This window comes from Schistocerca serialis, chromosome 5 (genome assembly GCF_023864345.2).
Source record: "Schistocerca serialis cubense isolate TAMUIC-IGC-003099 chromosome 5, iqSchSeri2.2, whole genome shotgun sequence".
Lineage (NCBI taxonomy): Eukaryota > Metazoa > Arthropoda > Insecta > Orthoptera > Acrididae > Schistocerca > Schistocerca serialis.
The window spans coordinates 773,903,709-773,975,797 of NC_064642.1; positions in this window are offsets into that span (position 1 = coordinate 773,903,709).

The window sequence follows — 72,089 nt, forward strand, 5'->3', positions numbered from 1 at the left end:
CTACCTTAAGAGAGTCATAGTACCCCTGCCTGCTGCTCCCACTTTTCTAAGCCCTTTCTCTTTATCATTCTTGCTATGGCTGTCCTACGGAACCGATGTGCCACTATATGTCCACGTTAACGTCGTCACTGTTACTCCCACTACGAGTCTCTCGAGTTAGCAAATGTACCTCGCCGGATGACGAGGCATTTGGCTACCATAAGAGAGTCATAGTTACTGCAGCCAGCTGCTCCCCCTTCTTTGAATCTTTCCTCTCTTTAAATCGTACTGTGGTCAGTCCTGCAGAAGCGATATGCCACCACCAGTCCATGTTACCGTTGGCTGAGTTACTTCAACGACGATTTCCACAAGTTTTCTAATAAATTTCGCCGAGTGACGAGGCATTTGGCTACCTTAAGAGAGTCATAGTTATTGTTGCCAGCTGCTCGACCTACTTTCTTTCATTCCACTCTTTAATTATTACTGTGGTCAGTCCTGCAGGAGCAATATGCCACTACATGTAAACCATAACGTTGTCTGAGCTACCCTAACGAAGATATCCTCGAGTTTTCAAAAAAAATTTCACATGGTGACGAGGCATTTGGCTACCTTAAGAGAGTCATAGTACCCCTGCCTGATGCTCCCACTTTTCTAAGCCCTTTCTCTCTATCATTCTTGCTATGGCTGTCCTACAGAACCGATGTGCCACTATATGTCCACGTTAACGTCGTCACTGTTACTCCCACTACGAGTCTCTCGAGTTAGCAAATGTACCTCGCCGGATAACGAGGCATTTGTCTACCATAAGAGAGTCATAATTACTGCAGCCAGCTGCTCCCCCTTCTTTGAATCTTTCCTCTCTTTAATTCGTACTGTGGTCAGTCCTGCAGAAGCTATACGCCACCACCTGTCCATGTTACCGTTGTCTGAGTTACTTCAACGACGATTTCCTAGAGTTTTCAACTAAATTTCGCCAAGTGACGAGGCATTAGGCTACCTTAAGAGAGTCATAAATACTGCTGCCATCTGCTCGACCTACTTTCTTTCATTCCACTCTTTAATTATTACTGTGGTCAGTCCTGCAGGAGCAATATGCCACTACATGTAAACCATAACGTTGTCTGAGCTACCCTAACGAAGATATCCTCGAGTTTTCAAAAAAAATTTCACATGGTGACGAGGCATTTGGCTACCTTAAGAGAGTCATAGTACCCCTGCCTGCTGCTCCCACTTTTCTAAGCCCTTTCTCTCTATCATTCTTGCTATGGCTGTCCTACAGAACCGATGTGCCACTATATGTCCACGTTAACGTCGTCACTGTTACTCCCACTACGAGTCTCTCGAGTTAGCAAATGTACCTCGCCGGATAACGAGGCATTTGTCTACCATAAGAGAGTCATAGTTACTGCAGCCAGCTGCTCCCCCTTCTTTGAATCTTTCCTCTCTTTAAATCGTACTGTGGTCAGTCCTGCAGAAGCTATGCGCCACCACCTGTCCATGTTACCGTTGACTGAGTTACTTCAACGACGATTTCCACGAGTTTTCTAATAAATTTCGCCGAGTGACGAGGCATTTGGCTACCTTAAGAGAGTCATAAATACTGCTGACATCTGCTCGACCTACTTTCTTTCATTCCACTCTTTAATTATTACTGTGGTCAGTCCTGCAGGAGCAATGTGCCACTACATGTAAACCATAACGTTGTCTAAGCTACCTTAACGAAGATATCCTCGAGTTTTCAAAAAAAATTTCACATCGTGACGAGGCATTTGGCTACCTTAAGAGAGTCATAGTACCCCTGCCTGCTGCTCCCACTTTTCTAAGCCCTTTCTCTCTATCATTCTTGCTATGGCTGTCCTACGGAACCGATGTGCCACTATATGTCCACGTCAACGTCGTCACTGTTACTCCCACTACGAGTCTCTCGAGTTAGCAAATGTACCTCGCCGGATGACGAGGCATTTGGCTACCATAAGAGAGTCATAGTTACTGCAGCCAGCTGCTCCCCCTTCTTTGAATCTTTCCTCTCTTTAAATCGTACTGTGGTCAGTCCTGCAGAAGCGATATGCCGCCACCAGTCCATGTTACCGTTGGCTGAGTTACTTCAACGACGATTTCCACAAGTTTTCTAATAAATTTCGCCGAGTGACGAGGCATTTGGCTACCTTAAGAGAGTCATAGTTACTGTTGCCAGCTGCTCGTCCTACTTTCTTTCTTTCCACTCTTTAATTATTACTGTGGTCAGTCCTGCAGTAGCAATATGCCACTACATGTAAACCTTAACTTTGTCTGGGCTACCTTAACGAAGATATCCTCGAGTTTTCAAAAAAAAATTCACATGGTGACGAGGAATTTGGCTACCTTAAGAGAGTCATAGTACCCCTGCCTGCTGCTCCCACTTTTCTAAGCGTTTCTATCATTCTTGCTATGGCCTGTCCTACGGAACCGATGTGCCACTATATGTCCACGTTAACGTCGTCACTGTTACTCCCACTACGAGTCTCTCGAGTTAGCAAATGTGCCTCGCCGGATGACGAGGCATTTTTCTACCTTAAGAGAGTCATAATTACTGCAGCCAGCTGCTCCCCCTTCTTTGAATCTTTCCTCTCTTTAATTCGTACTGTGGTCAGTCCTGCAGAAGCTATACGCCACCACCTGTCCATGTTACCGTTGTCTGAGTTACTTCAAAGACGATTTCCTAGAGTTTTCAACTAAAATTCGCCAAGTGACGAGGCATTAGGCTACCTTAAGAGAGTCATAAATACTGCTGCCATCTGCTCGACCTATTTTCTTTCATTCCACTCTTTAATTATTACTGTGGTCAGTCCTGCAGGAGCAATATGCCACTACATGTAAACCATAACGTTGTCTGAGCTACCCTAACGAAGATATCCTCGAGTTTTCAAAAAAAATTTCACATGGTGACGAGGCATTTGGCTACCTTAAGAGAGTCATAGTACCCCTGCCTGCTGCTCCCACTTTTCTAAGCCCTTTCTCTCTATCATTCTTGCTATGGCTGTCCTACAGAACCGATGTGCCACTATATGTCCACGTTAACGTCGTCACTGTTACTCCCACTACGAGTCTCTCGAGTTAGCAAATGTACCTCGCCGGATAACGAGGCATTTGTCTACCTTAAGAGAGTCATAGTTACTGCAGCCAGCTGCTCCCCCTTCTTTGAATCTTTCCTCTCTTTAAATCGTACTGTGGTCAGTCCTGCAGAAGCTATGCGCCACCACCTGTCCATGTTACCGTTGACTGAGTTACTTCAACGACGATTTCCACGAGTTTTCTAATAAATTTCGCCGAGTGACGAGGCATTTGGCTACCTTAAGAGAGTCATAGTTACTGTTGCCAGCTGCTCGACCTACTTTCTTTCTTTCCACTCTTTAATTATTACTGTGGTCAGTCCTGCAGTAGCAATATGCCACTACATGTAAACCTTAACTTTGTCTGGGCTACCTTAACGAAGATATCCTCGAGTTTTCAAAAAAAAATTCACATGGTGACGAGGAATTTGGCTACCTTAAGAGAGTCATAGTACCCCTGCCTGCTGCTCCCACTTTTCTAAGCGTTTCTATCATTCTTGCTATGGCCTGTCCTACGGAACCGATGTGCCACTATATGTCCACGTTAACGTCGTCACTGTTACTCCCACTACGAGTCTCTCGAGTTAGCAAATGTGCCTCGCCGGATGACGAGGCATTTTTCTACCTTAAGAGAGTCATAATTACTGCAGCCAGCTGCTCCCCCTTCTTTGAATCTTTCCTCTCTTTAATTCGTACTGTGGTCAGTCCTGCAGAAGCTATACGCCACCACCTGTCCATGTTACCGTTGTCTGAGTTACTTCAACGACGATTTCCTAGAGTTTTCAACTAAATTTCGCCAAGTGACGAGGCATTAGGCTACCTTAAGAGAGTCATAAATACTGCTGCCATCTGCTCGACCTACTTTCTTTCATTCCACTCTTTAATTATTACTGTGGTCAGTCCTGCAGGAGCAATATGCCACTACATGTAAACCATAACGTTGTCTGAGCTACCTTAACGAAGATATCCTCGAGTTTTCAAAAAAAATTTCACATGGTGACGAGGCATTTGGCTACCTTAAGAGAGTCATAGTACCCCTGCCTGCTGCTCCCACTTTTGTAAGCCCTTTCTCTCTATCATTCTTGCTATGGCTGTCCTACAGAACCGATGTGCCACTATATGTCCACGTTAACGTCGTCACTGTTACTCACACTACGAGTCTCTCGAGTTAGCAAATGTACCTCGCCGGATGACTAGGCATTTGGCTACCATAAGAGAGTCATAGTTACTGCAGCCAGCTGCTCCCCCTTCTTTGAATCTTTCCTCTCTTTAAATCGTACTGTGGTCAGTCCTGCAGAAGCTATGCGCCACCACCTGTCCATGTTACCGTTGACTGAGTTACTTCAACGACGATTTCCACGAGTTTTCTAATAAATTTCGCCGAGTGACGAGGCATTTGGCTACCTTAAGAGAGTCATAAATACTGCTGCCATCTGCTCGACCTACTTTCTTTCATTCCACTCTTTAATTATTACTGTGGTCAGTCCTGCAGGAGCAATGTGCCACTACATGTAAACCATAACGTTGTCTAAGCTACCTTAACGAAGGTATCCTCGAGTTTTCAAAAAAAATTTCACATCGTGACGAGGCATTTGGCTACCTTAAGAGAGTCATAGTACCCCTGCCTGCTGCTCCCACTTTTCTAAGCGTTTCTATCATTCTTGCTATGGCCAGTCCTACGGAACCGATGTGCCACTATATGTCCACGTTAACGACGTCACTGTTACTCCCACTACGAGTCTCTCGAGTTAGCAAATGTGCCTCGCCGGATGACGAGGCATTTGGCTACCTTAAGAGAGTCATAATTACTGCAGCCAGCTGCTCCCCCTTCTTTGAATCTTTCCTCTCTTTAATTCGTACTGTGGTCAGTCCTGCAGAAGCTATACGCCACCACCTGTCCATGTTACCGTTGTCTGCGTTACTTCAACGACGATTTCCTAGAGTTTTCAACTAAATTTCGCCCAGTGACGAGGCATTTGGCTACCTTAAGAGAGTCATAAATACTGCTGCCATCTGCTCGACCTACTTTCTTTCATTCCACTCTTTAATTACTACTGTGGTCAGTCCTGCAGGAGCAATATGACACTACATGTAAACCATAACGTTGTCTGAGCTACCTTAACGAAGATATCCTCGAGTTTTCAAAAAAAATTTCGCATGGTGACGAGGCATTTGGCTACCTTAAGAGAGTCATAGTACCCCTGCCTGCTGCTCCCACTTTTCTAAGCCCTTTCTCTCTATCATTCTTGCTATGGCTGTCCTACAGAACCGATGTGCCACTATATGTCCACGTTAACGTCGTCACTGTTACTCACACTACGAGTCTCTCGAGTTAGCAAATGTACCTCGCTGGATGACTAGGCATTTGGCTACCATAAGAGAGTCATAGTTACTGCAGCCAGCTGCTCCCCCTTCTTTGAATCTTTCCTCTCTTTAAATCGTACTGTGGTCAGTCCTGCAGAAGCTATGCGCCACCACCTGTCCATGTTACCGTTGTCTGAGTTACTTCAACGACGATTTCCACGAGTTTTCTAATAAATTTCGCCGAGTGACGAGGCATTTGGCTACCTTAAGAGAGTCATAAATACTGCTGCCATCTGCTCGACCTACTTTCTTTCATTCCACTCTTTAATTATTACTGTGGTCAGTCCTGCAGTAGCAATATGCCACTACATGTAAACCTTAACTTTGTCTGGGCTACCTTAACGAAGATATCCTCGAGTTTTCAAAAAAAAATTCACATGGTGACGAGGAATTTGGCTACCTTAAGAGAGTCATAGTACCCCTGCCTGCTGCTCCCACTTTTCTAAGCGTTTCTATCATTCTTGCTATGGCCTGTCCTACGGAACCGATGTGCCACTATATGTCCACGTTAACGTCGTCACTGTTACTCCCACTACGAGTCTCTCGAGTTAGCAAATGTGCCTCGCCGGATGACGAGGCATTTTTCTACCTTAAGAGAGTCATAATTACTGCAGCCAGCTGCTCCCCCTTCTTTGAATCTTTCCTCTCTTTAATTCGTACTGTGGTCAGTCCTGCAGAAGCTATACGCCACCACCTGTCCATGTTACCGTTGTCTGAGTTACTTCAACGACGATTTCCTAGAGTTTTCAACTAAATTTCGCCAAGTGACGAGGCATTAGGCTACCTTAAGAGAGTCATAAATACTGCTGCCATCTGCCCGACCTACTTTCTTTCATTCCACTCTTTAATTATTACTGTGGTCAGTCCTGCAGGAGCAATATGCCACTACATGTAAACCATAACGTTGTCTGAGCTACCTTAACGAAGATATCCTCGAGTTTTCAAAAAAAATTTCACATGGTGACGAGGCATTTGGCTACCTTAAGAGAGTCATAGTACCCCTGCCTGCTGCTCCCACTTTTCTAAGCCCTTTCTCTCTATCATTCTTGCTATGGCTGTCCTACAGAACCGATGTGCCACTATATGTCCACGTTAACGTCGTCACTGTTACTCCCACTACGAGTCTCTCGAGTTAGCAAATGTACCTCGCCGGATAACGAGGCATTTGGCTACCATAAGAGAGTCATAGTTACTGCAGCCAGCTGCTCCCCCTTCTTTGAATCTTTCCTCTCTTTAAATCGTACTGTGGTCAGTCCTGCAGAAGCGATATGCCACCACCAGTCCATGTTACCGTTGGCTGAGTTACTTCAACGACGATTTCCACGAGTTTTCAAATAAATTTCGCCGAGTGACGAGGTATTTGGCTACCTTAAGAGAGTCATAGTTACTGTTGCCAGCTGCTCGACCTACTTTCTTTCATTCCACTCTTTAATTATTACTGTGGTCAGTCCTGCAGTAGCAATATGCCACTACATGTAAACCTTAACGTTGTCTGAGCTACCTTAACGAAGATATCCTCGAGTTTTCAAAAAAAAATTCACATGGTGACGAGTAATTTGGCTACCTTAAGAGAGTCATAGTACCCCTGCCTGCTGCTCCCACTTTTCTAAGCGTTTCTATCATTCTTGCTATGGCCAGTCCTACGGAACCGATGTGCCACTATATGTCCACGTTAACGACGTCACTGTTACTCCCACTACGAGTCTCTCGAGTTAGCAAATGTGCCTCGCCGGATGACGAGGCATTTGGCTACCTTAAGAGAGTCATAATTACTGCAGCCAGCTCCTCCCCCTTCTTTGAATCTTTCCTCTCTTTAATTCGTACTGTGGTCAGTCCTGCAGAAGCTATACGCCACCACCTGTCCATGTTACCGTTGTCTGCGTTACTTCAACGACGATTTCCTAGAGTTTTCAACTAAATTTCGCCCAGTGATGAGGCATTTGGCTACCTTAAGAGAGTCATAAATACTGCTGCCATCTGCTCGACCTACTTTCTTTCATTCCACTCTTTAATTATTACTGTGGTCAGTCCTGCAGGAGCAATATGCCACTACATGTAAACCATAACGTTGTCTGAGCTACCTTAACGAAGATATCCTCGAGTTTTCAAAAAAAATTTCACATGGTGACGAGGCATTTGGCTACCTTAAGAGAGTCATAGTACCCCTGCCTGCTGCTCCCACTTTTCTAAGCCCTTTCTCTCTATCATTCTTGCTATGGCTGTCCTACAGAACCGATGTGCCACTATATGTCCACGTTAACGTCGTCACTGTTACTCACACTACGAGTCTCTCGAGTTAGCAAATGTACCTCGCCGGATAACGAGGCATTTGGCTACCATAAGAGAGTCATAGTTACTGCAGCCAGCTGCTCCCCCTTCTTTGAATCTTTCCTCTCTTTAAATCGTACTGTGGTCAGTCCTGCAGAAGCTATGCGCCACCACCTGTCCATGTTACCGTTGACTGAGTTACTTCAACGACGATTTCCAAGAGTTTTCTAATAAATTTCGCCGAGTGACGAGGCATTTGGCTACCTTAAGAGAGTCATAAATACTGCTGCCATCTGCTCGACCTACTTTCTTTCATTCCACTCTTTAATTATTACTGTGGTCAGTCCTGCAGGAGCAATGTGCCACTACATGTAAACCATAACGTTGTCTAAGCTACCTTAACGAAGATATCCTCGAGTTTTCAAAAAAAATTTCACATCGTGACGAGGCATTTGGCTACCTTAAGAGAGTCATAGTACCCCTGCCTGCTGCTCCCACTTTTCTAAGCGTTTCTATCATTCTTGCTATGGCCAGTCCTACGGAACCGATGTGCCACTATATGTCCACGTTAACGACGTCACTGTTACTCCCACTACGAGTCTCTCGAGTTAGCAAATGTGCCTCGCCGGATGACGAGGCATTTGGCTACCTTAAGAGAGTCATAATTACTGCAGCCAGCTGCTCCCCCTTCTTTGAATCTTTCCTCTCTTTAATTCGTACTGTGGTCAGTCCTGCAGAAGCTATACGCCACCACCTGTCCATGTTACCGTTGTCTGCGTTACTTCAACGACGATTTCCTAGAGTTTTCAACTAAATTTCGCCCAGTGACGAGGCATTTGGCTACCTTAAGAGAGTCATAAATACTGCTGCCATCTGCTCGACCTACTTTCTTTCATTCCACTCTTTAATTATTACTGTGGTCAGTCCTGCAGGTGCAATATGACACTACATGTAAACCATAACGTTGTCTGAGCTACCTTAACGAAGATATCCTCAAGTTTTCAAAAAAAAATTTCACATGGTGACGAGGCATTTGGCTACCTTAAGAGAGTCATAGTACCCCTGCCTGCTGCTCCCACTTTTCTAAGCCCTTTCTCTCTATCATTCTTGCTATGGCTGTCCTACAGAACCGATGTGCCACTATATGTCCACGTTAACGTCGTCACTGTTACTCCCACTACGAGTCTCTCGAGTTAGCAAATGTACCTCGCCGGATAACGAGGCATTTGGCTACCATAAGAGAGTCATAGTTACTGCAGCCAGCTGCTCCCCCTTCTTTGAATCTTTCCTCTCTTTAAATCGTACTGTGGTCAGTCCTGCAGAAGCGATATGCCACCACCAGTCCATGTTACCGTTGGCTGAGTTACTTCAACGACGATTTCCACGAGTTTTCAAATAAATTTCGCCGAGTGACGAGGTATTTGGCTACCTTAAGAGAGTCATAGTTACTGTTGCCAGCTGCTCGACCTACTTTCTTTCATTCCACTCTTTAATTATTACTGTGGTCAGTCCTGCCGGAGCAATATGCCACTACATGTAAACCTTAACGTTGTCTGAGCTACCTTAACGAAGATAAACTCGAGTTTTCAAAAAAAAATTCACATGGTGACGAGTAATTTGGCTACCTTAAGAGAGTCATAGTACCCCTGCCTGCTGCTCCCACTTTTCTAAGCGTTTCTATCACTCTTGCTATGGCCAGTCCTACGGAACCGATGTGCCACTATATGTCCACGTTAACGACGTCACTGTTACTCCCACTACGAGTCTCTCGAGTTAGCAAATGTGCCTCGCCGGATGACGAGGCATTTGGCTACCTTAAGAGAGTCATAATTACTGCAGCCAGCTGCTCCCCCTTCTTTGAATCTTTCCTCTCTTTAATTCGTACTGTGGTCAGTCCTGCAGAAGCTATACGCCACCACCTGTCCATGTTACCGTTGTCTGCGTTACTTCAACGACGATTTCCTAGAGTTTTCAACTAAATTTCGCCCAGTGATGAGGCATTTGGCTACCTTAAGAGAGTCATAAATACTGCTGCCATCTGCTCGACCTACTTTCTTTCATTCCACTCTTTAATTATTACTGTGGTCAGTCCTGCAGGAGCAATATGCCACTACATGTAAACCATAACGTTGTCTGAGATACCTTAACGAAGATATCCTCGAGTTTTCAAAAAAAATTTCACATGGTGACGAGGCATTTGGCTACCTTAAGAGAGTCATGGTACCCCTGCCTGCTGCTCCCACTTTTCTAAGCCCTTTCTCTCTATCATTCTTGCTATGGCTGTCCTACAGAACCGATGTGCCACTATATGTCCACGTTAACGTCGTCACTGTTACTCACACTACGAGTCTCTCGAGTTAGCAAATGTACCTCGCCGGATGACTAGGCATTTGGCTACCATAAGAGAGTCATAGTTACTGCAGCCAGCTGCTCCCCCTTCTTTGGATCTTTCCTCTCTTTAAATCGTACTGTGGTCAGTCCTGCAGAAGCTATGCGCCACCACCTGTCCATGTTACCGTTGACTGAGTTACTTCAACGACGATTTCCACGAGTTTTCTAATAAATTTCGCCGAGTGACGAGGCATTTGGCTACCTTAAGAGAGTCATAAATACTGCTGCCATCTGCTCGACCTACTTTCTTTCATTCCACTCTTTAATTATTACTGTGGTCAGTCCTGCAGGAGCAATATGCCACTACATGTAAACCATAACGTTGTCTGAGCTACCTTAACGAAGATATCCTCGAGTTTTCAAAAAAAATTTCACATGGTGACGAGGCATTTGGCTACCTTAAGAGAGTCATAGTACCCCTGCCTGCTGCTCCCACTTTTCTAAGCCCTTTCTCTCTATCATTCTTGCTATGGCTGTCCTACAGAACCGATGTGCCACTATATGTCCACGTTAACGTCGTCACTGTTACTCACACTACGAGTCTCTCGAGTTAGCAAATGTACCTCGCCGGATAACGAGGCATTTGGCTACCATAAGAGAGTCATAGTTACTGCAGCCAGCTGCTCCCCCTTCTTTGAATCTTTCCTCTCTTTAAATCGTACTGTGGTCAGTCCTGCAGAAGCTATGCGCCACCACCTGTCCATGTTACCGTTGACTGAGTTACTTCAACGACGATTTCCAAGAGTTTTCTAATAAATTTCGCCGAGTGACGAGGCATTTGGCTACCTTAAGAGAGTCATAAATACTGCTGCCATCTGCTCGACCTACTTTCTTTCATTCCACTCTTTAATTATTACTGTGGTCAGTCCTGCAGGAGCAATGTGCCACTACATGTAAACCATAACGTTGTCTAAGCTACCTTAACGAAGATATCCTCGAGTTTTCAAAAAAAATTTCACATCGTGACGAGGCATTTGGCTACCTTAAGAGAGTCATAGTACCCCTGCCTGCTGCTCCCACTTTTCTAAGCGTTTCTATCATTCTTGCTATGGCCAGTCCTACGGAACCGATGTGCCACTATATGTCCACGTTAACGACGTCACTGTTACTCCCACTACGAGTCTCTCGAGTTAGCAAATGTGCCTCGCCGGATGACGAGGCATTTGGCTACCTTAAGAGAGTCATAATTACTGCAGCCAGCTGCTCCCCCTTCTTTGAATCTTTCCTCTCTTTAATTCGTACTGTGGTCAGTCCTGCAGAAGCTATACGCCACCACCTGTCCATGTTACCGTTGTCTGCGTTACTTCAACGACGATTTCCTAGAGTTTTCAACTAAATTTCGCCCAGTGACGAGGCATTTGGCTACCTTAAGAGAGTCATAAATACTGCTGCCATCTGCTCGACCTACTTTCTTTCATTCCACTCTTTAATTATTACTGTGGTCAGTCCTGCAGGTGCAATATGACACTACATGTAAACCATAACGTTGTCTGAGCTACCTTAACGAAGATATCCTCGAGTTTTCAAAAAAAATTTCACATGGTGACGAGGCATTTGGCTACCTTAAGAGAGTCATAGTACCCCTGCCTGCTGCTCCCACTTTTCTAAGCCCTTTCTCTCTATCATTCTTGCTATGGCTGTCCTACAGAACCGATGTGCCACTATATGTCCACGTTAACGTCGTCACTGTTACTCCCACTACGAGTCTCTCGAGTTAGCAAATGTACCTCGCCGGATAACGAGGCATTTGGCTACCATAAGAGAGTCATAGTTACTGCAGCCAGCTGCTCCCCCTTCTTTGAATCTTTCCTCTCTTTAAATCGTACTGTGGTCAGTCCTGCAGAAGCGATATGCCACCACCAGTCCATGTTACCGTTGGCTGAGTTACTTCAACGACGATTTCCACGAGTTTTCAAATAAATTTCGCCGAGTGACGAGGTATTTGGCTACCTTAAGAGAGTCATAGTTACTGTTGCCAGCTGCTCGACCTACTTTCTTTCATTCCACTCTTTAATTATTACTGTGGTCAGTCCTGCAGTAGCAATATGCCACTACATGTAAACCTTAACGTTGTCTGAGCTACCTTAACGAAGATATCCTCGAGTTTTCAAAAAAAAATTCACATGGTGACGAGTAATTTGGCTACCTTAAGAGAGTCATAGTACCCCTGCCTGCTGCTCCCACTTTTCTAAGCGTTTCTATCATTCTTGCTATGGCCAGTCCTACGGAACCGATGTGCCACTATATGTCCACGTTAACGACGTCACTGTTACTCCCACTACGAGTCTCTCGAGTTAGCAAATGTGCCTCGCCGGATGACGAGGCATTTGGCTACCTTAAGAGAGTCATAATTACTGCAGCCAGCTGCTCCCCCTTCTTTGAATCTTTCCTCTCTTTAATTCGTACTGTGGTCAGTCCTGCAGAAGCTATACGCCACCACCTGTCCATGTTACCGTTGTCTGCGTTACTTCAACGACGATTTCCTAGAGTTTTCAACTAAATTTCGCCCAGTGATGAGGCATTTGGCTACCTTAAGAGAGTCATAAATACTGCTGCCATCTGCTCGACCTACTTTCTTTCATTCCACTCTTTAATTATTACTGTGGTCAGTCCTGCAGGAGCAATATGCCACTACATGTAAACCATAACGTTGTCTGAGCTACCTTAACGAAGATATCCTCGAGTTTTCAAAAAAAATTTCACATGGTGACGAGGCATTTGGCTACCTTAAGAGAGTCATAGTACCCCTGCCTGCTGCTCCCACTTTTCTAAGCCCTTTCTCTCTATCATTCTTGCTATGGCTGTCCTACAGAACCGATGTGCCACTATATGTCCACGTTAACGTCGTCACTGTTACTCACACTACGAGTCTCTCGAGTTAGCAAATGTACCTCGCCGGATGACTAGGCATTTAGCTACCATAAGAGAGTCATAGTTACTGCAGCCAGCTGCTCCCCCTTCTTTGAATCTTTCCTCTCTTTAAATCGTACTGTGGTCAGTCCTGCAGAAGCTATGCGCCACCACCTGTCCATGTTACCGTTGACTGAGTTACTTCAACGACGATTTCCACGAGTTTTCTAATAAATTTCGCCGAGTGACGAGGCATTTGGCTACCTTAAGAGAGTCATAAATACTGCTGCCATCTGCTCGACCTACTTTCTTTCATTCCACTCTTTAATTATTACTGTGGTCAGTCCTGCAGGAGCAATGTGCCACTACATGTAAACCATAACGTTGTCTAAGCTACCTTAACGAAGATATCCTCGAGTTTTCAAAAAAAATTTCACATGGTGACGAGGCATTTGGCTACCTTAAGAGAGTCATAGTACCCCTGCCTGCTGCTCCCACTTTTCTAAGCGTTTCTATCATTCTTGCTATGGCCAGTCCTACGGAACCGATGTGCCACTATATGTCCACGTTAACGACGTCACTGTTACTCCCACTACGAGTCTCTCGAGTTAGCAAATGTGCCTCGCCGGATGACGAGGCATTTGGCTACCTTAAGAGAGTCATAATTACTGCAGCCAGCTGCTCCCCCTTCTTTGAATCTTTCCTCTCTTTAATTCGTACTGTGGTCAGTCCTGCAGAAGCTATACGCCACCACCTGTCCATGTTACCGTTGTCTGCGTTACTTCAACGACGATTTCCTAGAGTTTTCAACTAAATTTCGCCCAGTGACGAGGCATTTGGCTACCTTAAGAGAGTCATAAATACTGCTGCCATCTGCTCGACCTACTTTCTTTCATTCCACTCTTTAATTATTACTGTGGTCAGTCCTGCAGGTGCAATATGACACTACATGTAAACCATAACGTTGTCTGAGCTACCTTAACGAAGATATCCTCGAGTTTTCAAAAAAAATTTCACATGGTGACGAGGCATTTGGCTACCTTAAGAGAGTCATAGTACCCCTGCCTGCTGCTCCCACTTTTCTAAGACCTTTCTCTCTATCATTCTTGCTATGGCTGTCCTACAGAACCGATGTGCCACTATATGTCCACGTTAACGTCGTCACTGTTACTCACACTACGAGTCTCTCGAGTTAGCAAATGTACCTCGCTGGATGACTAGGCATTTGGCTACCATAAGAGAGTCATAGTTACTGCAGCCAGCTGCTCCCCCTTCTTTGAATCTTTCCTCTCTTTAAATCGTACTGTGGTCAGTCCTGCAGAAGCTATGCGCCACCACCTGTCCATGTTACCGTTGACTGAGTTACTTCAACGACGATTTCCACGAGTTTTCTAATAAATTTCGCAGAGTGACGAGGCATTTGGCTACCTTAAGAGAGTCATAAATACTGCTGCCATCTGCTCGACCTACTTTCTTTCATTCCACTCTTTAATTATTACTGTGGTCAGTCCTGCAGGAGCAATGTGCCACTACATGTAAACCATAACGTTGTCTAAGCTACCTTAACGAAGATATCCTCGAGTTTTCAAAAAAAAATTCACATGGTGACGAGTAATTTGGCTACCTTAAGAGAGTCATAGTACCCCTGCCTGCTGCTCCCACTTTTCTAAGCGTTTCTATCATTCTTGCTATGGCCAGTCCTACGGAACCGATGTGCCACTATATGTCCACGTTAACGACGTCACTGTTACTCCCACTACGAGTCTCTCGAGTTAGCAAATGTGCCTCGCCGGATGACGAGGCATTTGGCTACCTTAAGAGAGTCATAATTACTGCAGCCAGCTGCTCCCCCTTCTTTGAATCTTTCCTCTCTTTAATTCGTACTGTGGTCAGTCCTGCAGAAGCTATACGCCACCACCTGTCCATGTTACCGTTGTCTGCGTTACTTCAACGACGATTTCCTAGAGTTTTCAACTAAATTTCGCCCAGTGACGAGGCATTTGGCTACCTTAAGAGAGTCATAAATACTGCTGCCATCTGCTCGACCTACTTTCTTTCATTCCACTCTTTAATTATTACTGTGGTCAGTCCTGCAGGTGCAATATGACACTACATGTAAACCATAACGTTGTCTGAGCTACCTTAACGAAGATATCCTCGAGTTTTCAAAAAAAATTTCACATGGTGACGAGGCATTTGGCTACCTTAAGAGAGTCATAGTACCCCTGCCTGCTGCTCCCACTTTTCTAAGCCCTTTCTCTCTATCATTCTTGCTATGGCTGTCCTACAGAACCGATGTGCCACTATATGTCCACGTTAACGTCGTCACTGTTACTCACACTACGAGTCTCTCGAGTTAGCAAATGTACCTCGCTGGATGACTAGGCATTTGGCTACCATAAGAGAGTCATAGTTACTGCAGCCAGCTGCTCCCCCTTCTTTGAATCTTTATTCTCTTTAAATCGTACTGTGGTCAGTCCTGCAGAAGCTATGCGCCACCACCTGTCCATGTTACCGTTGACTGAGTTACTTCAACGACGATTTCCACGAGTTTTCTAATAAATTTCGCCGAGTGACGAGGCATTTGGCTACCTTAAGAGAGTCATAAATACTGCTGCCATCTGCTCGACCTACTTTCTTTCATTCCACTCTTTAATTATTACTGTGGTCAGTCCTGCAGGAGCAATGTGCCACTACATGTAAACCATAACGTTGTCTAAGCTACCTTAACGAAGATATCCTCGAGTTTTCAAAAAAAAATTCACATGGTGACGAGTAATTTGGCTACCTTAAGAGAGTCATAGTACCCTTGCCTGCTGCTCCCACTTTTCTAAGCGTTTCTATCATTCTTGCTATGGCCAGTCCTACGGAACCGATGTGCCACTATATGTCCACGTTAACGACGTCACTGTTACTCCCACTACGAGTCTCTCGAGTTAGCAAATGTGCCTCGCCGGATGACGAGGCATTTGGCTACCTTAAGAGAGTCATAATTACTGCAGCCAGCTGCTCCCCCTTCTTTGAATCTTTCCTCTCTTTAATTCGTACTGTGGTCAGTCCTGCAGAAGCTATACGCCACCACCTGTCCATGTTACCGTTGTCTGCGTTACTTCAACGACGATTTCCTAGAGTTTTCAACTAAATTTCGCCCAGTGATGAGGCATTTGGCTACCTTAAGAGAGTCATAAATACTGCTGCCATCTGCTCGACCTACTTTCTTTCATTCCACTCTTTAATTATTACTGTGGTCAGTCCTGCAGGAGAAATATGCCACTACATGTAAACCATAACGTTGTCTGAGCTACCTTAACGAAGATATCCTCGAGTTTTCAAAAAAAAATTTCACATGGTGACGAGGCATTTGGCTACCTTAAGAGAGTCATAGTACCCCTGCCTGCTGCTCCCACTTTTCTAAGCCCTTTCTCTCTATCATTCTTGCTATGGCTGTCCTACAGAACCGATGTGCCATTATATGTCCACGTTAACGTCGACACTGTTACTCACACTACGAGTCTCTCGAGTTAGCAAATGTACCTCGCCGGATGACTAGGCATTTGGCTACCATAAGAGAGTCATAGTTACTGCAGCCAGCTGCTCCCCCTTCTTTGAATCTTTCCTCTCTTTAAATCGTACTGTGGTCAGTCCTGCAGAAGCTATGCGCCACCACCTGTCCATGTTACCGTTGACTGAGTTACTTCAACGACGATTTCCACGAGTTTTCTAATAAATTTCGCCGAGTGACGAGGCGTTTGGCTACCTTAAGAGAGTCATAAATACTGCTGCCATCTGCTCGACCTACTTTCTTTCATTCCACTCTTTAATTATTACTGTGGTCAGTCCTGCAGGAGCAATGTGCCACTACATGTAAACCATAACGTTGTCTAAGCTACCTTAACGAAGATATCCTCGAGTTTTCAAAAAAAATTTCACATCGTGACGAGGCATTTGGCTACCTTAAGAGAGTCATAGTACCCCTGCCTGCTGCTCCCACTTTTCTAAGCGTTTCTATCATTCTTGCTATGGCCAGTCCTACGGAACCGATGTGCCACTATATGTCCACGTTAACGACGTCACTGTTACTCCCACTACGAGTCTCTCGAGTTAGCAAATGTGCCTCGCCGGATGACGAGGCATTTGGCTACCTTAAGAGAGTCATAATTACTGCAGCCAGCTGCTCCCCCTTCTTTGAATCTTTCCTCTCTTTAATTCGTACTGTGGTCAGTCCTGCAGAAGCTATACGCCACCACCTGTCCATGTTACCGTTGTCTGCGTTACTTCAACGACGATTTCCTAGAGTTTTCAACTAAATTTCGCCCAGTGACGAGGCATTTGGCTACCTTAAGAGAGTCATAAATACTGCTGCCATCTGCTCGACCTACTTTCTTTCATTCCAATCTTTAATTATTACTGTGGTCAGTCCTGCAGGTGCAATATGACACTACATGTAAACCATAACGTTGTCTGAGCTACCTTAACGAAGATATCCTCGAGTTTTCAAAAAAAATTTCACATGGTGACGAGGCATTTGGCTACCTTAAGAGAGTCATAGTACCCCTGCCTGCTGCTCCCACTTTTCTAAGCCCTTTCTCTCTATCATTCTTGCTATGGCTGTCCTACAGAACCGATGTGCCACTATATGTCCACGTTAAAGTCGTCACTGTTACTCACACTACGAGTCTCTCGAGTTAGCAAATGTACCTCGCTGGATGACTAGGCATTTGGCTACCATAAGAGAGTCATAGTTACTGCAGCCAGCTGCTCCCCCTTCTTTGAATCTTTCCTCTCTTTAAATCGTACTGTGGTCAGTCCTGCAGAAGCTATGCGCCACCACCTGTCCATGTTACCGTTGACTGAGTTACTTCAACGACGATTTCCACGAGTTTTCTAATAAATTTCGCCGAGTGACGAGGCATTTGGCTACCTTAAGAGAGTCATAAATACTGCTGCCATCTGCTCGACCTACTTTCTTTCATTCCACTCTTTAATTATTACTGTGGTCAGTCCTGCAGGAGCAATGTGCCACTACATGTAAACCATAACGTTGTCTAAGCTACCTTAACGAAGATATCCTCGAGTTTTCAAAAAAAAATTCACATGGTGACGAGTAATTTGGCTACCTTAAGAGAGTCATAGTACCCCTGCCTGCTGCTCCCACTTTTCTAAGCGTTTCTATCATTCTTGCTATGGCCAGTCCTACGGAACCGATGTGCCACTATATGTCCACGTTAACGACGTCACTGTTACTCCCACTACGAGTCTCTCGAGTTAGCAAATGTGCCTCGCCGGATGACGAGGCATTTGGCTACCTTAAGAGAGTCATAATTACTGCAGCCAGCTGCTCCCCCTTCTTTGAATCTTTCCTCTCTTTAATTCGTACTGTGGTCAGTCCTGCAGAAGCTATACGCCACCACCTGTCCATGTTACCGTTGTCTGCGTTACTTCAACGACGATTTCCTAGAGTTTTCAACTAAATTTCGCCCAGTGATGAGGCATTTGGCTACCTTAAGAGAGTCATAAATACTGCTGCCATCTGCTCGACCTACTTTCTTTCATTCCACTCTTTAATTATTACTGTGGTCAGTCCTGCAGGAGAAATATGCCACTACATGTAAACCATAACGTTGTCTGAGCTACCTTAACGAAGATATCCTCGAGTTTTCAAAAAAAATTTCACATGGTGACGAGGCATTTGGCTACCTTAAGAGAGTCATAGTACCCCTGCCTGCTGCTCCCACTTTTCTAAGCCCTTTCTCTCTATCATTCTTGCTATGGCTGTCCTACAGAACCGATGTGCCACTATATGTCCACGTTAACGTCGTCACTGTTACTCACACTACGAGTCTCTCGAGTTAGCAAATGTACCCCGCCGGATAACGAGGCATTTGGCTACCATAAGAGAGTCATAGTTACTGCAGCCAGCTGCTCCCCCTTCTTTGAATCTTTCCTCTCTTTAAATCGTACTGTGGTCAGTCCTGCAGAAGCTATGCGCCACCACCTGTCCATGTTACCGTTGACTGAGTTACTTCAACGACGATTTCCAAGAGTTTTCTAATAAATTTCGCCGAGTGACGAGGCATTTGGCTACCTCAAGAGAGTCATAAATACTGCTGCCATCTGCTCGACCTACTTTCTTTCATTCCACTCTTTAATTATTACTGTGGTCAGTCCTGCAGGAGCAATGTGCCACTACATGTAAACCATAACGTTGTCTAAGCTACCTTAACGAAGATATCCTCGAGTTTTCAAAAAAAATTTCACATCGTGACGAGGCATTTGGTTACCTTAAGAGAGTCATAGTACCCCTGCCTGCTGCTCCCACTTTTCTAAGCGTTTCTATCATTCTTGCTATGGCCAGTCCTACGGAACCGATGTGCCACTATATGTCCACGTTAACGACGTCACTGTTACTCCCACTACGAGTCTCTCGAGTTAGCAAATGTGCCTCGCCGGATGACGAGGCATTTGGCTACCTTAAGAGAGTCATAATTACTGCAGCCAGCTGCTCCCCCTTCTTTGAATCTTTCCTCTCTTTAATTCGTACTGTGGTCAGTCCTGCAGAAGCTATACGCCACCACCTGTCCATGTTACCGTTGTCTGCGTTACTTCAACGACGATTTCCTAGAGTTTTCAACTAAATTTCGCCCAGTGACGAGGCATTTGGCTACCTTAAGAGAGTCATAAATACTGCTGCCATCTGCTCGACCTACTTTCTTTCATTCCACTCTTTAATTATTACTGTGGTCAGTCCTGCAGGTGCAATATGACACTACATGTAAACCATAACGTTGTCTGAGCTACCTTAGCGAAGATATCCTCGAGTTTTCAAAAAAAAATTCACATGGTGACGAGTAATTTGGCTACCTTAAGAGAGTCATAGTACCCCTGCCTGCTGCTCCCACTTTTCTAAGCGTTTCTATCATTCTTGCTATGGCCAGTCCTACGGAACCGATGTGCCACTATATGTCCACGTTAACGACGTCACTGTTACTCCCACTACGAGTCTCTCGAGTTAGCAAATGTACCTCGCCGGATAACGAGGCATTTGGCTACCATAAGAGAGTCATAGTTACTGCAGCCAGCTGCTCCCCCTTCTTTGAATCTTTCCTCTCTTTAAATCGTACTGTGGTCAGTCCTGCAGAAGCGATATGCCACCACCAGTCCATGTTACCGTTGGCTGAGTTACTTCAACGACGATTTCCACGAGTTTTCAAATAAATTTCGCCGAGTGACGAGGTATTTGGCTACCTTAAGAGAGTCATAGTTACTGTTGCCAGCTGCTCGACCTACTTTCTTTCATTCCACTCTTTAATTATTACTGTGGTCAGTCCTGCAGTAGCAATATGCCACTACATGTAAACCTTAACGTTGTCTGAGCTCCCTTAACGAAGATATCCTCGAGTTTTCAAAAAAAAATTCACATGGTGACGAGTAATTTGGCTACCTTAAGAGAGTCATAGTACCCCTGCCTGCTGCTCCCACTTTTCTAAGCGTTTCTATCATTCTTGCTATGGCCAGTCCTACGGAACCGATGTGCCACTATATGTCCACGTTAACGACGTCACTGTTACTCCCACTACGAGTCTCTCGAGTTAGCAAATGTGCCTCGCCGGATGACGAGGCATTTGGCTACCTTAAGAGAGTCATAATTACTGCAGCCAGCTGCTCCCCCTTCTTTGAATCTTTCCTCTCTTTAATTCGTACTGTGGTCAGTCCTGCAGAAGCTATACGCCACCACCTGTCCATGTTACCGTTGTCTGCGTTACTTCAACGACGATTTCCTAGAGTTTTCAACTAAATTTCGCCCAGTGATGAGGCATTTGGCTACCTTAAGAGAGTCATAAATACTGCTGCCATCTGCTCGACCTACTTTCTTTCATTCCACTCTTTAATTATTACTGTGGTCAGTCCTGCAGGAGCAATATGCCACTACATGTAAACCATAACGTTGTCTGAGATACCTTAACGAAGATATCCTCGAGTTTTCAAAAAAAATTTCACATGGTGACGAGGCATTTGGCTACCTTAAGAGAGTCATAGTACCCCTGCCTGCTGCTCCCACTTTTCTAAGCCCTTTCTCTCTATCATTCTTGCTATGGCTGTCCTACAGAACCGATGTGCCACTATATGTCCAAGTTAACGTCGTCACTGTTACTCACACTACGAGTCTCTCGAGTTAGCAAATGTACCTCGCCGGATGACTAGGCATTTGGCTACCATAAGAGAGTCATAGTTACTGCAGCCAGCTGCTCCCCCTTCTTTGAATCTTTCCTCTCTTTAAATCGTACTGTGGTCAGTCCTGCAGAAGCTATGCGCCACCACCTGTCCATGTTACCGTTGACTGAGTTACTTCAACGACGATTTCCACGAGTTTTCTAATAAATTTCGCCGTGTGACGAGGCATTTGGCTACCTTAAGAGAGTCATAAATACTGCTGCCATCTGCTCGACCTACTTTCTTTCATTCCACTCTTTAATTATTACTGTGGTCAGTCCTGCAGGAGCAATATGCCACTACATGTAAACCATAACGTTGTCTGAGCTACCTTAACGAAGATATCCTCGAGTTTTCAAAAAAAATTTCACATGGTGACGAGGCATTTGGCTACCTTAAGAGAGTCATAGTACCCCTGCCTGCTGCTCCCACTTTTCTAAGCCCTTTCTCTCTATCATTCTTGCTATGGCTGTCCTACAGAACCGATGTGCCACTATATGTCCACGTTAACGTCGTCACTGTTACTCACACTACGAGTCTCTCGAGTTAGCAAATGTACCTCGCCGGATAACGAGGCATTTGGCTACCATAAGAGAGTCATAGTTACTGCAGCCAGCTGCTCCCCCTTCTTTGAATCTTTCCTCTCTTTAAATCGTACTGTGGTCAGTCCTGCAGAAGCGATATGCCACCACCAGTCCATGTTACCGTTGGCTGAGTTACTTCAACGACGATTTCCACGAGTTTTCAAATAAATTTCGCCGAGTGACGAGGTATTTGGCTACCTTAAGAGAGTCATAGTTACTGTTGCCAGCTGCTCGACCTACTTTCTTTCATTCCACTCTTTAATTATTACTGTGGTCAGTCCTGCAGTAGCAATATGCCACTACATGTAAACCTTAACGTTGTCTGAGCTACCTTAACGAAGATATCCTCGAGTTTTCAAAAAAAAAATTCACATGGTGACGAGTAATTTGGCTACCTTAAGAGAGTCATAGTACCCCTGCCTGCTGCTCCCACTTTTCTAAGCGTTTCTATCATTCTTGCTATGGCCAGTCCTACGGAACCGATGTGCCACTATATGTAGACGTTAACGACGTCACTGTTACTCCCACTACGAGTCTCTCGAGTTAGCAAATGTGCCTCGCCGGATGACGAGGCATTTGGCTACCTTAAGAGAGTCATAATTACTGCAGCCAGCTGCTCCCCCTTCTTTGAATCTTTCCTATCTTTAATTCGTACTGTGGTCAGTCCTGCAGAAGCTATACGCCACCACCTGTCCATGTTACCGTTGTCTGCGTTACTTCAACGACGATTTCCTAGAGTTTTCAACTAAATTTCGCCCAGTGATGAGGCATTTGGCTACCTTAAGAGAGTCATAAATACTGCTGCCATCTGCTCGACCTACTTTCTTTCATTCCACTCTTTAATTATTACTGTGGTCAGTCCTGCAGGAGCAATATGCCACTACATGTAAACCATAACGTTGTCTGAGCTACCTTAACGAAGATATCCTCGAGTTTTCAAAAAAAATTTCACATGGTGACGAGGCATTTGGCTACCTTAAGAGAGTCATAGTACCCCTGCCTGCTGCTCCCACTTTTCTAAGCCCTTTCTCTCTATCATTCTTGCTATGGCTGTCCTACAGAACCGATGTGCCACTATATGTCCACGTTAACGTCGTCACTGTTACTCACACTACGAGTCTCTCGAGTTAGCAAATGTACCTCGCCGGATGACTAGGCATTTGGCTACCATAAGAGAGTCATAGTTACTGCAGCCAGCTGCTCCCCCTTCTTTGAATCTTTCCTCTCTTTAAATCGTACTGTGGTCAGTCCTGCAGAAGCTATGCGCCACCACCTGTCCATGTTACCGTTGACTGAGTTACTTCAACGACGATTTCCACGAGTTTTCTAATAAATTTCGCCGAGTGACGAGGCATTTGGCTACCTTAAGAGAGTCATAAATACTGCTGCCATCTGCTCGACCTACTTTCTTTCATTCCACTCTTTAATTATTACTGTGGTCAGTCCTGCAGGAGCAATGTGCCACTACATTTAAACCATAACGTTGTCTAAGCTACCTTAACGAAGATATCCTCGAGTTTTCAAAAACAATTTCACATCGTGACGAGGCATTTGGCTACCTTAAGAGAGTCATAGTACCCCTGCCTGCTGCTCCCACTTTTCTAAGCGTTTCTATCATTCTTGCTATGGCCAGTCCTACGGAACCGATGTGCCACTATATGTCCACGTTAACGTCGTCACTGTTACTCACACTACGAGTCTCTCGAGTTAGCAAATGTACCTCGCTGGATGACTAGGCATTTGGCTACCATAAGAGAGTCATAGTTACTGCAGCCAGCTGCTCCCCCTTCTTTGAATCTTTCCTCTCTTTAAATCGTACTGTGGTCAGTCCTGCAGAAGCTATGCGCCACCACCTGTCCATGTTACCGTTGACTGAGTTACTTCAACGACGATTTCCACGAGTTTTTTAATAAATTTCGCCGAGTGACGAGGCATTTGGCTACCTTAAGAGAGTCATAAATACTGCTGCCATCTGCTCGACCTACTTTCTTTCATTCCACTCTTTAATTATTAATGTGGTCAGTCCTGCAGGAGCAATGTGCCACTACATGTAAACCATAACGTTGTCTAAGCTACCTTAACGAAGATATCCTCGAGTTTTCAAAAAAAATTTCACATCGTGACGAGGCATTTGGCTACCTTAAGAGAGTCATAGTACCCCTGCCTGCTGCTCCCACTTTTCTAAGCGTTTCTATCATTCTTGCTATGGCCAGTCCTACGGAACCGATGTGCCACTATATGTCCACGTTAACGACGTCACTGTTACTCCCACTACGAGTCTCTCGAGTTAGCAAATGTGCCTCGCCGGATGACGAGGCATTTGGCTACCTTAAGAGAGTCATAATAACTGCAGCCAGCTGCTCCCCCTTCTTTGAATCTTTCCTCTCTTTAATTCGTACTGTGGTCAGTCCTGCAGAAGCTATACGCCACCACCTGTCCATGTTACCGTTGTCTGCGTTACTTCAACGACGATTTCCTAGAGTTTTCAACTAAATTTCGCCCAGTGACGAGGCATTTGGCTACCTTAAGAGAGTCATAAATACTGCTGCCATCTGCTCGACCTACTTTCTTTCTTTCCACTCTTTAAATATTACTGTGGTCAGTCCTGCAGGAGCAATATGACACTACATGTAAACCATAACGTTGTCTGAGCTACCTTAACGAAGATATCCTCGAGTTTTCAAAAAAAATTTCACATGGTGACGATGCACTAGGCTACCTTAAGAGACTCATAGTACCCCTGCCTGCTGCTCCCACTTTTCTAAGCCCTTTCTCTGTATCATTCTTGCTATGGCTGTCCTACAGAACCGATGTGCCACTATATGTCCACGTTAACGTCGTCACTGTTACTCACACTACGAGTCTCTCGAGTTAGCAAATGTACCTCGCTGGATGACTAGGCATTTGGCTACCTTAAGAGAGTCATAGTTACTGCAGCCAGCTGCTCCCCCTTCTTTGAATCTTTCCTCTCTTTAAATCGTACTGTGGTCAGTCCTGCAGAAGCTATGCGCCACCACCTGTCCATGTTACCGTTGACTGAGTTACTTCAACGACGATTTCCACGAGTTTTCTAATAAATTTCGCCGAGTGACGAGGCATTTGGCTACCTTAAGAGAGTCATAAATACTGCTGCCATCTGCTCGACCTACTTTCTTTCATTCCACTCTTTAATTATTACTGTGGTCAGTCCTGCAGGAGCAATGTGCCACTACATGTAAACCATAACGTTGTCTAAGCTACCTTAACGAAGATATCCTCGAGTTTTCAAAAAAAATTTCACATGGTGACGAGGCATTTGGCTACCTTAAGAGAGTCATAGTACCCCTGCCTGCTGCTCCCACTTTTCTAAGCCCTTTCTCTCTATCATTCTTGCTATGGCTGTCCTACAGAACCGATGTGCCACTATATGTCCACGTTAACGTCGTCACTGTTACTCCCACTACGAGTCTCTCGAGTTAGCAAATGTACCTCGCCGGATGACGAGGCATTTGGCTACCATAAGAGAGTCATAGTTACTGCAGCCAGCTGCTCCCCCTTCATTGAATCTTTCCTCTCTTTAAATCGTACTGTGGTCAGTCCTGCAGGAGCTATGCGCCACCACCTGTCCATGTTACCGTTGACTGAGTTACTTCAACGACGATTTCCACGAGTTTTCTAATAAATTTCGCCGAGTGACGAGGCATTTGGCTACCTTAAGAGAGTCATAAAGACTGCTGCCATCTGCTCGACCTACTTTCTTTCATTCCACTCTTTAATTATTACTGTGGTCAGTCCTGCAGGAGCAATGTGCCACTACATGTAAACCATAACGTTGTCTAAGCTACCTTAACGAAGATATCCTCGAGTTTTCAAAAAAAATTTCACATCGTGACGAGGCATTTGGCTACCTTAAGAGAGTCATAGTACCCCTGCCTGCTGCTCCCACTTTTCTAAGCGTTTCTATCATTCTTGCTATGGCCAGTCCTACGGAACCGATGTGCCACTATATGTCCACGTTAACGACGTCACTTTTACTCCCACTACGAGTCTCTCGAGTTAGCAAATGTGCCTCGCCGGATGACGAGGCATTTGGCTACCTTAAGAGAGTCATAATTACTGCAGCCAGCTGCTCCCCCTTCTTTGAATCTTTCCTCTCTTTAATTCGTACTGTGGTCAGTCCTGCAGAAGCTATACGCCACCACCTGTCCATGTTACCGTTGTCTGCGTTACTTCAACGACGATTTCCTAGAGTTTTCAACTAAATTTCGCCCAGTGACGAGGCATTTGGCTACCTTAAGAGAGTCATAAATACTGCTGCCATCTGCTCGACCTACTTTCTTTCATTCCACTCTTTAATTATTACTGTGGTCAGTCCTGCAGGAGCAATATGACACTACATGTAAACCATAACGTTGTCTGAGCTACCTTAACGAAGATATCCTCGAGTTTTCAAAAAAAATTTCACATGGTGACGAGGCATTTGGCTACCTTAAGAGAGTCATAGTACCCCTGCCTGCTGCTCCCACTTTTCTAAGCCCTTTCTCTCTATCATTCTTGCTATGGCTGTCCTACAGAACCGATGTGCCACTATATGTCCACGTTAACGTCGTCACTGTTACTCACACTACGAGTCTCTCGAGTTAGCAAATGTACCTCGCCGGATGACTAGGCATTTGGCTACCATAAGAGAGTCATAGTTACTGCAGCCAGCTGCTCCCCCTTCTTTGAATCTTTCCTCTCTTTAAATCGTACTGTGGTCAGTCCTGCAGAAGCTATGCGCCACCACCTGTCCATGTTACCGTTGACTGAGTTACTTCAACGACGATTTCCACGAGTTTTCTAATAAATTTCGCCGAGTGACGAGGCATTTGGCTACCTTAAGAGAGTCATAAATACTGCTGCCATCTGCTCGACCTACTTTCTTTCATTCCACTCTTTAATTATTACTGTGGTCAGTCCTGCAGGAGCAATGTGCCACTACATTTAAACCATAACGTTGTCTAAGCTACCTTAACGAAGATATCCTCGAGTTTTCAAAAAAAATTTCACATCGTGACGAGGCATTTGGCTACCTTAAGAGAGTCATAGTACCCCTGCCTGCTGCTCCCACTTTTCTAAGCGTTTCTATCATTCTTGCTATGGCCAGTCCTACGGAACCGATGTGCCACTATATGTCCACGTTAACGACGTCACTGTTACTCCCACTACGAGTCTCTCGAGTTAGCAAATGTGCCTCGCCGGATGACGAGGCATTTGGCTACCTTAAGAGAGTCATAATAACTGCAGCCAGCTGCTCCCCCTTCTTTGAATCTTTCCTCTCTTTAATTCGTACTGTGGTCAGTCCTGCAGAAGCTATACGCCACCACCTGTCCATGTTACCGTTGTCTGCGTTACTTCAACGACGATTTCCTAGAGTTTTCAACTAAATTTCGCCCAGTGACGAGGCATTTGGCTACCTTAAGAGAGTCATAAATACTGCTGCCATCTGCTCGACCTACTTTCTTTCTTTCCACTCTTTAAATATTACTGTGGTCAGTCCTGCAGGAGCAATATGACACTACATGTAAACCATAACGTTGTCTGAGCTACCTTAACGAAGATATCCTCGAGTTTTCAAAAAAAATTTCACATGGTGACGATGCACTAGGCTACCTTAAGAGACTCATAGTACCCCTGCCTGCTGCTCCCACTTTTCTAAGCCCTTTCTCTGTATCATTCTTGCTATGGCTGTCCTACAGAACCGATGTGCCACTATATGTCCACGTTAACGTCGTCACTGTTACTCACACTACGAGTCTCTCGAGTTAGCAAATGTACCTCGCTGGATGACTAGGCATTTGGCTACCTTAAGAGAGTCATAGTTACTGCAGCCAGCTGCTCCCCCTTCTTTGAATCTTTCCTCTCTTTAAATCGTACTGTGGTCAGTCCTGCAGAAGCTATACGCCACCACCTGTCCATGTTACCGTTGACTGAGTTACTTCAACGACGATTTCCACGAGTTTTCTAATAAATTTCGCCGAGTGACGAGGCATTTGGCTACCTTAAGAGAGTCATAAATACTGCTGCCATCTGCTCGACCTACTTTCTTTCATTCCACTCTTTAATTATTACTGTGGTCAGTCCTGCAGGAGCAATGTGCCACTACATGTAAACCATAACGTTGTCTAAGCTACCTTAACGAAGATATCCTCGAGTTTTCAAAAAAAATTTCACATGGTGACGAGGCATTTGGCTACCTTAAGAGAGTCATAGTACCCCTGCCTGCTGCTCCCACTTTTCTAAGCCCTTTCTCTCTATCATTCTTGCTATGGCTGTCCTACAGAACCGATGTGCCACTATATGTCCACGTTAACGTCGTCACTGTTACTCCCACTACGAGTCTCTCGAGTTAGCAAATGTACCTCGCCGGATGACGAGGCATTTGGCTACCATAAGAGAGTCATAGTTACTGCAGCCAGCTGCTCCCCCTTCATTGAATCTTTCCTCTCTTTAAATCGTACTGTGGTCAGTCCTGCAGAAGCTATGCGCCACCACCTGTCCATGTTACCGTTGCCTGAGTTACTTCAACGACGATTTCCACGAGTTTTCTAATAAATTTCGCCGAGTGACGAGGCATTTGGCTACCTTAAGAGAGTCATAAAGACTGCTGCCATCTGCTCGACCTACTTTCTTTCATTCCACTCTTTAATTATTACTGTGGTCAGTCCTGCAGGAGCAATGTGCCACTACATGTAAACCATAACGTTGTCTAAGCTACCTTAACGAAGATATCCTCGAGTTTTCAAAAAAAATTTCACATCGTGACGAGGCATTTGGCTACCTTAAGAGAGTCATAGTACCCCTGCCTGCTGCTCCCACTTTTCTAAGCGTTTCTATCATTCTTGCTATGGCCAGTCCTACGGAACCGATGTGCCACTATATGTCCACGTTAACGACGTCACTTTTACTCCCACTACGAGTCTCTCGAGTTAGCAAATGTGCCTCGCCGGATGACGAGGCATTTGGCTACCTTAAGAGAGTCATAATTACTGCAGCCAGCTGCTCCCCCTTCTTTGAATCTTTCCTCTCTTTAATTCGTACTGTGGTCAGTCCTGCAGAAGCTATACGCCACCACCTGTCCATGTTACCGTTGTCTGCGTTACTTCAACGACGATTTCCTAGAGTTTTCAACTAAATTTCGCCCAGTGACGAGGCATTTGGCTACCTTAAGAGAGTCATAAATACTGCTGCCATCTGCTCGACCTACTTTCTTTCATTCCACTCTTTAATTATTACTGTGGTCAGTCCTGCAGGAGCAATATGACACTACATGTAAACCATAACGTTGTCTGAGCTACCTTAACGAAGATATCCTCGAGTTTTCAAAAAAAATTTCACATGGTGACGAGGCATTTGGCTACCTTAAGAGAGTCATAGTACCCCTGCCTGCTGCTCCCACTTTTCTAAGCCCTTTCTCTCCATCATTCTTGCTATGGCTGTCCTACAGAACCGATGTGCCACTATATGTCCACGTTAACGTCGTCACTGTTACTCACACTACGAGTCTCTCGAGTTAGCAAATGTACCTCGCTGGATGACTAGGCATTTGGCTACCATAAGAGAGTCATAGTTACTGCAGCCAGCTGCTCCCCCTTCTTTGAATCTTTCCTCTCTTTAAATCGTACTGTGGTCAGTCCTGCAGAAGCTATGCGCCACCACCTGTCCATGTTACCGTTGACTGAGTTACTTCAACGACGATTTCCACGAGTTTTCTAATAAATTTCGCCGAGTGACGAGGCATTTGGCTACCTTAAGAGAGTCATAAATACTGCTGCCATCTGCTCGACCTACTTTCTTTCATTCCACTCTTTAATTATTACTGTGGTCAGTCCTGCAGGAGCAATGTGCCACTACATGTAAACCATAACGTTGTCTAAGCTACCTTAACGAAGATATCCTCGAGTTTTCAAAAAAAATTTCACATCGTGACGAGGCATTTGGCTACCTTAAGAGAGTCATAGTACCCCTGCCTGCTGCTCCCACTTTTCTAAGCGTTTCTATCATTCTTGCTATGGCCAGTCCTACGGAACCGATGTGCCACTATATGTCCACGTTAACGACGTCACTGTTACTCCCACTACGAGTCTCTCGAGTTAGCAAATGTGCCTCGCCGGATGACGAGGCATTTGGCTACCTTAAGAGAGTCATAATTACTGCAGCCAGCTGCTCGCCCTTCTTTGAATCTTTCCTCTCTTTAATTCGTACTGTGGTCAGTCCTGCAGAAGCTATACGCCACCACCTGTCCATGTTACCGTTGTCTGCGTTACTTCAACGACGATTTCCTAGAGTTTTCAACTAAATTTCGCCCAGTGACGAGGCATTTGGCTACCTTAAGAGAGTCATAAATACTGCTGCCATCTGCTCGACCTACTTTCTTTCATTCCACTCTTTAATTATTACTGTGGTCAGTCCTGCAGGAGCAATATGACACTACATGTAAACCATAACGTTGTCTGAGCTACCTTAACGAAGATATCCTCGAGTTTTCAAAAAAAATTTCACATGGTGACGAGGCATTTGGCTACCTTAAGAGACTCATAGTACCCCTGCCTGCTGCTCCCACTTTTCTAAGCCCTTTCTCTCTATCTTTCTTGCTATGGCTGTCCTACAGAACCGATGTGCCACTATATGTCCACGTTAACGTCGTCACTGTTACTCACACTACGAGTCTCTCGAGTTAGCAAATGTACCTCGCTGGATGACTAGGCATTTGGCTACCATAAGAGAGTCATAGTTACTGCAGCCAGCTGCTCCCCCTTCTTTGAATCTTTCCTCTCTTTAAATCGTACTGTGGTCAGTCCTGCAGAAGCTATGCGCCACCACCTGTCCATGTTACCGTTGACTGAGTTACTTCAACGACGATTTCCACGAGTTTTCTAATAAATTTCGCCGAGTGACGGGGCATTTGGCTACCTTAAGAGAGTCATAAAGACTGCTGCCATCTGCTCGACCTACTTTCTTTCATTCCACTCTTTAATTATTACTGTGGTCAGTCCTGCAGGAGCAATGTGCCACTACATGTAAACCATAACGTTGTCTAAGCTACCTTAACGAAGATATCCTCGAGTTTTCAAAAAAAATTTCACATCGTGACGAGGCATTTGGCTACCTTAAGAGAGTCATAGTACCCCTGCCTGCTGCTCCCACTTTTCTAAGCGTTTCTATCATTCTTGCTATGGCCAGTCCTACGGAACCGATGTGCCACTATATGTCCACGTTAACGACGTCACTGTTACTCCCACTACGAGTCTCTCGAGTTAGCAAATGTGCCTCGCCGGATGACGAGGCATTTGGCTACCTTAAGAGAGTCATAATTACTGCAGCCAGCTGCTCCCCCTTCTTTGAATCTTTCCTCTCTTTAATTCGTACTGTGGTCAGTCCTGCAGAAGCTATACGCCACCACCTGTCCATGTTACCGTTGTCTGCGTTACTTCAACGACGATTTCCTAGAGTTTTCAACTAAATTTCGCCCAGTGACGAGGCATTTGGCTACCTTAAGAGAGTCATAAATACTGCTGCCATCTGCTCGACCTACTTTCTTTCATTCCACTCTTTAATTATTACTGTGGTCAGTCCTGCAGGAGCAATATGACACTACATGTAAACCATAACGTTGTCTGAGCTACCTTAACGAAGATATCCTCGAGTTTTCAAAAAAAATTTCACATGGTGACGAGGCATTTGGCTACCTTAAGAGAGTCATAGTACCCCTGCCTGCTGCTCCCACTTTTCTAAGCCCTTTCTCTCCATCATTCTTGCTATGGCTGTCCTACAGAACCGATGTGCCACTATATGTCCACGTTAACGTCGTCACTGTTACTCACACTACGAGTCTCTCGAGTTAGCAAATGTACCTCGCTGGATGACTAGGCATTTGGCTACCATAAGAGAGTCATAGTTACTGCAGCCAGCTGCTCCCCCTTCTTTGAATCTTTCCTCTCTTTAAATCGTACTGTGGTCAGTCCTGCAGAAGCTATGCGCCACCACCTGTCCATGTTACCGTTGACTGAGTTACTTCAACGACGATTTCCACGAGTTTTCTAATAAATTTCGCCGAGTGACGAGGCATTTGGCTACCTTAAGAGAGTCATAAATACTGCTGCCATCTGCTCGACCTACTTTCTTTCATTCCACTCTTTAATTATTACTGTGGTCAGTCCTGCAGGAGCAATGTGCCACTACATGTAAACCATAACGTTGTCTAAGCTACCTTAACGAAGATATCCTCGAGTTTTCAAAAAAAATTTCACATCTTGACGAGGCATTTGGCTACCTTAAGAGAGTCATAGTACCCCTGCCTGCTGCTCCCACTTTTCTAAGCGTTTCTATCATTCTTGCTATGGCCAGTCCTACGGAACCGATGTGCCACTATATGTCCACGTTAACGACGTCACTGTTACTCCCACTACGAGTCTCTCGAGTTAGCAAATGTGCCTCGCCGGATGACGAGGCATTTGGCTACCTTAAGAGAGTCATAATTACTGCAGCCAGCTGCTCCCCCTTCTTTGAATCTTTCCTCTCTTTAATTCGTACTGTGGTCAGTCCTGCAGAAGCTATACGCCACCACCTGTCCATGTTACCGTTGTCTGCGTTACTTCAACGACGATTTCCTAGAGTTTTCAACTAAATTTCGCCCAGTGACGAGGCATTTGGCTACCTTAAGAGAGTCATAAATACTGCTGCCATCTGCTCGACCTACTTTCTTTCATTCCACTCTTTAATTATTACTGTGGTCAGTCCTGCAGGAGCAATATGACACTACATGTAAACCATAACGTTGTCTGAGCTACCTTAACGAAGATATCCTCGAGTTTTCAAAAAAAATTTCACATGGTGACGAGGCATTTGGCTACCTTAAGAGAGTCATAGTACCCCTGCCTGCTGCTCCCACTTTTCTAAGCCCTTTCTCTCCATCATTCTTGCTATGGCTGTCCTACAGAACCGATGTGCCACTATATGTCCACGTTAACGTCGTCACTGTTACTCACGCTACGAGTCTCTCGAGTTAGCAAATGTACCTCGCTGGATGACTAGGCATTTGGCTACCATAAGAGAGTCATAGTTACTGCAGCCAGCTGCTCCCCCTTCTTTGAATCTTTCCTCTCTTTAAATCGTACTGTGGTCAGTCCTGCAGAAGCTATGCGCCACCACCTGTCCATGTTACCGTTGACTGAGTTACTTCAACGACGATTTCCACGAGTTTTCTAATAAATTTCGCCGAGTGACGAGGCATTTGGCTACCTTAAGAGAGTCATAAATACTGCTGCCATCTGCTCGACCTACTTTCTTTCATTCCACTCTTTAATTATTACTGTGGTCAGTCCTGCAGGAGCAATGTGCCACTACATGTAAACCATAACGTTGTCTAAGCTACCTTAACGAAGATATCCTCGAGTTTTCAAAAAAAATTTCACATCGTGACGAGGCATTTGGCTACCTTAAGAGAGTCATAGTACCCCTGCCTGCTGCTCCCACTTTTCTAAGCGTTTCTATCATTCTTGCTATGGCCAGTCCTACGGAACCGATGTGCCACTATATGTCCACGTTAACGACGTCACTGTTACTCCCACTACGAGTCTCTCGAGTTAGCAAATGTGCCTCGCCGGATGACGAGGCATTTGGCTACCTTAAGAGAGTCATAATTACTGCAGCCAGCTGCTCCCCCTTCTTTGAATCTTTCCTCTCTTTAATTCGTACTGTGGTCAGTCCTGCAGAAGCTATACGCCACCACCTGTCCATGTTACCGTTGTCTGCGTTACTTCAACGACGATTTCCTAGAGTTTTCAACTAAATTTCGCCCAGTGACGAGGCATTTGGCTACCTTAAGAGAGTCATAAATACTGCTGCCATCTGCTCGACCTACTTTCTATCATTCCACTCTTTAATTATTACTGTGGTCAGTCCTGCAGGAGCAATATGACACTACATGTAAACCATAACGTTGTCTGAGCTACCTTAACGAAGATATCCTCGAGTTTTCAAAAAAAATTTCACATGGTGACGAGGCATTTGGCTACCTTAAGAGACTCATAGTACCCCTGCCTGCTGCTCCCACTTTTCTAAGCCCTTTCTCTCTATCTTTCTTGCTATGGCTGTCCTACAGAACCGATGTGCCACTATATGTCCACGTTAACGTCGTCACTGTTACTCACACTACGAGTCTCTCGAGTTAGCAAATGTACCTCGCTGGATGACTAGGCATTTGGCTACCATAAGAGAGTCATAGTTACTGCAGCCAGCTGCTCCCCCTTCTTTGAATCTTTCCTCTCTTTAAATCGTACTGTGGTCAGTCCTGCAGAAGCTATGCGCCACCACCTGTCCATGTTACCGTTGACTGAGTTACTTCAACGACGATTTCCACGAGTTTTCTAATAAATTTCGCCGAGTGACGGGGCATTTGGCTACCTTAAGAGAGTCATAAATACTGCTGCCATCTGCTCGACCTACTTTCTTTCATTCCACTCTTTAATTATTACTGTGGTCAGTCCTGCAGGAGCAATGTGCCACTACATGTAAACCATAACGTTGTCTAAGCTACGTTAACGAAGATATCCTCGAGTTTTCAAAAAAAAATTTCACATCGTGACGAGGCATTTGGCTACCTTAAGAGAGTCATAGTACCCCTGCCTGCTGCTCCCACTTTTCTAAGCGTTTCTATCATTCTTGCTATGGCCAGTCCTACGGAACCGATGTGCCACTATATGTCCACGTTAACGACGTCACTGTTACTCCCACTACGAGTCTCTCGAGTTAGCAAATGTGCCTCGCCGGATGACGAGGCATTTGGCTACCTTAAGAGAGTCATAATTACTGCAGCCAGCTGCTCCCCCTTCTTTGAATCTTTCCTCTCTTTAATTCGTACTGTGGTCAGTCCTGCAGAAGCTATACGCCACCACCTGTCCATGTTACCGTTGTCTGCGTTACTTCAACGACGATTTCCTAGAGTTTTCAACTAAATTTCGCCCAGTGACGAGGCATTTGGCTACCTTAAGAGAGTCATAAATACTGCTGCCATCTGCTCGACCTACTTTCTTTCTTTCCACTCTTTAATTATTACTGTGGTCAGTCCTGCAGGAGCAATATGACACTACATGTAAACCATAACGTTGTCTGAGCTACCTTAACGAAGATATCCTCGAGTTTTCAAAAAAAATTTCACATGGTGACGAGGCATTTGGCTACCTTAAGAGACTCATAGTACCCCTGCCTGCTGCTCCCACTTTTCTAAGCCCTTTCTCTCTATCATTCTTGCTATGGCTGTCCTACAGAACCGATGTGCCACTATATGTCCACGTTAACGTCGTCACTGTTACTCACACTACGAGTCTCTCGAGTTAGCAAATGTACCTCGCTGGATGACTAGGCATTTGGCTACCATAAGAGAGTCATAGTTACTGCAGCCAGCTGCTCCCCCTTCTTTGAATCTTTCCTCTCTTTAAATCGTACTGTGGTCAGTCCTGCAGAAGCTATGCGCCACCACCTGTCCATGTTACCGTTGACTGAGTTACTTCAACGACGATTTCCACGAGTTTTCTAATAAATTTCGCCGAGTGACGAGGCATTTGGCTACCTTAAGAGAGTCATAAATACTGCTGCCATCTGCTCGACCTACTTTCTTTCATTCCACTCTTTAATTATTACTGTGGTCAGTCCTGCAGGAGCAATGTGCCACTACATGTGAACCATAACGTTGTCTAAGCTACCTTAACGAAGATATCCTCGAGTTTTCAAAAAAAATTTCACATGGTGACGAGGCATTTGGCTACCTTAAGAGAGTCATAGTACCCCTGCCTGCTGCTCCCACTTTTCTAAGCCCTTTCTCTCTATCATTCTTGCTATGGCTGTCCTACAGAACCGATGTGCCACTATATGTCCACGTTAACGTCGTCACTGTTACTCCCACTACGAGTCTCTCGAGTTAGCAAATGTACCTCGCCGGATGACGAGGCATTTGGCTACCATAAGAGAGTCATAGTTACTGCAGCCAGCTGCTCCCCCTTCATTGAATCTTTCCTCTCTTTAAATCGTACTGTGGTCAGTCCTGCAGAAGCTATGCGCCACCACCTGTCCATGTTACCGTTGACTGAGTTACTTCAACGACGATTTCCACGAGTTTTCTAATAAATTTCGCCGAGTGATGAGGCATTTGGCTACCTTAAGAGAGTCATAAATACTGCTGCCATCTGCTCGACCTACTTTCTTTCATTCCACTCTTTAATTATTACTGTGGTCAGTCCTGCAGGAGCAATGTGCCACTACATGTAAACCATAACGTTGTCTAACCTACCTTAACGAAGATATCCTCGAGTTTTCAAAAAAAATTTCACATCGTGACGAGGCATTTGGCTACCTTAAGAGAGTCATAGTACCCCTGCCTGCTGCTCCCACTTTTCTAAGCGTTTCTATCATTCTTGCTATGGCCAGTCCTACGGAACCGATGTGCCACTATATGTCCACGTTAACGACGTCACTTTTACTCCCACTACGAGTCTCTCGAGTTAGCAAATGTGCCTCGCCGGATGACGAGGCATTTGGCTACCTTAAGAGAGTCATAATTACTGCAGCCAGCTGCTCCCTCTTCTTTGAATCTTTCCTCTCTTTAATTCGTACTGTGGTCAGTCTTGCAGAAGCTATACGCCACCACCTGTCCATGTTACCGTTGTCTGCGTTACTTCAACGACGATTTCCTAGAGTTTTCAACTAAATTTCGCCCAGTGACGAGGCATTTGGCTACCTTAAGAGAGTCATAAATACTGCTGCCATCTGCTCGACCTACTTTCTTTCATTCCACTCTTTAATTATTACTGTGGTCAGTCCTGCAGGAGCAATATGACACTACATGTAAACCATAACGTTGTCTGAGCTACCTTAACGAAGATATCCTCGAGTTTTCAAAAAAAATTTCACATGGTGACGAGGCATTTGGCTACCTTAAGAGACTCATAGTACCCCTGCCTGCTGCTCCCACTTTTCTAAGCCCTTTCTCTCTATCATTCTTGCTATGGCTGTCCTACAGAACCGATGTGCCACTATATGTCCACGTTAACGTCGTCACTGTTACTCACACTACGAGTCTCTCGAGTTAGCAAATGTACCTCGCTGGATGACTAGGCATTTGGCTACCATAAGAGAGTCATAGTTACTGCAGCCAGCTGCTCCCCCTTCTTTGAATCTTTCCTCTCTTTAAATCGTACTGTGGTCAGTCCTGCAGAAGCTATGCGCCACCACCTGTCCATGTTACCGTTGACTGAGTTACTTCAACGACGATTTCCACGAGTTTTCTAATAAATTTCGCCGAGTGACGAGGCATTTGGCTACCTTAAGAGAGTCATAAATACTGCTGCCATCTGCTCGACCTACTTTCTTTCATTCCACTCTTTAATTATTACTGTGGTCAGTCCTGCAGGAGCAATGTGCCACTACATGTAAACCATAACGTTGTCTAAGCTACCTTAACGAAGATATCCTCGAGTTTTCAAAAAAAATTTCACATCGTGACGAGGCATTTGGCTACCTTAAGAGAGTCATAGTACCCCTGCCTGCTGCTCCCACTTTTCTAAGCGTTTCTATCATTCTTGCTATGGCCAGTCCTACGGAACCGATGTGCCACTATATGTCCACGTTAACGACGTCACTGTTACTCCCACTACGAGTCTCTCGAGTTAGCAAATGTGCCTCGCCGGATGACGAGGCATTTGGCTACCTTAAGAGAGTCATAATTACTGCAGCCAGCTGCTCCCCCTTCTTTGAATCTTTCCTCTCTTTAATTCGTACTGTGGTCAGTCCTGCAGAAGCTATTCGCCACCACCTGTCCATGTTACCGTTGTCTGCGTTACTTCAACGACGATTTCCTAGAGTTTTCAACTAAATTTCGCCCAGTGACGAGGCATTTGGCTACCTTAAGAGAGTCATAAATACTGCTGCCATCTGCTCGACCTACTTTCTTTCATTCCACTCTTTAATTATTACTGTGGTCAGTCCTGCAGGAGCAATATGACACTACATGTAAACCATAACGTTGTCTGAGCTACCTTAACGAAGATATCCTCGAGTTTTCAAAAAAAATTTCACATGGTGACGAGGCATTTGGCTACCTTAAGAGAGTCATAGTACCCCTGCCTGCTGCTCCCACTTTTCTAAGCCCTTTCTCTCTATCATTCTTGCTATGGCTGTCCTACAGAACCGATGTGCCACTATATGTCCACGTTAACGTCGTCACTGTTACTCACACTACGAGTCTCTCGAGTTAGCAAATGTACCTCGCTGGATGACTAGGCATTTGGCTACCATAAGAGAGTCATAGTTACTGCAGCCAGCTGCTCCCCCTTCTTTGAATCTTTCCTCTCTTTAAATCGTACTGTGGTCAGTCCTGCAGAAGATATGCGCCACCACCTGTCCATGTTACCGTTGACTGAGTTACTTCAACGACGATTTCCACGAGTTTTCTAATAAATTTCGCCGAGTGACGAGGCATTTGGCTACCTTAAGAGAGTCATAAATACTGCTGCCATCTGCTCGACCTACTTTCTTTCATTCCACTCTTTAATTATTACTGTGGTCAGTCCTGCAGGAGCAATGTGCCACTACATGTAAACCATAACGTTGTCTAAGCTACCTTAACGAAGATATCCTCGAGTTTTCAAAAAAAATTTCACATCGTGACGAGGCATTTGGCTACCTTAAGAGAGTCATAGTACCCCTGCCTGCTGCTCCCACTTTTCTAAGCGTTTCTATCATTCTTGCTATGGCCAGTCCTACGGAACCGATGTGCCACTATATGTCCACGTTAACGACGTCACTGTTACTCCCACTACGAGTCTCTCGAGTTAGCAAATGTGCCTCGCCGGATGACGAGGCATTTGGCTACCTTAAGAGAGTCATAATTACTGCAGCCAGCTGCTCCCCCTTCTTTGAATCTTTCCTCTCTTTAATTCGTACTGTGGTCAGTCCTGCAGAAGCTATACGCCACCTCCTGTCCATGTTACCGTTGTCTGCGTTACTTCAACGACGATTTCCTAGAGTTTTCAACTAAATTTCGCCCAGTGACGAGGCATTTGGCTACCTTAAGAGAGTCATAAATACTGCTGCCATCTGCTCGACCTACTTTCTTTCATTCCACTCTTTAATTATTACTGTGGTCAGTCCTGCAGGAGCAATATGACACTACATGTAAACCATAACGTTGTCTGAGCTACCTTAACGAAGATATCCTCGAGTTTTCAAAAAAAATTTCACATGGTGACGAGGCATTTGGCTACCTTAAGAGACTCATAGTACCCCTGCCTGCTGCTCCCACTTTTCTAAGCCCTTTCTCTCTATCATTCTTGCTATGGCTGTCCTACAGAACCGATGTGCCACTATATGTCCACGTTAACGTCGTCACTGTTACTCACACTACGAGTCTCTCGAGTTAGCAAATGTACCTCGCTGGATGACTAGGCATTTGGCTACCATAAGAGAGTCATAGTTACTGCAGCCAGCTGCTCCCCCTTCTTTGAATCTTTCCTCTCTTTAAATCGTACTGTGGTCAGTCCTGCAGAAGATATGCGCCACCACCTGTCCATGTTACCGTTGACTGAGTTACTTCAACGACGATTTCCACGAGTTTTCTAATAAATTTCGCCGAGTGACGAGGCATTTGGCTACCTTAAGAGAGTCCTAAATACTGCTGCCATCTGCTCGACCTACTTTCTTTCATTCCACTCTTTAATTATTACTGTGGTCAGTCCTGCAGGAGCAATGTGCCACTACATGTAAACCATAACGTTGTCTAAGCTACCTTAACGAAGATATCCTCGAGTTTTCAAAAAAAATTTCACATCGTGACGAGGCATTTGGCTACCTTAAGAGAGTCATAGTACCCCTGCCTGCTGCTCCCACTTTTCTAAGCGTTTCTATCATTCTTGCTATGGCCAGTCCTACGGAACCGATGTGCCACTATATGTCCACGTTAACGACGTCACTGTTACTCCCACTACGAGTCTCTCGAGTTAGCAAATGTGCCTCGCCGGATGACGAGGCATTTGGCTACCTTAAGAGAGTCATAATTACTGCAGCCAGCTGCTCCCCCTTCTTTGAATCTTTCCTCTCTTTAATTCGTACTGTGGTCAGTCCTGCAGAAGCTATACGCCACCACCTGTCCATGTTACCGTTGTCTGCGTTACTTCAACGACGATTTCCTAGAGTTTTCAACTAAATTTCGCCCAGTGACGAGGCATTTGGCTACCTTAAGAGAGTCATAAATACTGCTGCCATCTGCTCGACCTACTTTCTTTCATTCCACTCTTTAATTATTACTGTGGTCAGTCCTGCAGGAGCAATATGACACTACATGTAAACCATAACGTTGTCTGAGCTACCTTAACGAAGATATCCTCGAGTTTTCAAAAAAAATTTCACATGGTGACGAGGCATTTGGCTACCTTAAGAGACTCATAGTACCCCTGCCTGCTGCTCCCACTTTTCTAAGCCCTTTCTCTCTATCATTCTTGCTATGGCTGTCCTACAGAACCGATGTGCCACTATATGTCCACGTTAACGTCGTCACTGTTACTCACACTACGAGTCTCTCGAGTTAGCAAATGTACCTCGCTGGATGACTAGGCATTTGGCTACCATAAGAGAGTCATAGTTACTGCAGCCAGCTGCTCCCCCTTCTTTGAATCTTTCCTCTCTTTAAATCGTACTGTGGTCAGTCCAGCAGAAGCTATGCGCCACCACCTGTCCATGTTACCGTTGACTGAGTTACTTCAACGACGATTTCCACGAGTTTTCTAATAAATTTCGCCGAGTGACGAGGCATTTGGCTACCTTAAGAGAGTCATAAATACTGCTGCCATCTGCTCGACCTACTTTCTTTCATTCCACTCTTTAATTATTACTGTGGTCAGTCCTGCAGGAGCAATGTGCCACTACATGTAAACCATAACGTTGTCTAAGCTACCTTAACGAAGATATCCTCGAGTTTTCAAAAAAAATTTCACATCGTGACGAGGCATTTGGCTACCTTAAGAGAGTCATAGTACCCCTGCCTGCTGCTCCCACTTTTCTAAGCGTTTCTATCATTCTTGCTATGGCCAGTCCTACGGAACCGATGTGCCACTATATGTCCACGTTAACGACGTCACTGTTACTCCCACTACGAGTCTCTCGAGTTAGCAAATGTGCCTCGCCGGATGACGAGGCATTTGGCTACCTTAAGAGAGTCATAATTACTGCAGCCAGCTGCTCCCCCTTCTTTGAATCTTTCCTCTCTTTAATTCGTACTGTGGTCAGTCCTGCAGAAGCTATACGCCACCACCTGTCTATGTTACCGTTGTCTGCGTTACTTCAACGACGATTTCCTAGAGTTTTCAACTAAATTTCGCCCAGTGACGAGGCATTTGGCTACCTTAAGAGAGTCATAAATACTGCTGCCATCTGCTCGACCTACTTTCTTTCATTCCACTCTTTAATTATTACTGTGGTCAGTCCTGCAGGAGCAATATGACACTACATGTAAACCATAACGTTGTCTGAGCTACCTTAACGAAGATATCCTCGAGTTTTCAAAAAAAATTTCACATGGTGACGAGGCATTTGGCTACCTTAAGAGACTCATAGTACCCCTGCCTGCTGCTCCCACTTTTCTAAGCCCTTTCTCTCTATCATTCTTGCTATGGCTGTCCTACAGAACCGATGTGCCACTATATGTCCACGTTAACGTCGTCACTGTTACTCACACTACGAGTCTCTCGAGTTAGCAAATGTACCTCGCTGGATGACTAGGCATTTGGCTACCATAAGAGAGTCATAGTTACTGCAGCCAGCTGCTCCCCCTTCTTTGAATCTTTCCTCTCTTTAAATCGTACTGTGGTCAGTCCTGCAGAAGCTATGCGCCACCACCTGTCCATGTTACCGTTGACTGAGTTACTTCAACGACGATTTCCACGAGTTTTCTAATAAATTTCGCCGAGTGACGAGGCATTTGGCTACCTTAAGAGAGTCATAAATACTGCTGCCATCTGCTCGACCTACTTTCTTTCATTCCACTCTTTAATTATTACTGTGGTCAGTCCTGCAGGAGCAATGTGCCACTACATGTAAACCATAACGTTGTCTAAGCTACCTTAACGAAGATATCCTCGAGTTTTCAAAAAAAATTTCACATCGTGACGAGGCATTTGGCTACCTTAAGAGAGTCATAGTACCCCTGCCTGCTGCTCCCACTTTTCTAAGCCCTTTCTCTCTATCATTCTTGCTATGGCTGTCCTACAGAACCGATGTGCCACTATATGTCCACGTAAACGTCGTCACTGTTACTCCCACTACGAGTCTCTCGAGTTAGCAAATGTACCTCGCCGGATGACGAGGCATTTGGCTACCAAAAGAGAGTCATAGTTACTGCAGCCAGCTGCTCCCCCTTCTTTGAATCTTTCCTCTCTTTAAATCATACTGTGGTCAGTCCTGCAGAAGCGATATGCCACCACCAGTCCATGTTACCGTTGGCTGAGTTACTTCAACGACGATATCCACAAGTTTTCTAATAAATTTCGCCGAGTGACGAGGCATTTGGCTACCTTAAGAGAGTCATAGTTACTGTTGCCAGCTGCTCGACCTACTTTCTTTCTTTCCACTCATTAATTATTACTGTGGTCAGTCCTGCAGTAGCAATATGCCACTACATGTAAACCTTAACTTTGTCTGAGCTACCTTAACGAAGATATCCTCGAGTTTTCAAAAAAAAATTCACATGGTGACGAGGAATTTGGCTACCTTAAGAGAGTCATAGTACCCCTGCCTGCTGCTCCCACTTTTCTAAGCGTTTCTATCATTCTTGCTATGGCCAGTCCTACGGAACCGATGTGCCACTATATGTCCACGTTAACGACGTCACTGTCACTCCCACTACGAGTCTCTCGAGTTAGCAAATGTGCCTCGCCGGATGACGAGGCATTTGGCTACCTTAAGAGAGTCATAATTACTGCAGCCAGCTGCTCCCCCTTCTTTGAATCTTTCCTCTCTTTAAATCGTACTGTGGTCAGTCCTGCAGAAGCTATACGCCACCACCTGTCCATGTAACCGTTGTCTGAGTTACTTCAACGACGATTTCCTAGAGTTTTCAACTAAATTTCGCCAAGTGACGAGGCATTAGGCTACCTTAAGAGAGTCATAAATACTGCTGCCATCTGCTCGACCTACTTTCTTTCATTCCACTCTTTAATTATTACTGTGGTCAGTCCTGCAGGAGCAATATGCCACTACATGTAAACCATAACGTTGTCTGAGCTACCTTAACGAAGATATCCTCGAGTTTTCAAAAAAAATTCCACATGGTGACGAGGCATTTGGCTACCTTAAGAGAGTCATAGTACCCCTGCCTGCTGCTCCCACTTTTCTAAGCCCTTTCTCTCTATCATTCTTGCTATGGCTGTCCTACAGAACCGATGTGCCACTATATGTCCACGTTAACGTCGTCACTGTTACTCCCACTACGAGTCTCTCGAGTTAGCAAATGTACCTCGCCGGATAACGAGGCATTTGGCTACCATAAGAGAGTCATAGTTACTGCAGCCAGCTGCTCCCTCTTCTTTGAATCTTTCCTCTCTTTAAATCGTACTGTGGTCAGTCCTGCAGAAGCGATATGCCACCACCAGTCCATGTTACCGTTGGCTGAGTTACTTCAACGACGATTTCCACGAGTTTTCAAATAAATTTCGCCGAGTGACGAGGTATTTGGCTACCTTAAGAGAGTCATAGTTACTGTTGCCAGCTGCTCGACCTACTTTCTTTCTTTCCACTCTTTAATTATTACTGTGGTCAGTCCTGCAGTAGCAATATGCCACTACATGTAAACCTTAACGTTGTCTGAGCTACCTTAACGAAGATATCCTCGAGTTTTCAAAAAAAAATTCACATGGTGACGAGGAATTTGGCTACCTTAAGAGAGTCATAGTACCCCTGCCTGCTGCTCCCACTTTTCTAAGCGTTTCTATCATTCTTGCTATGGCCAGTCCTACGGAACCGATGTGCCACTATATGTCCACGTTAACGACGTCACTGTTACTCCCACTACGAGTCTCTCGAGTTAGCAAATGTGCCTCGCCGGATGACGAGGCATTTGGCTACCTTAAGAGAGTCATAATTACTGCAGCCAGCTGCTCCCCCTTCTTTGAATCTTTCCTCTCTTTAATTCGTACTGTGGTCAGTCCTGCAGAAGCTATACGCCACCACCTGTCCATGTTACCGTTGTCTGCGTTACTTCAACGACGATTTCCTAGAGTTTTCAACTAAATTTCGCCCAGTGACGAGGCATTTGGCTACCTTAAGAGAGTCATAAATACTGCTGCCATCTGCTCGACCTACTTTCTTTCATTCCACTCTTTAATTATTACTGTGGTCAGTCCTGCAGGAGCAATATGCCACTACATGTAAACCATAACGTTGTCTGAGCTACCTTAACGAAGATATCCTCGAGTTTTCAAAAAAAATTTCACATGGTGACGAGGCATTTGGCTACCTTAAGAGAGTCATAGTACCCCTGCCTGCTGCTCCCACTTTTCTAAGAACTTTCTCTCTATCATTCTTGCTATGGCTGTCCTACAGAACCGATGTGCCACTATATGTCCACGTTAACGTCGTCACTGTTACTCCCACTACGAGAATCTCGAGTTAGCAAATGTACATCGCCGGATAACGAGGCATTTGGCTACCATAAGAGAGTCATAGTTACTGCAGCCAGCTGCTCCCCCTTCTTTGAATCTTTCCTCTCTTTAAATCGTACTGTGGTCAGTCCTGCAGAAGCTATGCGCCACCACCTGTCCATGTTACCGTTGACTGAGTTACTTCAACGACGATTTCCACGAGTTTTCTAATAAATTTCGCCGAGTGACGAGGCATTTGGCTACCTTAAGAGAGTCATAAATACTGCTGCCATCTGCTCGACCCACTTTCTTTCATTCCACTCTTTAATTATTACTGTGGTCAGTCCTGCAGGAGCAATATGCCACTACATGTAAACCATAACGTTGTCTGAGCTACCTTAACGAAGATATCCTCGAGTTTTCAAAAAAAATTTCACATGGTGACGAGGCATTTGGCTACCTTAAGAGAGTCATAGTACCCCTGCCTGCTGCTCCCACTTTTCTAAGCCCTTTCTCTCTATCATTCTTGCTATGGCTGTCCTACAGAACCGATGTGCCACTATATGTCCACGTTAACGTCGTCACTGTTACTCCCACTACGAGAATCTCGAGTTAGCAAATGTACATCGCCGGATAACGAGGCATTTGGCTACCATAAGAGAGTCATAGTTACTGCAGCCAGCTGCTCCCCCTTCTTTGAATCTTTCCTCTCTTTAAATCGTACTGTGGTCAGTCCTGCAGAAGCTATGCGCCACCACCTGTCCATGTTACCGTTGACTGAGTTACTTCAACGACGATTTCCACGAGTTTTCTAATAAATTTCGCCGAGTGACGAGGCATTTGGCTACCTTAAGAGAGTCATAAATACTGCTGCCATCTGCTCGACCTACTTTCTTTCATTCCACTCTTTAATTATTACTGTGGTCAGTCCTGCAGGAGCAATGTGCCACTACATGTAAACCATAACGTTGTCTAAGCTACCTTAACGAAGATATGCTCGAGTTTTCAAAAAAAATTTCACATCGTGACGAGGCATTTGGCTACCTTAAGAGAGTCATAGTACCCCTGCCTGCTGCTCCCACTTTTCTAAGCCCTTTCTCTCTATCATTCTTGCTATGGCTGTCCTACAGAACCGATGTGCCACTATATGTCCACGTTAACGTCGTCACTGTTACTCCCACTACGAGTCTCTCGAGTTAGCAAATGTACCTCGCCGGATAACGAGGCATTTGGCTACCATAAGAGAGTCATAGTTACTGCAGCCAGCTGCTCCCTCTTCTTTGAATCTTTCCTCTCTTTAAATCGTACTGTGGTCAGTCCTGCAGAAGCGATATGCCACCACCAGTCCATGTTACCGTTGGCTGAGTTACTTCAACGACGATTTCCACGAGTTTTCAAATAAATTTCGCCGAGTGACGAGGTATTTGACTACCTTAAGAGAGTCATAGTTACTGTTGCCAGCTGCTCGACCTACTTTCTTTCTTTCCACTCTTTAATTATTACTGTGGTCAGTCCTGCAGTAGCAATATGCCACAACATGTAAACCTTAACGTTGTCTGAGCTACCTTAACGAAGATATCCTCGAGTTTTCAAAAAAAATTTCACATCGTGACGAGGCATTTGGCTACCTTAAGAGAGTCATAGTACCCCTGCCTGCTGCTCCCACTTTTCTAAGCGTTTCTATCATTCTTGCTATGGCCAGTCCTACGGAACCGATGTGCCACTATATGTCCACGTTAACGACGTCACTGTCACTCCCACTACGAGTCGCTCGAGTTAGCAAATGTGCCTCGCCGGATGACGAGGCATTTGGCTACCTTAAGAGAGTCATAATTACTGCAGCCAGCTGCTCCCCCTTCTTTGAATCTTTCCTCTCTTTAATTCGTACTGTGGTCAGTCCTGCAGAAGCTATACGCCACCACCTGTCCATGTTACCGTTGTCTGAGTTACTTCAATGACGATTTCCTAGAGTTTTCAACTAAATTTCGCCAAGTGACGAGGCATTAGGCTACCTTAAGAGAGTCATAAATACTGCTGCCATCTGCTCGACCTACTTTCTTTCATTCCACTCTTTAATTATTACTGTGGTCAGTCCTGCAAGAGCAATATGCCACTACATGTAAACCATAACGTTGTCTGAGCTACCTTAACGAAGATATCCTCGAGTTTTCAAAAAAAATTTCACATGGTGACGAGGCATTTGGCTACCTTAAGAGAGTCATAGTACCCCTGCCTGCTGCTCCCACTTTTCTAAGCCCTTTCTCTCTATCATTCTTGCTATGGCTGTCCTACAGAACCGATGTGCCACTATATGTCCACGTTAACGTCGTCACTGTTACTCCCACTACGAGTCTCTCGAGTTAGCAAATGTGCCTCGCCGGATGACGAGGCATTTGGCTACCTTAAGAGAGTCATAATTACTGCAGCCAGCTGCTCCCCCTTCTTTGAATCTTTCCTCTCTTTAAATCGTACTGTGGTCAGTCCTGCAGAAGCTATACGCCACCACCTGTCCATGTTACCGTTGTCTGCGTTACTTCAACGACGATTTCCTAGAGTTTTCAACTAAATTTCGCCCAGTGACGAGGCATTTGGCTACCTTAAGAGAGTCATAAATACTGCTGCCGTCTGCTCGACCTACTTTCTTTCATTCCACTCTTTAATAATTACTGTGGTCAGTCCTGCAGGAGCAATGTGCCACTACATGTAAACCATAACGTTGTCTAAGCTACCTTAACGAAGATATCCTCGAGTTTTCAAAAAAAATTTCACCTCGTGACGAGGCATTTGGCTACCTTAAGAGAGTCATAGTACCCCTGCCTGCTGCTCCCACTTTTCTAAGCCCTTTCTCTCTATCATTCTTGCTATGGCTGTCCTACAGAACCGATGTGCCACTATATGTCCACGTTAACGTCGTCACTGTTACTCCCACTACGAGTCTCTCGAGTTAGCAAATGTACCTCGCCGGATGACGAGGCATTTGGCTACCATAAGAGAATCATAGTTACTGCAGCCAGCTGCTCCCCCTTCTTTGAATCTTTCCTCTCTCTAAATCGTACTGTGGTCAGTCCTGCAGAAGCTATGCGCCACCACCTGTCCATGTTACCGTTGACTGAGTTACTTCAACGACGATTTCCACGAGTTTTCTAATAAATTTCGCCGAGTGACGAGGCATTTGGCTACCTTAAGAGAGTCATAAATACTGCTGCCATCTGCTCGACCTACTTTCTTTCATTCCACTCTTTAATTATTACTGTGGTCAGTCCTGCAGGAGCAATGTGCCACTACATGTAAACCATAACGTTGTCTAAGCTACCTTAACGAAGATATCCTCGAGTTTTCAAAAAAAATTTCACATCGTGACGAGGCATTTGGCTACCTTAAGAGAGTCATAGTACCCCTGCCTGCTGCTCCCACTTTTCTAAGCCCTTTCTCTCTATCATTCTTGCTATGGCTGTTCTACAGAACCGATGTGCCACTATATGTCCACGTTAACGTCGTCACTGTTACTCCCACTACGAGTCTCTCGAGTTAGCAAATGTACCTCGCCGGATAACGAGGCATTTGGCTACCATAAGAGAGTCATAGTTACTGCAGCCAGCTGCTCCCTCTTCTTTGAATCTTTCCTCTCTTTAAATCGTACTGTGGTCAGTCCTGCAGAAGCGATATGCCACCACCAGTCCATGTTACCGTTGGCTGAGTTACTTCAACGACGATTTCCACGAGTTTTCAAATAAATTTCGCCGAGTGACGAGGTATTTGACTACCTTAAGAGAGTCATAGTTACTGTTGCCAGCTGCTCGACCTACTTTCTTTCTTTCCACTCTTTAATTATTACTGTGGTCAGTCCTGCAGTAGCAATATGCCACAACATGTAAACCTTAACGTTGTCTGAGCTACCTTAACGAAGATATCCTCGAGTTTTCAAAAAAAATTTCACATCGTGACGAGGCATTTGGCTACCTTAAGAGAGTCATAGTACCCCTGCCTGCTGCTCCCACTTTTCTAAGCGTTTCTATCATTCTTGCTATGGCCAGTCCTACGGAACCGATGTGCCACTATATGTCCACGTTAACGACGTCACTGTCACTCCCACTACGAGTCGCTCGAGTTAGCAAATGTGCCTCGCCGGATGACGAGGCATTTGGCTACCTTAAGAGAGTCATAATTACTGCAGCCAGCTGCTCCCCCTTCTTTGAATCTTTCCTCTCTTTAATTCGTACTGTGGTCAGTCCTGCAGAAGCTATACGCCACCACCTGTCCATGTTACCGTTGTCTGAGTTACTTCAATGACGATTTCCTAGAGTTTTCAACTAAATTTCGCCAAGTGACGAGGCATTAGGCTACCTTAAGAGAGTCATAAATACTGCTGCCATCTGCTCGACCTACTTTCTTTCATTCCACTCTTTAATTATTACTGTGGTCAATCCTGCAAGAGCAATATGCCACTACATGTAAACCATAACGTTGTCTGAGCTACCTTAACGAAGATATCCTCGAGTTTTCAAAAAAAATTTCACATGGTGACGAGGCATTTGGCTACCTTAAGAGAGTCATAGTACCCCTGCCTGCTGCTCCCACTTTTCTAAGCCCTTTCTCTCTATCATTCTTGCTATGGCTGTCCTACAGAACCGATGTGCCACTATATGTCCACGTTAACGTCGTCACTGTTACTCCCACTACGAGTCTCTCGAGTTAGCAAATGTGCCTCGCCGGATGACGAGGCATTTGGCTACCTTAAGAGAGTCATAATTACTGCAGCCAGCTGCTCCCCCTTCTTTGAATCTTTCCTCTCTTTAAATCGTACTGTGGTCAGTCCTGCAGAAGCTATACGCCACCACCTGTCCATGTTACCGTTGTCTGCGTTACTTCAACGACGATTTCCTAGAGTTTTCAACTAAATTTCGCCCAGTGACGAGGCACTTGGCTACCTTAAGAGAGTCATAAATACTGCTGCCATCTGCTCGACCTACTTTCTTTCATTCCACTCTTTAATAATTACTGTGGTCAGTCCTGCAGGAGCAATGTGCCACTACATGTAAACCATAACGTTGTCTAAGCTACCTTAACGATGATATCCTCGAGTTTTCAAAAAAAATTTCACCTCGTGACGAGGCATTTGGCTACCTTAAGAGAGTCATAGTACCCCTGCCTGCTGCTCCCACTTTTCTAAGCCCTTTCTCTCTATCATTCTTGCTATGGCTGTCCTACAGAACCGATGTGCCACTATATGTCCACGTTAACGTCGTCACTGTTACTCCCACTACGAGTCTCTCGAGTTAGCAAATGTACCTCGCCGGATGACGAGGCATTTGGCTACCATAAGAGAATCATAGTTACTGCAGCCAGCTGCTCCCCCTTCTTTGAATCTTTCCTCTCTTTAAATCGTACTGTGGTCAGTCCTGCAGAAGCTATGCGCCACCACCTGTCCATGTTACCGTTGACTGAGTTACTTCAACGACGATTTCCACGAGTTTTCTAATAAATTTCGCCGAGTGACGAGGCATTTGGCTACCTTAAGAGAGTCATAAATACTGCTGCCATCTGCTCGACCTACTTTCTTTCATTCCACTCTTTAATTATTACTGTGGTCAGTCCTGCAGGAGCAATGTGCCACTACATGTAAACCATAACGTTGTCTAAGCTACCTTAACGAAGATATCCTCGAGTTTTCAAAAAAAATTTCACATCGTGACGAGGCATTTGGCTACCTTAAGAGAGTCATAGTACCCCTGCCTGCTGCTCCCACTTTTCTAAGCCCTTTCTCTCTATCATTCTTGCTATGGCTGTCCTACAGAACCGATGTGCCACTATATGTCCACGTTAACGTCGTCACTGTTACTCCCACTACGAGTCTCTCGAGTTAGCAAATGTACCTCGCCGGATAACGAGGCATTTGGCTACCATAAGAGAGTCATAGTTACTGCAGCCAGCTGCTCCCTCTTCTTTGAATCTTTCCTCTCTTTAAATCGTACTGTGGTCAGTCCTGCAGAAGCGATATGCCACCACCAGTCCATGTTACCGTTGGCTGAGTTACTTCAACGACGATTTCCACGAGTTTTCAAATAAATTTCGCCGAGTGACGAGGTATTTGACTACCTTAAGAGAGTCATAGTTACTGTTGCCAGCTGCTCGACCTACTTTCTTTCTTTCCACTCTTTAATTATTACTGTGGTCAGTCCTGCAGTAGCAATATGCCACAACATGTAAACCTTAACGTTGTCTGAGCTACCTTAACGAAGATATCCTCGAGTTTTCAAAAAAAATTTCACATCGTGACGAGGCATTTGGCTACCTTAAGAGAGTCATAGTACCCCTGCCTGCTGCTCCCACTTTTCTAAGCGTTTCTATCATTCTTGCTATGGCCAGTCCTACGGAACCGATGTGCCACTATATGTCCACGTTAACGACGTCACTGTCACTCCCACTACGAGTCGCTCGAGTTAGCAAATGTGCCTCGCCGGATGACGAGGCATTTGGCTACCTTAAGAGAGTCATAATTACTGCAGCCAGCTGCTCCCCCTTCTTTGAATCTTTCCTCTCTTTAATTCGTACTGTGGTCAGTCCTGCAGAAGCTATACGCCACCACCTGTCCATGTTACCGTTGTCTGAGTTACTTCAATGACGATTTCCTAGAGTTTTCAACTAAATTTCGCCAAGTGACGAGGCATTAGGCTACCTTAAGAGAGTCATAAATACTGCTGCCATCTGCTCGACCTACTTTCTTTCATTCCACTCTTTAATTATTACTGTGGTCAGTCCTGCAAGAGCAATATGCCACTACATGTAAACCATAACGTTGTCTGAGCTACCTTAACGAAGATATCCTCGAGTTTTCAAAAAAAATTTCACATGGTGACGAGGCATTTGGCTACCTTAAGAGAGTCATAGTACCCCTGCCTGCTGCTCCCACTTTTCTAAGCCCTTTCTCTCTATCATTCTTGCTATGGCTGTCCTACAGAACCGATGTGCCACTATATGTCCACGTTAACGTCGTCACTGTTACTCCCACTACGAGTCTCTCGAGTTAGCAAATGTGCCTCGCCGGATGACGAGGCATTTGGCTACCTTAAGAGAGTCATAATTACTGCAGCCAGCTGCTCCCCCTTCTTTGAATCTTTCCTCTCTTTAAATCGTACTGTGGTCAGTCCTGCAGAAGCTATACGCCACCACCTGTCAATGTTACCGTTGTCTGCGTTACTTCAACGACGATTTCCTAGAGTTTTCAACTAAATTTCGCCCAGTGACGAGGCATTTGGCTACCTTAAGAGAGTCATAAATACTGCTGCCATCTGCTCGACCTACTTTCTTTCATTCCACTCTTTAATAATTACTGTGGTCAGTCCTGCAGGAGCAATGTGCCACTACATGTAAACCATAACGTTGTCTAAGCTACCTTAACGAAGATATCCTCGAGTTTTCAAAAAAAATTTCACCTCGTGACGAGGCATTTGGCTACCTTAAGAGAGTCATAGTACCCCTGCCTGCTGCTCCCACTTTTCTAAGCCCTTTCTCTCTATCATTCTTGCTATGGCTGTCCTACAGAACCGATGTGCCACTATATGTCCACGTTAACGTCGTCACTGTTACTCCCACTACGAGTCTCTCGAGTTAGCAAATGTACCTCGCCGGATGACGAGGCATTTGGCTACCATAAGAGAATCATAGTTACTGCAGCCAGCTGCTCCCCCTTCTTTGAATCTTTCCTCTCTTTAAATCGTACTGTGGTCAGTCCTGCAGAAGCGATATGCCACCACCAGTCCATGTTACCGTTGGCTGAGTTACTTCAACGACGATTTCCACAAGTTTTCTAATAAATTTCGCCGAGTGACGAGGCATTTGGCTACCTTAAGAGAGTCATAGTTACTGTTGCCAGCTGCTCGACCTACTTTCTTTCGTTCCACTCTTTAATTATTACTGTGGTCAGTCCTGCAGTAGCAATATGCAACTACATGTAAACCTTAACTTTGTCTGAGCTACCTTAACGAAGATATCCTCGAGTTTTAAAAAAAAAATTCACATGGTGACGAGGAATTTGGCTACCTTAAGAGAGTCACAGTACCCCTGCCTGCTGCTCCCACTTTTCTAAGCGTTTCTATCATTCTTGCTATGGCCAGTCCTACGGAACCGATGTGCCACTATATGTCCACGTTAACGACGTCACTGTCACTCCCACTACGAGTCTCTCGAGTTAGCAAATGTGCCTCGCCGGATGACGAGGCATTTGGCTACCTTAAGAGAGTCATAATTACTGCAGCCAGCTGCTCCCCCTTCTTTGAATCTTTCCTCTCTTTAATTCGTACTGTGGTCAGTCCTGCAGAAGCTTTACGCCACCACCTGTCCATGTTACCGTTGTCTGAGTTACTTCAACGACGATTTCCTAGAGTTTTCAACTAAATTTCGCCAAGTGACGAGGCATTAGGCTACCTTAAGAGAGTCATAAATACTGCTGCCATCTGCTCGACCTACTTTCTTTCATTCCACTCTTTAATTATTACTGTGGTCAGTCCTGCAGGAGCAATATGACACTACATGTAAACCATAACATTGTCTGAGCTACCTTAACGAAGATATCCTCGAGTTTTCAAAAAAAATTTCACATGGTGACAAGGCATTTGGCTACCTTTAGAGAGTCATAGTGCCCCTGCCTGCTGCTCCCACTTTTCTAAGCCCTTTCTCTCTATCATTCTTGCTATGGCTGTCCTACAGAACCGATGTGCCACTATATGTCCACGTTAACGTCGTCACTGTTACTCACACTACGAGTCTCTCGAGTTAGCAAATGTACCTCGCCGGATGACTAGGCATTTGGCTACCATAAGAGAGTCATAGTTACTGCAGCCAGCTGCTCCCCCTTCTTTGAATCTTTCCTCTCTTTAAATCGTACTGTGGTCAGTCCTGCAGAAGCTATGCGCCACCACCTGTCCATGTTACCGTTGACTGAGTTACTTCAACGACGATTTCCACGAGTTTTCTAATCAATTTCGCCGAGTGACGAGGCATTTGGCTACCTTAAGAGAGTCATAAATACTGCTGCCATCTGCTCGACCTACTTTCTTTCATTCCACTCTTTAATTATTACTGTTGTCAGTCCTGCAGGAGCAATGTGCCACTACATGTAAACCATAACGTTGTCTAAGCTACCTTAACGAAGATATCCTCGAGTTTTCAAAAAAAATTTCACATCGTGACGAGGCACTTGGCTACCTTAAGAGAGTCATAGTACCCCTGCCTGCTGCTCCCACTTTTCTAAGCCCTTTCTCTCTATCATTCTTGCTATGGCTGTCCTACAGAACCGATGTGCCACTATATGTCCACGTTAACGTCGTCACTGTTACTCCCACTACGAGTCTCTCGAGTTAGCAAAGGTGCCTCGCCGGATGACGAGGCATTTGGCTACCTTAAGAGAGTCATAATTACTGCAGCCAGCTGCTCCCCCTTCTTTGAATCTTTCCTCTCTTTAATTCGTACTGTGGTCAGTCCTGCAGAAGCTATACGCCACCACCTGTCCATGTTACCGTTGTCTGCGTTACTTCAACGACGATTTCCTAGAGTTTTCAACTAAATTTCGCCCAGTGACGAGGCATTTGGCTACCTTAAGAGAGTCATAAATACTGCTGCCATCTGCTCGACCTACTTTCTTTCATTCCACTCTTTAATTATTACTGTGGTCAGTCCTGCAGGAGCAATATGACACTACATGTAAACCATAACGTTGTCTGAGCTACCTTAACGAAGATATCCTCGAGTTTTCAAAAAAAATTTCACATGGTGACGAGGCATTTGGCTACCTTAAGAGAGTCATAGTACCCCTGCCTGCTGCTCCCACTTTTCTAAGCCCTTTCTCTCTATCATTCTTGCTATGGCTGTCCTACAGAACCGATGTGCCACTATATGTCCACGTTAACGTCGTCACTGTTACTCACACTACGAGTCTCTCGAGTTAGCAAATGTACCTCGCCGGATGACTAGGCATTTGGCTACCATAAGAGAGTCATAGTTACTGCAGCCAGCTGCTCCCCCTTCTTTGAATCTTTCCTCTCTTTAAATCGTACTGTGGTCAGTCCTGCAGAAGCTATGCGCCACCACCTGTCCATGTTACCGTTGACTGAGTTACTTCAACGACGATTTCCACGAGTTTTCTAATAAATTTCGCCGAGTGACGAGGCATTTGGCTACCTTAAGAGAGTCATAAATACTGCTGCCATCTGCTCGACCTACTTTCTTTCATTCCACTCTTTAATTATTACTGTGGTCAGTCCTGCAGGAGCAATGTGCCACTACATGTAAACCATAACGTTGTCTAAGCTACCTTAACGAAGATATCCTCGAGTTTTCAAAAAAAATTTCACATCGTGACGAGGCATTTGGCTACCTTAAGAGAGTCATAGTACCCCTGCCTGCTGCTCCCACTTTTCTAAGCCCTTTCTCTCTATCATTCTTGCTATGGCTGTCCTACAGAACCGATGTGCCACTATATGTCCACGTTAACGTCGTCACTGTTACTCCCACTACGAGTCTCTCGAGTTAGCAAATGTACCTCGCCGGATGACGAGGCATTTGGCTACCATAAGAGAGTCATAGTTACTGCAGCCAGCTGCTCCCCCTTCTTTGAATCTTTCCTCTCTTTAAATCGTACTGTGGTCAGTCCTGCAGAAGCGATATGCCACCACCAGTCCATGTTACCGTTGGCTGAGTTACTTCAACGACGATTTTTACAAGTTTTCTAATAAATTTCGCCGAGTGACGAGGCATTTGGCTACCTTAAGAGAGTCATAGTTACTGTTGCCAGCTGCTCGACCTACTTTCTTTCTTTCCGCTCTTTAATTATTACTGTGGTCAGTCCTGCAGTAGCAATATGCCACTACATGTAAACCTTAACTTTGTCTGAGATACCTTAACGAAGATATCCTCGAGTTTTCAAAAAAAAATTCACATGGTGACGAGGAATTTGGCTACCTTAAGAGAGTCATAGCACCCCTGCCTGCTGCTCCCACTTTTCTAAGCGTTTCTATCATTCTTGCTATTGCCTGTCCTACGGAACCGATGTGCCACTATATGTACACGTTAACGTCGTCACTGTTACTCCCACTACGAGTCTCTCGAGTTAGCAAATGTGCCTCGCCGGATGACGAGGCATTTGGCTACCTTAAGAGAGTCATAATTACTGCAGCCAGCTGCTCCCCCTTCTTTGAATCTTTCCTCTCTTTAATTCGTACTGTGGTCAGTCCTGCAGAAGCTATACGCCACCACCTGTCCATGTTACCGTTGTCTGAGTTACTTCAACGACGATTTCCTAGAGTTTTCAACTAAATTTCGCCAAGTGACGAGGCATTAGGCTACCTTAAGAGAGTCATAAATACTGCTGCCATCTGCTCGACCTACTTTCTTTCATTCCACTCTTTAATTATTACTGTGGTCAGTCCTGCAGGAGCAATATGACACTACATGTAAACCATAACGTTGTCTGAGCTACCTTAACGAAGATATCCTCGAGTTTTCAAAAAAAATTTCACATGGTGACGAGGCATTTGGCTACCTTAAGAGAGTCATAGTACCCCTGCCTGCTGCTCCCACTTTTCTAAGCCCTTTCTCTCTATCATTCTTGCTATGGCTGTCCTACAGAACCGATGTGCCACTATATGTCCACGTTAACGTCGTCACTGTTACTCACACTACGAGTCTCTCGAGTTAGCAAATGTACCTCGCCGGATGACTAGGCATTTGGCTACCATAAGAGAGTCATAGTTACTGCAGCCAGCTGCTCCCCCTTCTTTGAATCTTTCCTCTCTTTAAATCGTACTGTGGTCAGTCCTGCAGAAGCTATGCGCCACCACCTGTCCATGTTACCGTTGACTGAGTTACTTCAACGACGATTTCCACGAGTTTTCTAATAAATTTCGCCGAGTGACGAGGCATTTGGCTACCTTAAGAGAGTCATAAATACTGCTGCCATCTGCTCGACCTACTTTCTTTCATTCCACTCTTTAATTATTACTGAGGTCAGTCCTGCAGGAGCAATGTGCCACTACATGTAAACCATAACGTTGTCTAAGCTACCTTAACGAAGATATCCTCGAGTTTTCAAAAAAATTTCACATCGTGACGAGGCATTTGGCTACCTTAAGATAGTCATAGTACCCCTGCCTGCTGCTCCCACTTTTCTAAGCGTTTCTATCATTCTTGCTATGGCCCGTCCTACGGAACCGATGTGCCACTATATGTCCACGTTAACGAAGTCACTGTTACTCCCACTACGAGTCTCTCGAGTTAGCAAATGTGCCTCGCCGGATGACGAGGCATTTGGCTACCTTACGAGAGTCATAATTACTGCAGCCAGCTGCTCCCCCTTCTTTGAATCTTTCCTCTCTTTAATTCGTACTGTGGTCAGTCCTGCAGAAGCTATACGCCACCACCTGTCCATGTTACCGTTGTCTGCGTTACTTCAACGACGATTTCCTAGAGTTTTCAACTAAATTTCGCCCAGTGACGAGGCATTTGGCTACCTTAAGAGAGTCATAAATACTGCTGCCATCTGCTCGACCTACTTTCTTTCATTAAACTCTTTAATTATTACTGTGGTCAGTCCTGCAGGAGCAATATGACACTACATGTAAACCATAACGTTGTCTGAGCTACCTTAACGAAGATATCCTCGAGTTTTCAAAAAAAATTTCACATGGTGACGAGGCATTTGGCTACCTTAAGAGAGTCATAGTACCCCTGCCTGCTGCTCCCACTTTTCTAAGCCCTTTCTCTCTATCATTCTTGCTATGGCTGTCCTACAGAACCGATGTGCCACTATATGTCCACGTTAACGTCGTCACTGTTACTCACACTACGAGTCTCTCGAGTTAGCAAATGTACCTCGCCGGATGACTAGGCATTTGGCTACCATAAGAGAGTCATAGTTACTGCAGCCGGCTGCTCCCCCTTCTTTGAATCTTTCCTCTCTTTAAATCGTACTGTGGTTAGTCCTGCAGAAGCTATGCGCCACCACCTGTCCATGTTACAGTTGACTGAGTTACTTCAACGACGATTTCCACGAGTTTTCTAATAAATTTCGCCGAGTGACGAGGCATTTGGCTACCTTAAGAGAGTCATAAATACTGCTGCCATCTGCTCGACCTACTTTCTTTCATTCCACTCTTTAATTATTACTGTGGTCAGTCCTGCAGGAGCAATGTGCCACTACATGTAAACCATAACGTTGTCTAAGCTACCTTAACGAAGATATCCTCGAGTTTTCAAAAAAAATTTCACATCGTGACGAGGCATTTGGCTACCTTAAGAGAGTCATAGTACCCCTGCCTGCTGCTCCCACTTTTCTAAGCCCTTTCTCTCTATCATTCTTGCTATGGCTGTCCTACAGAACCGATGTGCCACTATATGTCCACGTTAACGTCGTCACTGTTACTCCCACTACGAGTCTCTCGAGTTAGCAAATGTACCTCGCCGGATGACGAGGCATTTGGCTACCATAAGAGAGTCATAGTTACTGCAGCCAGCTGCTCCCCCTTCTTTGAATCTTTCCTCTCTTTAAATCGTACTGTGGTGTCCTGCAGAAGCGATATGCCACCACCAGTCCATGTTACCGTTGGCTGAGTTACTTCAACGACGATTTCCACAAGTTTTCTAATAAATTTCGCCGAGTGACGAGGCATTTGGCTACCTTAAGAGAGTCATAGTTACTGTTGCCAGCTGCTCGACCTACTTTCTTTCTTTCCACTCTTTAATTATTACTGTGGTCAGTCCTGCAGTAGCAATATGCCACTACATGTAAACCTTAACTTTGTCTGAGCTACCTTAACGAAGATATCCTCGAGTTTTCAAAAAAAAATTCACATGGTGACGAGGAATTTGGCTACCTTAAGAGAGTCATAGTAACCCTGCCTGCTGCTCCCACTTTTCTAAGCGTTTCTATCATTCTTGCTATGGCCAGTCCTACGGAACCGATGTGCCACTATATGTCCACGTTAACGACGTCACTGTCACTCCCACTACGAGTCTCTCGAGTTAGCAAATGTGCCTCGCCGGATGACGAGGCATTTGGCTACCTTAAGAGAGTCATAATTACTGCAGCCAGCTGCTCCCCCTTCTTTGAATCTTTCCTCTCTTTAATTCGTACTGTGGTCAGTCCTGCAGAAGCTATACGCCACCACCTGTCCATGTTACCGTTGTCTGAGTTACTTCAATGACGATTTCCTAGAGTTTTCAACTAAATTTCGCCAAGTGACGAGGCATTAGGCTACCTTAAGAGAGTCATAAATACTGCTGCCATCTGCTCGACCTACTTTCTTTCATTCCACTCTTTAATTATTACTGTGGTCAGTCCTGCAAGAGCAATAGGCCACTACATGTAAACCATAACGTTGTCTGAGCTACCTTAACGAAGATATCCTCGAGTTTTCAAAAAAAATTTCACATGGTGACGAGGCATTTGGCTACCTTAAGAGAGTCATAGTACCCCTGCCTGCTGCTCCCACTTTTCTAAGCCCTTTCTCTCTATCATTCTTGCTATGGCTGTCCTACAGAACCGATGTGCCACTATATGTCCACGTTAACGTCGTCACTGTTACTCCCACTACGAGTCTCTCGAGTTAGCAAATGTGCCTCGCCGGATGACGAGGCATTTGGCTACCTTAAGAGAGTCATAATTACTGCAGCCAGCTGCTCCCCCTTCTTTGAATCTTTCCTCTCTTTAAATCGTACTGTGGTCAGTCCTGCAGAAGCTATACGCCACCACCTGTCCATGTTACCGTTGTCTGCGTTACTTCAACGACGATTTCCTAGAGTTTTCAACTAAATTTCGCCCAGTGACGAGGCATTTGGCTACCTTAAGTGAGTCATAAATACTGCTGCCATCTGCTCGACCTACTTTCTTTCATTCCACTCTTTAATAATTACTGTGGTCAGTCCTGCAGGAGCAATGTGCCACTACATGTAAACCATAACGTTGTCTAAGCTACCTTAACGAAGATATCCTCGAGTTTTCAAAAAAAATTTCACCTCGTGACGAGGCATTTGGCTACCTTAAGAGAGTCATAGTACCCCTGCCTGCTGCTCCCACTTTTCTAAGCCCTTTCTCTCTATCATTCTTGCTATGGCTGTCCTACAGAACCGATGTGCCACTATATGTCCACGTTAACGTCGTCACTGTTACTCCCACTACGAGTCTCTCGAGTTAGCAAATGTACCTCGCCGGATGACGAGGCATTTGGCTACCATAAGAGAATCATAGTTACTGCAGCCAGCTGCTCCCCCTTCTTTGAATCTTTCCTCTCTTTAAATCGTACTGTGGTCAGTCCTGCAGAAGCGATATGCCACCACCAGTCCATGTTACCGTTGGCTGAGTTACTTCAACGACGATTTCCACAAGTTTTCTAATAAATTTCGCCGAGTGACGAGGCATTTGACTACCTTAAGAGAGTCATAGTTACTGTTGCCAGCTGCTCGACCTACTTTCTTTCTTTCCACTCTTTAATTATTACTGTGGTCAGTCCTGCAGTAGCAATATGCCACTACATGTAAACCTTAACTTTGTCTGAGCTACCTTAACGAAGATATCCTCGAGTTTTCAAAAAAAAATTCACATGGTGACGAGGAATTCGGCTACCTTAAGAGAGTCATAGTACCCCTGCCTGCTGCTCCCACTTTTCTAAGCGTTTCTATCATTCTTGCTATGGCCAGTCCTACGGAACCGATGTGCCACTATATGTCCACGTTAACGACGTCACTGTCACTCCCACTACGAGTCTCTCGAGTTAGCAAATGTGCCTCGCCGGATGACGAGGCATTTGGCTACCTTAAGAGAGTCATAATTACTGCAGCCAGCTGCTCCCCCTTCTTTGAATCTTTCCTCTCTTTAATTCGTACTGTGGTCAGTCCTGCAGAAGCTTTACGCCACCACCTGTCCATGTTACCGTTGTCTGAGTTACTTCAACGACGATTTCCTAGAGTTTTCAACTAAATTTCGCCAAGTGACGAGGCATTAGGCTACCTTAAGAGAGTCATAAATACTGCTGCCATCTGCTCGACCTACTTTCTTTCATTCCACTCTTTAATTATTACTGTGGTCAGTCCTGCAGGAGCAATATGACACTACATGTAAACCATAACATTGTCTGAGCTATCTTAACGAAGATATCCTCGAGTTTTCAAAAAAAATTTCACATGGTGACGAGGCATTTGGCTACCTTAAGAGAGTCATAGTGCCCCTGCCTGCTGCTCCCACTTTTCTAAGCCCTTTCTCTCTATCATTCTTGCTATGGCTGTCCTACAGAACCGATGTGCCACTATATGTCCACGTTAACGTCGTCACTGTTACTCACACTACGAGTCTCTCGAGTTAGCAAATGTACCTCGCCGGATGACTAGGCATTTGGCTACCATAAGAGAGTCATAGTTACTGCAGCCAGCTGCTCCCCCTTCTTTGAATCTTTCCTCTCTTTAAATCGTACTGTGGTCAGTCCTGCAGAAGCTATGCGCCACCACCTGTCCATGTTACCGTTGACTGAGTTACTTCAACGACGATTTCCACGAGTTTTCTAATCAATTTCGCCGAGTGACGAGGCATTTGGCTACCTTAAGAGAGTCATAAATACTGCTGCCATCTGCTCGACCTACTTTCTTTCATTCCACTCTTTAATTATTACTGTTGTCAGTCCTGCAGGAGCAATGTGCCACTACATGTAAACCATAACGTTGTCTAAGCTACCTTAACGAAGATATCCTCGAGTTTTCAAAAAAAATTTCACATCGTGACGAGGCACTTGGCTACCTTAAGAGAGTCATAGTACCCCTGCCTGCTGCTCCCACTTTTCTAAGCCCTTTCTCTCTATCATTCTTGCTATGGCTGTCCTACAGAACCGATGTGCCACTATATGTCCACGTTAACGTCGTCACTGTTACTCCCACTACGAGTCTCTCGAGTTAGCAAAGGTGCCTCGCCGGATGACGAGGCATTTGGCTACCTTAAGAGAGTCATAATTACTGCAGCCAGCTGCTCCCCCTTCTTTGAATCTTTCCTCTCTTTAATTCGTACTGTGGTCAGTCCTGCAGAAGCTATACGCCACCACCTGTCCATGTTACCGTTGTCTGCGTTACTTCAACGACGATTTCCTAGAGTTTTCAACTAAATTTCGCCCAGTGACGAGGCATTTGGCTACCTTAAGAGAGTCATAAATACTGCTGCCATCTGCTCGACCTACTTTCTTTCATTCCACTCTTTAATTATTACTGTGGTCAGTCCTGCAGGAGCAATATGACACTACATGTAAACCATAACGTTGTCTGAGCTACCTTAACGAAGATATCCTCGAGTTTTCAAAAAAAATTTCACATGGTGACGAGGCATTTGGCTACCTTAAGAGAGTCATAGTACCCCTGCCTGCTGCTCCCACTTTTCTAAGCCCTTTCTCTCTATCATTCTTGCTATGGCTGTCCTACAGAACCGATGTGCCACTATATGTCCACGTTAACGTCGTCACTGTTACTCACACTACGACTCTCTCGAGTTAGCAAATGTACCTCGCCGGATGACTAGGCATTTGGCTACGATAAGAGAGTCATAGTTACTGCAGCCAGCTGCTCCCCCTTCTTTGAATCTTTCCTCTCTTTAAATCGTACTGTGGTCAGTCCTGCAGAAGCTATGCGCCACCACCTGTCCATGTTACCGTTGACTGAGTTACTTCAACGACGATTTCCACGAGTTTTCTAATAAATTTCGCCGAGTGACGAGGCATTTGGCTACCTTAAGAGAGTCATAAATACTGCTGCCATCTGCTCGACCTACTTTCTTTCATTCCACTCTTTAATTATTACTGTGGTCAGTCCTGCAGGAGCAATGTGCCATGACATGTAAACCATAACGTTGTCTAAGCTACCTTAACGAAGATATCCTCGAGTTTTCAAAAACAATTTCACATCGTGACGAGGCATTTGGCTACCTTAAGAGAGTCATAGTACCCCTGCCTGCTGCTCCCACTTTTCTAAGCCCTTTCTCTCTATCATTCTTGCTATGGCTGTCCTACAGAACCGATGTGCCACTATATGTCCACGTTAACGTCGTCACTGTTACTCCCACTACGAGTCTCTCGAGTTAGCAAATGTACCTCGCCGGATGACGAGGCATTTGGCTACCATAAGAGAGTCATAGTTACTGCAGCCAGCTGCTCCCCCTTCTTTGAATCTTTCCTCTCTTTAAATCGTACTGTGGTCAGTCCTGCAGAAGCGATATGCCACCACCAGTCCATGTTACCGTTGGCTGAGTTACTTCAACGACGATTTCCACGAGTTTTCTAATAAATTTCGCCGAGTGACGAGGCATTTGGCTACCTTAAGAGAGTCATAGTACCGCTGCCTGCTGCTCCCACTTTTCTAAGCCCTTTCTCTCTATCATTCTTGCTATGGCTGTCCTACAGAACCGATGTGCCACTATATGTCCACGTTAACGTCGTCACTGTTACTCCCACTACGAGTCTCTCGAGTTAGCAAATGTACCTCGCCGGATGACGAGGCATTTGGCTACCATAAGAGAATCATAGTTACTGCAGCCAGCTGCTCCCCCTTCTTTGAATCTTTCCTCTCTTTAAATCGTACTGTGGTCAGTCCTGCAGAAGCGATATGCCACCACCAGTCCATGTTACCGTTGGCTGAGTTACTTCAACGACGATTTCCACAAGTTTTCTAATAAATTTCGCCGAGTGACGAGGCATTTGGCTACCTTAAGAGAGTCATAGTTACTGTTGCCAGCTGCTCGACCTACTTTCTTTCGTTCCACTCTTTAACTATTACTGTGGTCAGTCCTGCAGTAGCAATATGCAACTACATGTAAACCTTAACTTTGTCTGAGCTACCTTAACGAAGATATCCTCGAGTTTTCAAAAAAAAAATTCACATGGTGACGAGGAATTTGGCTACCTTAAGAGAGTCATAGTACCCCTGCCTGCTGCTCCCACTTTTCTAAGCGTTTCTATCATTCTTGCTATGGCCAGTCCTACGGAACCGATGTGCCACTATATGTCCACGTTAACGACGTCACTGTCACTCCCACTACGAGTCTCTCGAGTTAGCAAATGTGCCTCGCCGGATGACGAGGCGTTTGGCTACCTTAAGAGAGTCATAATTACTGCAGCCAGCTGCTCCCCCTTCTTTGAATCTTTCCTCTCTTTAATTCGTACTGTGGTCAGTCCTGCAGAAGCTATACGCCACCACCTGTCCATGTTACCGTTGTCTGAGTTACTTCAACGACGATTTCCTAGAGTTTTCAACTAAATTTCGCCAAGTGACGAGGCATTAGGCTACCTTAAGAGAGTCATAAATACTGCTGCCATCTGCTCGACCTACTTTCTTTCATTCCACTCTTTAATTATTACTGTGGTCAGTCCTGCAGGAGCAATATGACACTACATGTAAACCATAACGTTGTCTGAGCTACCTTAACGAAGATATCCTCGAGTTTTCAAAAAAAATTTCACATGGTGACGAGGCATTTGGCTACCTTAAGAGAGTAATAGTGCCCCTGCCTGCTGCTCCCACTTCTCTAAGCCCTTTCTCTCTATCATTCTTGCTATGGCTGTCCTACAGAACCGATGTGCCACTATATGTCCACGTTAACGTCGTCACTGTTACTCACACTACGAGTCTCTCGAGTTAGCAAATGTACCTCGCCGGATGACTAGGCATTTGGCTACCATAAGAGAGTCATAGTTACTGCAGCCAGCTGCTCCCCCTTCTTTGAATCTTTCCTCTCTTTAAATCGTACTGTGGTCAGTCCTGCAGAAGCTATGCGCCACCACCTGTCCATGTTACCGTTGACTGAGTTACTTCAACGACGATTTCCACGAGTTTTCTAATAAATTTCGCCGAGTGACGAGGCATTTGGCTACCTTAAGAGAGTCATAAATACTGCTGCCATCTGCTCGACCTACTTTCTTTCATTCCACTCTTTAATTATTACTGTGGTCAGTCCTGCAGGAGCAATGTGCCACTACATGTAAACCATAACGTTGTCTAAGCTACCTTAACGAAGATATCCTCGAGTTTTCAAAAAAAATTTCACATCGTGACGAGGCATTTGGCTACCTTAAGAGAGTCATAGTACCCCTGCCTGCTGCTCCCACTTTTCTAAGCCCTTTCTCTCTATCATTCTTGCTATGGCTGTCCTACAGAACCGATGTGCCACTATATGTCCACGTTAACGTCGTCACTGTTACTCCCACTACGAGTCTCTCGAGTTAGCAAATGTACCTCGCCGGATGACGAGGCATTTGGCTACCATAACAGAGCCATAGTTACTGCAGCCAGCTGCTCCCCCTTCTTTGAATCTTTCCTCTCTTTAAATCGTACTGTGGTCAGTCCTGCAGAAGCGATATGCCACCACCAGTCCATGTTACCGTTGGCTGAGTTACTTCAACGACGATTTCCACAAGTTTTCTAATAAATTTCGCCGAGTGACGAGGCATTTGGCTACCTTAAGAGAGTCATAGTTACTGTTGCCAGCTGCTCGACCTACTTTCTTTCTTTCCACTCTTTAATTATTACTGTGGTCAGTCCTGCAGTAGCAATATGCCACTACATGTAAACCTTAACTTTGTCTGAGCTACCTTAACGAAGATATCCTCGAGTTTTCAAAAAAAAATTCACATGGTGACGAGGAATTCGGCTACCTTAAGAGAGTCATAGTACCCCTGCCTGCTGCTCCCACTTTTCTAAGCGTTTCTATCATTCTTGCTATGGCCAGTCCTACGGAACCGATGTGCCACTATATGTCCACGTTAACGACGTCACTGTCACTCCCACTACGAGTCTCTCGAGTTAGCAAATGTGCCTCGCCGGATGACGAGGCATTTGGCTACCTTAAGAGAGTCATAATTACTGCAGCCAGCTGCTCCCCCTTCTTTGAATCTTTCCTCTCTTTAATTCGTACTGTGGTCAGTCCTGCAGAAGCTTTACGCCACCACCTGTCCATGTTACCGTTGTCTGAGTTACTTCAACGACGATTTCCTAGAGTTTTCAACTAAATTTCGCCAAGTGACGAGGCATTAGGCTACCTTAAGAGAGTCATAAATACTGCTGCCATCTGCTCGACCTACTTTCTTTCATTCCACTCTTTAATTATTACTGTGGTCAGTCCTGCAGGAGCAATATGACACTACATGTAAACCATAACATTGTCTGAGCTACCTTAACGAAGATATCCTCGAGTTTTCAAAAAAAATTTCACATGGTGACGAGGCATTTGGCTACCTTAAGAGAGTCATAGTGCCCCTGCCTGCTGCTCCCACTTTTCTAAGCCCTTTCTCTCTATCATTCTTGCTATGGCTGTCCTACAGAACCGATGTGCCACTATATGTCCACGTTAACGTCGTCACTGTTACTCACACTACGAGTCTCTCGAGTTAGCAAATGTACCTCGCCGGATGACTAGGCATTTGGCTACCATAAGAGAGTCATAGTTACTGCAGCCAGCTGCTCCCCCTTCTTTGAATCTTTCCTCTCTTTAAATCGTACTGTGGTCAGTCCTGCAGAAGCTATGCGCCACCACCTGTCCATGTTACCGTTGACTGAGTTACTTCAACGACGATTTCCACGAGTTTTCTAATCAATTTCGCCGAGTGACGAGGCATTTGGCTACCTTAAGAGAGTCATAAATACTGCTGCCATCTGCTCGACCTACTTTCTTTCATTCTACTCTTTAATTATTACTGTTGTCAGTCCTGCAGGAGCAATGTGCCACTACATGTAAACCATAACGTTGTCTAAGCTACCTTAACGAAGATATCCTCGAGTTTTCAAAAAAAATTTCACATCGTGACGAGGCACTTGGCTACCTTAAGAGAGTCATAGTACCCCTGCCTGCTGCTCCCACTTTTCTAAGCCCTTTCTCTCTATCATTCTTGCTATGGCTGTCCTACAGAACCGATGTGCCACTATATGTCCACGTTAACGTCGTCACTGTTACTCCCACTACGAGTCTCTCGAGTTAGCAAAGGTGCCTCGCCGGATGACGAGGCATTTGGCTACCATAAGAGAGTCATAATTACTGCAGCCAGCTGCTCCCCCTTCTTTGAATCTTTCCTCTCTTTAATTCGTACTGTTGTCAGTCCTGCAGAAGCTATACGCCACCACCTGTCCATGTTACCGTTGTCTGCGTTACTTCAACGACGATTTCCTAGAGTTTTCAACTAAATTTCGCCCAGTGACGAGGCATTTGGCTACCTTAAGAGAGTCATAAATACTGCTGCCATCTGCTCGACCTACTTTCTTTCATTCCACTCTTTAATTATTACTGTGGTCAGTCCTGCAGGAGCAATATGACACTACATGTAAACCATAACGTTGTCTGAGCTACCTTAACGAAGATATCCTCGAGTTTTCAAAAAAAATTTCACATGGTGACGAGGCATTTGGCTACCTTAAGAGAGTCATAGTACCCCTGCCTGCTGCTCCCACTTTTCTAAGCCCTTTCTCTCTATCATTCTTGCTATGGCTGTCCTACAGAACCGATGTGCCACTATATGTCCACGTTAACGTCGTCACTGTTACTCACACTACGACTCTCTCGAGTTAGCAAATGTACCTCGCCGGATGACTAGGCATTTGGCTACGATAAGAGAGTCATAGTTACTGCAGCCAGCTGCTCCCCCTTCTTTGAATCTTTCCTCTCTTTAAATCGTACTGTGGTCAGTCCTGCAGAAGCTATGCGCCACCACCTGTCCATGTTACCGTTGACTGAGTTACTTCAACGACGATTTCCACGAGTTTTCTAATAAATTTCGCCGAGTGACGAGGCATTTGGCTACCTTAAGAGAGTCATAAATACTGCTGCCATCTGCTCGACCTACTTTCTTTCATTCCACTCTTTAATTATTACTGTGGTCAGTCCTGCAGGAGCAATGTGCCACTACATGTAAACCATAACGTTGTCTAAGCTACCTTAACGAAGATATCCTCGAGTTTTCAAAAAAAATTTCACATCGTGACGAGGCATTTGGCTACCTTAAGAGAGTCATAGTACCCCTGCCTGCTGCTCCCACTTTTCTAAGCCCTTTCTCTCTATCATTCTTGCTATGGCTGTCCTACAGAACCGATGTGCCACTATATGTCCACGTTAACGTCGTCACTGTTACTCCCACTACGAGTCTCTCGAGTTAGCAAATGTACCTCGCCGGATGACGAGGCATTTGGCTACCATAACAGAGTCATAGTTACTGCAGCCAGCTGCTCCCCCTTCTTTGAATCTTTCCTCTCTTTAAATCGTACTGTGGTCAGTCCTGCAGAAGCGATATGCCACCACCAGTCCATGTTACCGTTGGCTGAGTTACTTCAACGACGATTTCCACAAGTTTTCTAATAAATTTCGCCGAGTGACGAGGCATTTGGCTACCTTAAGAGAGTCATAGTTACTGTTGCCAGCTGCTCGACCTACTTTCTTTCTTTCCACTCTTTAATTATTACTGTGGTCAGTCCTGCAGTAGCAATATGCCACTACATGTAAACCTTAACTTTGTCTGAGCTACCTTAACGAAGATATCCTCGAGTTTTCAAAAAAAAATTCACATGGTGACGAGGAATTCGGCTACCTTAAGAGAGTCATAGTACCCCTGCCTGCTGCTCCCACTTTTCTAAGCGTTTCTATCATTCTTGCTATGGCCAGTCCTACGGAACCGATGTGCCACTATATGTCCACGTTAACGACGTCACTGTCACTCCCACTACGAGTCTCTCGAGTTAGCAAATGTGCCTCGCCGGATGACGAGGCATTTGGCTACCTTAAGAGAGTCATAATTACTGCAGCCAGCTGCTCCCCCTTCTTTGAATCTTTCCTCTCTTTAATTCGTACTGTGGTCAGTCCTGCAGAAGCTTTACGCCACCACCTGTCCATGTTACCGTTGTCTGAGTTACTTCAACGACGATTTCCTAGAGTTTTCAACTAAATTTCGCCAAGTGACGAGGCATTAGGCTACCTTAAGAGAGTCATAAATACTGCTGCCATCTGCTCGACCTACTTTCTTTCATTCCACTCTTTAATTATTACTGTGGTCAGTCCTGCAGGAGCAATATGACACTACATGTAAACCATAACATTGTCTGAGCTACCTTAACGAAGATATCCTCGAGTTTTCAAAAAAAATTTCACATGGTGACGAGGCATTTGGCTACCTTAAGAGAGTCATAGTGCCCCTGCCTGCTGCTCCCACTTTTCTAAGCCCTTTCTCTCTATCATTCTTGCTATGGCTGTCCTACAGAACCGATGTGCCACTATATGTCCACGTTAACGTCGTCACTGTTACTCACACTACGAGTCTCTCGAGTTAGCAAATGTACCTCGCCGGATGACTAGGCATTTGGCTACCATAAGAGAGTCATAGTTACTGCAGCCAGCTGCTCCCCCTTCTTTGAATCTTTCCTCTCTTTAAATCGTACTGTGGTCAGTCCTGCAGAAGCTATGCGCCACCACCTGTCCATGTTACCGTTGACTGAGTTACTTCAACGACGATTTCCACGAGTTTTCTAATCAATTTCGCCGAGTGACGAGGCATTTGGCTACCTTAAGAGAGTCATAAATACTGCTGCCATCTGCTCGACCTACTTTCTTTCATTCCACTCTTTAATTATTACTGTTGTCAGTCCTGCAGGAGCAATGTGCCACTACATGTAAACCATAACGTTGTCTAAGCTACCTTAACGAAGATATCCTCGAGTTTTCAAAAAAAATTTCACATCGTGACGAGGCACTTGGCTACCTTAAGAGAGTCATAGTACCCCTGCCTGCTGCTCCCACTTTTCTAAGCCCTTTCTCTCTATCATTCTTGCTATGGCTGTCCTACAGAACCGATGTGCCACTATGTGTCCACGTTAACGTCGTCACTGTTACTCCCACTACGAGTCTCTCGAGTTAGCAAAGGTGCCTCGCCGGATGACGAGGCATTTGGCTACCTTAAGAGAGTCATAATTACTGCAGCCAGCTGCTCCCCCTTCTTTGAATCTTTCCTCTCTTTAATTCGTACTGTGGTCAGTCCTGCAGAAGCTATACGCCACCACCTGTCCATGTTACCGTTGTCTGCGTTACTTCAACGACGATTTCCTAGAGTTTTCAACTAAATTTCGCCCAGTGACGAGGCATTTGGCTACCTTAAGAGAGTCATAAATACTGCTGCCATCTGCTCGACCTACTTTCTTTCATTCCACTCTTTAATTATTACTGTGGTCAGTCCTGCAGGAGCAATATGACACTACATGTAAACCATAACGTTGTCTGAGCTACCTTAACGAAGATATCCTCGAGTTTTCAAAAAAAATTTCACATGGTGACGAGGCATTTGGCTACCTTAAGAGAGTCATAGTACCCCTGCCTGCTGCTCCCACTTTTCTAAGCCCTTTCTCTCTATCATTCTTGCTATGGCTGTCCTACAGAACCGATGTGCCACTATATGTCCACGTTAACGTTGTCACTGTTACTCACACTACGACTCTCTCGAGTTAGCAAATGTACCTCGCCGGATGACTAGGCATTTGGCTACGATAAGAGAGTCATAGTTACTGCAGCCAGCTGCTCCCCCTTCTTTGAATCTTTCCTCTCTTTAAATCGTACTGTGGTCAGTCCTGCAGAAGCTATGCGCCACCACCTGTCCATGTTACCGTTGACTGAGTTACTTCAACGACGATTTCCACGAGTTTTCTAATAAATTTCGCCGAGTGACGAGGCATTTGGCTACCTTAAGAGAGTCATAAATACTGCTGCCATCTGCTCGACCTACTTTCTTTCATTCCACTCTTTAATTATTACTGTGGTCAGTCCTGCAGGAGCAATGTGCCACTACATGTAAACCATAACGTTGTCTAAGCTACCTTAACGAAGATATCCTCGAGTTTTCAAAAACAATTTCACATCGTGACGAGGCATTTGGCTACCTTAAGAGAGTCATAGTACCCCTGCCTGCTGCTCCCACTTTTCTAAGCCCTTTCTCTCTATCATTCTTGCTATGGCTGTCCTACAGAACCGATGTGCCACTATATGTCCACGTTAACGTCGTCACTGTTACTCCCACTACGAGTCTCTCGAGTTAGCAAATGTACCTCGCCGGATGACGAGGCATTTGGCTACCATAAGAGAGTCATAGTTACTGCAGCCAGCTGCTCCCCCTTCTTTGAATCTTTCCTCTCTTTAAATCGTACTGTGGTCAGTCCTGCAGAAGCGATATGCCACCACCAGTCCATGTTACCGTTGGCTGAGTTACTTCAACGACGATTTCCACGAGTTTTCTAATAAATTTCGCCGAGTGACGAGGCATTTGGCTACCTTAAGAGAGTCATAGTTACTGTTGCCAGCTGCTCGACCTACTTTCTTCTTTCCACTCTTTAATTATTACTGTGGTCAGTCCTGCAGTAGCAATATGCCACTACATGTAAACCTTAACTTTGTCTGAGCTACCTTAACGAAGATATCCTCGAGTTTTCAAAAAAAAATTCACATGGTGACGAGGAATATGGCTACCTTAAGAGAGTCATAGTACCCCTGCCTGCTGCTCCCACTTTTCTAAGCGTTTCTATCATTCTTGCTATGGCCAGTCCTACGGAACCGATGTGCCACTATATGTCCACGTTAACGACGTCACTGTCACTCCCACTACGAGTCTCTCGAGTTAGCAAATGTGCCTCGCCGGATGACGAGGCGTTTGGCTACCTTAAGAGAGTCATAATTACTGCAGCCAGCTGCTCCCCCTTCTTTGAATCTTTCCTCTCTTTAATTCGTACTGTGGTCAGTCCTGCAGAAGCTATACGCCACCACCTGTCCATGTTACCGTTGTCTGAGTTACTTCAACGACGATTTCCTAGAGTTTTCAACTAAATTTCGCCAAGTGACGAGGCATTAGGCTACCTTAAGAGAGTCATAAATACTGCTGCCATCTGCTCGACCTACTTTCTTTCATTCCACTCTTTAATTATTACTGTGGTCAGTCCTGCAGGAGCAATATGACACTACATGTAAACCATAACGTTGTCTGAGCTACCTTAACGAAGATATCCTCGAGTTTTCAAAAAAAATTTCACATGGTGACGAGGCATTTGGCTACCTTAAGAGAGTAATAGTGCCCCTGCCTGCTGCTCCCACTTCTCTAAGCCCTTTCTCTCTATCATTCTTGCTATGGCTGTCCTACAGAACCGATGTGCCACTATATGTCCACGTTAACGTCGTCACTGTTACTCACACTACGAGTCTCTCGAGTTAGCAAATGTACCTCGCCGGATGACTAGGCATTTGGCTACCATAAGAGAGTCATAGTTACTGCAGCCAGCTGCTCCCCCTTCTTTGAATCTTTCCTCTCTTTAAATCGTACTGTGGTCAGTCCTGCAGAAGCTATGCGCCACCACCTGTCCATGTTACCGTTGACTGAGTTACTTCAACGACGATTTCCACGAGTTTTCTAATAAATTTCGCCGAGTGACGAGGCATTTGGCTACCTTAAGAGAGTCATAAATACTGCTGCCATCTGCTCGACCTACTTTCTTTCATTCCACTCTTTAATTATTACTGTGGTCAGTCCTGCAGGAGCAATGTGCCACTACATGTAAACCATAACGTTGTCTAAGCTACCTTAACGAAGATATCCTCGAGTTTTCAAAAAAAATTTCACATCGTGACGAGGCATTTGGCTACCTTAAGAGAGTCATAGTACCCCTGCCTGCTGCTCCCACTTTTCTAAGCCCTT